Consider the following 72,089-nt stretch of genomic DNA (forward strand, 5'->3'; position numbering starts at 1 on the left):
TGTTTTCAGTCTCCGCCCCTGATTGTTGCCACCTGTTTTCCACCTGTGTCCTGTTAATCCCTTGTTAGCCCTCTTGTATTTAAGCCCTGTGTTTTCCCTAGTCTAGTGCTGGTTTTTGTTTAAGGTGTTTGTATCATTTGGTAGTGTTTGATATTGTTTGGTGTTTGCTCCTCTGGCCGCCATTATTTGTTCTAGTCTCTGTTTTTGTTTAGTCTGTATTCCTGTGTTATCCTGTCTGTACCCCAATCTCTTCGTGTTGGCTACCTGAACCTGGACCATCTTGACCCTGATGGTTCCGTTGGGATGAAACTCCGGCTGTTTCCAAGCCCGAGTTAGACATGTTCCAATGCCACCAAACTGGAGACAGCAAATACCCTGGCGCTGAGGGTACATAAGCGTCTCATTACTGAAAAAAGGCGACGGACAATCCCGTCTGGTATTATGACGACTAGAGCTCAGGTAAGTGCCTTGGATCCGGAGCGACCTGTAGTGCAAGACGAGGTGAGATGGAAAGAACATTCAGATAACCCATTCTATGGTACTCGGCTTGTTCTGAAGCACCACTGCGAGATTCCCATAGCTCAGGTGAGCCTTGAGGGCAGCTGAGAGGGCCCTGTTTCTGTTTGTTCTTCCAGGTTAGAGCAACAGCCCGGTCCATGGTGTTGTGGACGCCGCCCAGCCTGTTCCTGGCATTGTGGACGCTGCCAGAATTATCTGAAGCACACAACCAAGTCCACCTCTGAATGGCTCAAAATAAATAACATTTTTGGAATGGCTCAGTCAAAGTCTTGACTTGAATCCCATTGAGCTGCTGTGGCAAGACCTTAAACAGGCAGTTTCTTGAAAACCCTCCAATGTAGCTGAATTAAGACAGTTCTACAAATGCTGAACCACACTTTAGGGATTTAGGGAAGCAATTACTTTGTCACATAGGTGATATAGGTTTTGAATATATCTTCATTTTCAATAAATGGAATCATTTAAAAGCTGCATGTTATGTTTATTTGTGTTGTATTTATCTTGTATTAAAATTAGATGGATGATTTGGAACATTAACACTTAACATAACACTTTGGTCTCCACACATAATGCCCTCCTGACCTTGGCTACACCTTGACAACCTCTCCGTGAATAACAGACAGGAGTGGAGACAGGGCACAACCCTGGCAGATTTCAAAGAGTCTGACTTAATGCAGAGTATATGAACACAGCTCTCAATCCAGGAGTACAGAGATTGAATGCCCTGGAGTAGTAGCCCCGGAGGACCTCTGACAAGATATCTGGGAACATGGTCGTAAGCCTTCTCCAAGTCCACAAAACACATGTAGACTGGGTTGGCAAAGTCACATGCCCCCGCAACAATCAGTGAGAGGGTGAAATGCTGGTCCATTGTTCCAACGCCAGGGCAAAATTTGAGGTTCAGGAGGAACAATGCAGATTTTATCACATCAAAAGTTAAGAACATTAAAAGAGTTTAGTGTTTTGCCTGTAGGCAAATAAACTAGTTTGCCTGAATAAACTAGTTACTGTCTCCTGTTATACTACTGTAGCAATTCTACAGTAGTATGAATCCCTCCATGAAATCTCACATAATGTGCACCAGTATGCATGAGGGCTTAAGGATAGTATAAAATACATGAAATACACATACATACAATACATTCTACAGATATTACCATAAGCCAACTGTAAACAATTTTCCAAATTACCTCCCCTTCTTTTTCATGTCTCTGAGTACCAACACAATGTAGGGAAGAGGTGATATGACCCATCTTGATTTGCTATTGCCAAAGTGCATGGCAGATGGCAGCATTTACCTATTTGTAGAATCAGAGTCCCAGCTGTGCTCAAACTGGGAACAAGTGACCAAGAGAAATGTTAAACTATATGTATCAGAGCACTTTAGAGTGAGTTTTCTATTTATATCATTTTCATATTGTGGAGTTTTGAACATGGTGTAAGTTGAAAGGGGTGAATGCTGATTGCCCTTTCTTTTATTTGCTGTAGGCCAAAAGTAACACTGCAAAATGGAATTGGAAAACTCAGTGCAGTGATGGGCAGTGTTGGCCCAGTGCTGCAGTTGTCTGAAGGACCTCTTTTTAGAGTATTAGTGATTAATGGCATGGTCAGAACCTCAAAAGGACATGAAAGGGATTAGGAATCTTAGAATTGTTGTTTTAATCATGCTTTAATCATGTTCTATTTCTATTTCTATTCCATTTTTTTTTCAATTATATTTTGAATTATCTGTATTTTCTCACCGCGACCCTGACGGAGAAGCGGCTTAGAAAATGGATGGATGGATGGATGTATTTTCTCATTTGTAAAGTACTTTGAATGACTGCAGCATATAAAAGATGCTATATGAATAAATGTGCCTTGCTTGGTCTTTCCTAGAACTAAAGAAATCTGTGAGACTAGAGCTGGAACAATGTCTGAGGCTAAAGCTGGAGCAATCTCTGAGGCTAGAGCTAAAGTAACCTCTGAGGCTAGAGCTAAAGTAACCTATGAGGCTAGAGCTGAAGTGAAGTAACCTATGAGGCTAGAGCTGAAGTAACCTCTCCTTTGTTATATTTTAATTTCCTAATGAGTCAAATGTTATCAGTGGGTGACAGGTTGGGACTGCAGGCAGGTCAGTTTAGCACTCAGACTCTTTTAATATGGAGCAGTGCTGTTGTAATACATGCAGAATGTGGTTTGACATTGTCTTACTGAAATAAGCAAGGCCTTCTCTGAAAAAGATGTCATCTGGATGACAGCATATGTTGCCAAAACATGTATATATATCATTCAGCATTAATGGTGCCTTCATAGATGGTGCCTTGTGCACTTGTGCACCCATGCCATGTGCACTAAAGCAGTCCTAAACCATCATGAATACTGGCTTTTGAACTGTGCACTGATGACAAGCTGAGTGGTCTTTAGCCTGGAGGACACAGCATCCATGATTTCCAAAAAGAATTAAAAGTTTGATTTGTCAGACCACAGGACACATTTCCATTTCCCCATGGAATGAACTCAGTGTGTGTGTGTGTAACAGGATAGATAGTTAGAACTTAGGGTGGGTTGGTCTGCTGCTCGGGCCCTGAGATAAAACATTATCTAAAACATCTGTATGGTCATTTGGTGTTTTAATTTATACTTAATTTGTGTTCAGTTTTTACTGATAGGGCAAAAATACTGATCAGATGAACAGATGAAATAAAAATTGTGACTGGTCAGCAGACACAGATCAAGTCATCAGCTGCTAGGTGCAAATATGTGGTGGGCCCTTTTCTTGGTACCTTTTTTGGTGATCAGATTTTTTTTTTTTTACAACAGGTTTCAGGAGGCATATGCAGCACAACCAAGACAGTATCCTAACTGCAGTGTTGGGCATATCACCACTATGGAAAAAACAACTAAATTATGCACACATTAATAAGAGCACAGGTTAAGTCCAATCATAATAAGGACAGGACTAACCCTAATAAAGACAACATAGATAAAAATGGACAGTTTAATATGTGCATAAAGATGGAAACGTTAAAAACCCAAACTGTGAAACATGTAAATGAAATGACACGCATTATAAAGTTATCATTACACAAATGTACAAAGCATTAATAATTCAAATCTGGTCAGTCATTTTTGATTTTTCAAGTAGACAGTCTCAACCACTTAACCATGTCTTGGTTCACTGGTGACAGAAGTAAGATTCCAACTTCTCTTTTCAACTTAAAAGACATGTCAAACCACAAGAAGGAATGTGGTGAACAGATTTTTTTTCACCCCTCATTTCTATATAAGATTTTGTTTGCAAAAGAGAACATCTTCAGGGAAAGCATATACTCTCCCTACATCATCATGGCTCTCATCTCTCTGATGCTGCTGGCTGCTGTGCTACCATACCTGGGCCACTCTGGTAAGAATAAACTAGCAAGAACCGATGCGTTGCTTATTTATTTATTAAAGCTTTATTTTAATCACTGTGTTTATTTGTACGCCTCAGTTCTTGCATGCAGTTTTCAGATACATTAATTATTAATTATTAATTAGAACAGAACAGAAAGTTGTGATAACTGGTTCACACTGAGCAGAATTTGGAGCAAAAAAGCACACAGAAAATATGATTATAACCCCGCTGCCTTCTTTCTCTCTCAGCCAGTGTTAAAGTTGGTATAATAAATGGCACCGAGGCTAAACCTCACTCCAGACCCTACATGGTCTCCCTCCAGATGGGTGGACGACACATGTGTGGCGGCTTTCTTGTATCTGACCGATACGTCATGACGGCTGCGCACTGCTATAGGAAGTAAGTTTTTATTCAAAGTGTTTTCTCATTGAAATCTGGGCAAAATGTCTTCATTGTTGTTTAGGTTGTTAACTTTCTCCAGCCATTGCTTAAAAAGATGGTCGTCTGGACAAATTTCAACCAATTAACAACTTGGAGTCACCTATCTGTGAAACACGACTTGTTGAATCTCCTACTCTCATGGGAATTAAATGTTGAGGATAAATATGGGGGAAACTTATGAGTGTTTCAAAGAATGTTACATTTGCTATAACATGCAACATATGCATTTTTTCTCTAAACAGCCGACCAAGATTTACAGCAGTGCTGGGTGCTCATGATGTGTCAAACAACGCAGAAGGCTCCGTCCGCATGGAAGTGGAGGCTTACTACCCCCATTAGCAGTTTAATTTATATACTGCAGACTATGACATCATGCTTTTGAAGGTAAATGGCTATGCTGAAATCCGTAAAAATACTGGTCAGCCATTCCCAAGATTGGATGGAGACTCATGCATAACATTATGACCACCTCATTGTTTCTACACTTATTGTCGATCCACTTACTATATAGGTGCACTGACTATAACACATTACAAACATGGCTATGAAGTGTAATGCATTTTTATAAATATTCATAGCCATGTTTACAATGCATTATGAATTGATACAATGATTTATATCATTATGACCTACAAATGCATCATAATATATTATGAATCTGTGCATCAATTCTTATAGGTGTGTTATTCATAGACAGTGTTACCACTGAGACTTTACATTTATCACATTCTGCCAGCTTCTTGATAATTTAACAAACAATGATCTTCTGACAGTTGCGTTCAAAAGTCACACCGTCTGCAACTATCAGCTGGATCGCCCTACCTCAAAGAGATGAGGACATCCCGGCCAACACAGTCTGCAGTGTAGCTGGCTGGGGAGGCACAGCAGCCTTTCATCCCCCGACTAACCGTCTTATGGAGACACAAATCACGATCATAGACAGGCACAGTTGTGCTCAATATTGGAGTTTAACCACAAGGATGGTGTGTGCACATTATCCTGGAGGATCTTGTCAGGTATGAAAAAATACAGGCTGACCCAACATGTACATCAAGGAATACATACATTTTGACAACTACACACCAAAGTAATACAATGATTTGTGTTGTTGTTAACAGGGAGACTCTGGGGGTCCTCTGGTGTGTAATGATGTTGCAGCAGGTATTGTTTCTTTTGGTGAGAGGCGCTGTGATTCAACACTAATGCCAAATGTTTATGCCAGAATTTCCGGCTTTCTGCCCTGGATCAGCTACATTATCGCAAGAGGGTAGTCTGCAAAAGAACCAAAGAGGAAGCACTCGGCTATTTTCATTTCAATTAAAGCATTTCTCAAGCATATACTTTACTGTCTCCAGTTTCAGTTTTCTTTTGTTCCAAAACGACGAAGGGTTAAAGCACAAAGCACATGGATTGATCAGGGAAATGCAAGTCAGAGTCGAGTCTCAAGTCTCTGTGGTTCAACTGTGAGTCAAGTTTCGAGTCTTTGGGGTTCGAGTCAGGGTCGGGCCTTGAATCATTGGCTTTTGAGTCTGAATTGAGTCTCAAGTCACTGGGCTTTGAGTCTGGGGTCTCAGGTTTGATTCTCAGTCAGTTCTTGAGACTCTAGGGTGCAAGTTGATTTTTTGAGTCTTTGATAGCGAATTTTAATTTAATCTTAAGGATCTGGTGGTCAAACAGATGGAAAGGACCAATCAAAAGAGCCTATGAAAACTGACATGTAGATTAGATCATATATATTAAAAACTCACAGCAAGTGAAGCTTTAGTTGGCGGCCAAAATGGACATAATTAAAGAAACGAAAACATAAAAACCCTAAATGTTAGAAACAGAGCAATGAGTTATAATTACATGCATAGCACTTTATAAAGCACCAGTATATGACCTTATAACGTTTCTTCACTTATGTTGCAATGCATTATAAAACTTGATGTAGACATTTAAGCCAGGCTGTTACAGGCTGTAAGTGAGAATCACATCTAACTGGTTATACAGAACATACACTGTGAAAAAACAAGCAGTGTCTCACATCTTATTGTCAACATTTTGCTTATTTTAGTAATATTCCTAAACAAAGTGGTTGTTATTATTTACTGTTATTATCTACAGGCTAACATAAAGCAGCTCTCTGTGCTGCTAACGTTTGGCTTTGGTTGCTGACTGTTACACAGTCTAGCACCTTTAGAGAGCTAGCCTAGCATTATGCTTTCCAGTTAGCCATGAAAAAAGCCATTGTTTGAGGACAAGCCACCCGCCCACCTCAGCGACCAACTATAATGAAGAAAGAATAAGATACATCTCAGTAATACATTCAAATGTACACATGAAAAGAAGCAGCAATAATCTATCATCAGACGTATCAGTTCATGTGATTGGGGCTGGTAAAGTACCTCAGCCTGGTCTTGGCCAAGGCATTCAGATAGAAAAGACGCCACACAGAATGTTCTAATACCATGAGTACAATATATTGTGTTCTTTGGGATTGTGGTAATCTGATATGATAATACTCTGATTTGCCATTTTTATGGGACTTCAATTTGTGGTCTATACAGAACCGAATAGACACTTTCCACAAGTTTGCTACCCCATTACTCCAAATTCCTACAGTAAATGTACTTGGTACTCACACCATGAGAACATTATACAAGTTTCTTTGGGATGATCGTAATCTGATATGATAGTACTTTGATCTGCCTGTTTTATGGGACTTCAATTTGTGGTCTATACAGAACCGAATAGACACTTTTCACAAGTTTTCTACCCCATTACTCCAAATTCCTACACTAAAAGTACTTGGTACTCATAGGATGAGTACAATATACAGTGTTATTTGGGATTATGGTAATCTGATATGATAATACTCTGAATTGCCTGTTTTATGGGACTCCAAATTGTGTTTCATAAAGAACCGAATTCACACTTCTCACAAATTTGCTATCCCATTACTCCAAATTCCTACAGCAAAATCAATTGGTACTCACAGCATGAGTACATTATTCAGTGTTCTTTGGGATTACAGTAATCTAATACGATACTCTGATTTGCAATTTTTATGAGACTCCAAATTTGGTCTATACAGAACCAAATAGATACTTTTCACAAGTATACTATCCCATTACTTCAAATTCCTACAGTAAAATCAATTGGTACTCGAATCATGAGAACATTATACAGTGTTCTATTGGCTTGTGGTAATCTGATATGATAATACTCTGATTTGCCATTTTTATGGGACTTCAATTTGTGGTCTATACAGAACCGAATAGACACTTTCCACAAGTTTGCTACCCCATTACTCCAAATTCCTACAGTAAATGTACTTGGTACTCACACCATGAGAACATTATACAAGTTTCTTTGGGATGATCGTAATCTGATATGATAGTACTTTGATCTGCCTGTTTTATGGGACTTCAATTTGTGGTCTATACAGAACCGAATAGACACTTTTCACAAGTTTGCTACCCCATTACTCCAAATTCCTACAGTAAAACCACTTGGTACTCATACTATGAGAACATTATACAGTGTTCTTTGGGATTATGGTAATCTGATATGATACCCTGATCTGCCTGTTTTATAGGACTCCAAATTGTGGTCTATACAGAACCGAATAGACACTTTTCACAAGTATACTATCCCATTACTTCAAATTCCTACAGTAAAATAAATTGGTACTCATATCATGAGAACATTATACAGTGTTCTTTGGGATTGTGGTAATCTGATATGATAATACTCTTATTTGCCTGTTTATTGGGACTTCAATTTGTGGTCTATACAGAATCGAATAGACACTTTTCACAAGTTTGCTACCCCATTACTCCAAATTCCTACAGTAAAAGTACTTGGTACTCATACCATGAGAACATTATACAGGGTTCTTTGGGATTATCGTAATCTGATATGATAGTACTTTGATCTGCCTGTTTTATGGGACTCCAAATTGTGGTCTATACAGAACCGAATAGACACAAGTTTGCTACCCCATTACTCCAAATTCCTACAGTAAAAATACTTGGTACTCATGGCATGAGTATATTATACAGTGTTATTTGGGATTATGGTAATCTGATATGATAATCCTCTGATTTGCCTGTTTTATGGGACTCCAAATTTTTTTTATTGAAACGAATTCACACTTTTCACAAGTTTACTATCCCATTACTTCAAATTCCTACAGTAAAATCACTTGGTTCTCATACCATGAGTACATGAGTGAGTGCTCTTCAGTAATATCGTGGCCTGATCTGATAATACTCTGATCTGACTGTTTTATAGGACTCCAAATTGTGTTCTTTATAGAACCAAACTCACACTTTTCACAAATTTCCTACCCCATTACTCCAAATTCCTACAGTAAAACCACTTGGTACTCATACCATGAGAACATTATACAGTGTTCTTTGGGATTATGGTAATCTGATATGATACTTTGATCTGCCTGTTTTATAGGACTCCAAATTGTGGTCTATACAGAACCGAATAGACACTTTTCACAAGTTTGCTACCCCATTGCTCCAAATTCCTACAGTAAAAGTACTTGGTACTCATACCATGAGAACATTATACAGGGTTCCTTGGGATGATGGTAATCTGATGTGATAGTACTCTGATCTGCCTGTTTTATGGCACATCAATTTGTGGTCTATACAGAACCGAATAGACACTTTTCACAAGTTTGCTACCACATTACTCCAAATTCCTACAGTAAAAGTACTTGGTACTCATACCATGAGAACATTATCCAGGGTTCTTTGGGACTGTGGTAATCTGATATGATAATACTCTGATCTGCCTGTTTTATGGGAGTCCAACTTGTGGTCTATACAGAACTAAACACACTTTTCACAAGTTTGTTATCCCATTACTTCACATTCCTACAGCAAAATCATTAGGTACTCATACCATGAGTACACGAGAGAGTGTTCTCCAGGACTATGGTGGTGTGATATGATAATACACTGATCTAACTGTTTTATAGGACTCCAAATTGTTTATTGTAGAACCGAATAGACACTTTTCACAAGTTTGCTACCCCATTACTCCAAATTCCTACAGTAAAAGTACTTGGTACTCATACCATGAGAACACTATCCAGTGTTCTTTGGGATTACGGTAATCTGATATGATAATACTCTGATCTGCCTGTTTTATGGGACTCCAATTTGTGGTCTATACAGAACCAAATAGACACTTTTCACAAGTTTGTTATCCCATTACTTCACATTCCTACAGCAAAATCATTAGGTACTCATACCATGAGTACATGTGAAAGTGTTCTTCAGGAGTATGTTGGTCTGATATAATATTACTCTGATCTAACTGTTTTATGGGACTCCAAATTGTGTTTATTGTAGAACCGAATTAGCACTTTTCTCAAGTTTGCTATCCCATTACTCCAAATTCCTACAGTAAAAGTACTTGGTACTCATGGCATGAGTACATTATACAGTGTTATTTGGGATTATGGTAATCTGATATGATAATCCTCTGATTTGCCTGTTTTATGGGACTCCAAATTTTTTTTATTGAAACGAATTCACACTTTTCACAAGTTTACTATCCCATTACTTCAAATTCCTACAGTAAAATCCCTTGGTTCTCATACCATGAGTACATGAGTGAGTGCTCTTCAGTAATATCGTGGCCTGATCTGATAATACTCTGATCTGACTGTTTTATAGGACTCCAAATTGTGTTCTTTATAGAACCAAACTCACACTTTTCACAAATTTCCTACCCCATTACTCCAAATTCCTACAGTAAAACCACTTGGTACTCATACCATGAGAACATTATACAGTGTTCTTTGGGATTATGGTAATCTGATATGATACTTTGATCTGCCTGTTTTATAGGACTCCAAATTGTGGTCTATACAGAACCGAATAGACACTTTTCACAAGTTTGCTACCCCATTGCTCCAAATTCCTACAGTAAAAGTACTTGGTACTCATACCATGAGAACATTATACAGGGTTCCTTGGGATGATGGTAATCTGATGTGATAGTACACTGATCTGCCTGTTTTATGGCACATCAATTTGTGGTCTATACAGAACCGAATAGACACTTTTCACAAGTTTGCTACCACATTACTCCAAATTCCTACAGTAAAAGTACTTGGTACTCATACCATGAGAACATTATCCAGGGTTCTTTGGGACTGTGGTAATCTGATATGATAATACTCTGATCTGCCTGTTTTATGGGAGTCCAACTTGTGGTCTATACAGAACTAAACAGACACTTTTCACAAGTTTGTTATCCCATTACTTCACATTCCTACAGCAAAATCATTAGGTACTCATACCATGAGTACACGAGAGAGTGTTCTTCAGGACAATGGTGGTGTGATATGATAATACTCTGATCTAACTGTTTTATAGGACTCCAAATTGTTTATTGTAGAACCGAATAGACACTTTTCACAAGTTTGCTATCCCATTACTCCAAATTCCTACAGTAAAAGTACTTGGTACTCATGGCATGAGTACATTATACAGTGTTATTTGGGATTATGGTAATCTGATATGATAATCCTCTGATTTGCCTGTTTTATGGGACTCCAAATTTTTTTTATTGAAACGAATTCACACTTTTCACAAGTTTACTATCCCATTACTTCAAATTCCTACAGTAAAATCACTTGGTTCTCATACCATGAGTACATGAGTGAGTGCTCTTCAGTAATATCGTGGCCTGATCTGATAATACTCTGATCTGACTGTTTTATAGGACTCCAAATTGTGTTCTTTATAGAACCAAACTCACACTTTTCACAAATTTCCTACCCCATTACTCCAAATTCCTACAGTAAAACCACTTGGTACTCATACCATGAGAACATTATACAGTGTTGTTTGGGATTATGGTAATCTGATATGATACTTTGATCTGCCTGTTTTATAGGACTCCAAATTGTGGTCTATACAGAACCGAATAGACACTTTTCACAAGTTTGCTACCCCATTGCTCCAAATTCCTACAGTAAAAGTACTTGGTACTCATACCATGAGAACATTATACAGGGTTCCTTGGGATGATGGTAATCTGATGTGATAGTACACTGATCTGCCTGTTTTATGGCACATCAATTTGTGGTCTATACAGAACCGAATAGACACTTTTCACAAGTTTGCTACCACATTACTCCAAATTCCTACAGTAAAAGTACTTGGTACTCATACCATGAGAACATTATCCAGGGTTCTTTGGGACTGTGGTAATCTGATATGATAATACTCTGATCTGCCTGTTTTATGGGAGTCCAACTTGTGGTCTATACAGAACTAAACAGACACTTTTCACAAGTTTGTTATCCCATTACTTCACATTCCTACAGCAAAATCATTAGGTACTCATACCATGAGTACACGAGAGAGTGTTCTTCAGGACAATGGTGGTGTGATATGATAATACACTGATCTAACTGTTTTATAGGACTCCAAATTGTTTATTGTAGAACCGAATAGACACTTTTCACAAGTTTGCTACCCCATTACTCCAAATTCCTACAGTAAAAGTACTTGGTACTCATACCATGAGAACATTATCCAGTGTTCTTTGGGATTACGGTAATCTGATATGATAATACTCTGATCTGCCTGTTTTATGGGACTCCAATTTGTGGTCTATACAGAACCAAACAGACACTTTTCACAAGTTTGTTATCCCATTACTTCACATTCCTACAGCAAAATCATTAGGTACTCATACCATGAGTACACGAGAAAGTGTTCTTCAGGAGTATGTTGGTCTGATATAATATTACTCTGATCTAACTGTTTTATGGGACTCCAAATTGTGTTTATTGCAGAACCGAATTAGCACTTTTCTCAAGTTTGTTATCCCATTACTCCAAATTCTTCCAGTAAAAGTACTTGGTACTCATAGCCTTAGTACATTATACAGTGTTCTTTGGGATTATGGTAATCTGATATGATAATACTCTGATTTGCCTGTTTTATGGGACTTCAATTTGTGGTCTATACAGAACCGAATAGACACTTTTCACAAGTTTGCTACCCCATTACTCCAAATTCCTACAGTAAAAGTACTTGGTACTCATACCATGAGAAGATTATACAGGTTCTTTGGGATGATGGTAATCTGATATGATAGTACTCTGATCTGCCTGTTTTATGGGACTCCAACTTGTGGTCTATACAGAACCAAACAGACACTTTTCACAATTTTGTTATCCCATTACTTCACATTCCTACAGCAAAATCATTAGATACTCATACCATGAGTACATGAGAAAGTGTTCTTCAGGAGTATGTTGGTGTGATATAATATTACTCTGATCTAACTGTTTTATGGGACTCCAAATTGTGTTTATTGTAGAACCGAATTAGCGCTTTTCACAAGTTTGCTACCCCATTGCTCCAAATTCCTACAGTAAAAGTACTTGGTACTCATACCATGAGAACATTATACAGGGTTCCTTGGGATGATGGTAATCTGATGTGATAGTACTCTGATCTGCCTGTTTTATGGCACATCAATTTGTGGTCTATACAGAACCGAATAGACACTTTTCACAAGTTTGCTACCACATTACTCCAAATTCCTACAGTAAAAGTACTTGGTACTCATACCATGAGAACATTATCCAGGGTTCTTTGGGACTGTGGTAATCTGATATGATAATACTCTGATCTGCCTGTTTTATGGGAGTCCAACTTGTGGTCTATACAGAACTAAACACACTTTTCACAAGTTTGTTATCCCATTACTTCACATTCCTACAGCAAAATCATTAGGTACTCATACCATGAGTACACGAGAGAGTGTTCTCCAGGACTATGGTGGTGTGATATGATAATACACTGATCTAACTGTTTTATAGGACTCCAAATTGTTTATTGTAGAACCGAATAGACACTTTTCACAAGTTTGCTACCCCATTACTCCAAATTCCTACAGTAAAAGTACTTGGTACTCATACCATGAGAACACTATCCAGTGTTCTTTGGGATTACGGTAATCTGATATGATAATACTCTGATCTGCCTGTTTTATGGGACTCCAATTTGTGGTCTATACAGAACCAAACAGACACTTTTCACAAGTTTGTTATCCCATTACTTCACATTCCTACAGCAAAATCATTAGGTACTCATACCATGAGTACATGTGAAAGTGTTCTTCAGGAGTATGTTGGTCTGATATAATATTACTCTGATCTAACTGTTTTATGGGACTCCAAATTGTGTTTATTGTAGAACCGAATTAGCACTTTTCTCAAGTTTGCTATCCCATTACTCCAAATTCCTACAGTAAAAGTACTTGGTACTCATGGCATGAGTACATTATACAGTGTTATTTGGGATTATGGTAATCTGATATGATAATCCTCTGATTTGCCTGTTTTATGGGACTCCAAATTTTTTTTATTGAAACGAATTCACACTTTTCACAAGTTTACTATCCCATTACTTCAAATTCCTACAGTAAAATCCCTTGGTTCTCATACCATGAGTACATGAGTGAGTGCTCTTCAGTAATATCGTGGCCTGATCTGATAATACTCTGATCTGACTGTTTTATAGGACTCCAAATTGTGTTCTTTATAGAACCAAACTCACACTTTTCACAAATTTCCTACCCCATTACTCCAAATTCCTACAGTAAAACCACTTGGTACTCATACCATGAGAACATTATACAGTGTTCTTTGGGATTATGGTAATCTGATATGATACTTTGATCTGCCTGTTTTATAGGACTCCAAATTGTGGTCTATACAGAACCGAATAGACACTTTTCACAAGTTTGCTACCCCATTGCTCCAAATTCCTACAGTAAAAGTACTTGGTACTCATACCATGAGAACATTATACAGGGTTCCTTGGGATGATGGTAATCTGATGTGATAGTACACTGATCTGCCTGTTTTATGGCACATCAATTTGTGGTCTATACAGAACCGAATAGACACTTTTCACAAGTTTGCTACCACATTACTCCAAATTCCTACAGTAAAAGTACTTGGTACTCATACCATGAGAACATTATCCAGGGTTCTTTGGGACTGTGGTAATCTGATATGATAATACTCTGATCTGCCTGTTTTATGGGAGTCCAACTTGTGGTCTATACAGAACTAAACAGACACTTTTCACAAGTTTGTTATCCCATTACTTCACATTCCTACAGCAAAATCATTAGGTACTCATACCATGAGTACACGAGAGAGTGTTCTTCAGGACAATGGTGGTGTGATATGATAATACTCTGATCTAACTGTTTTATAGGACTCCAAATTGTTTATTGTAGAACCGAATAGACACTTTTCACAAGTTTGCTATCCCATTACTCCAAATTCCTACAGTAAAAGTACTTGGTACTCATGGCATGAGTACATTATACAGTGTTATTTGGGATTATGGTAATCTGATATGATAATCCTCTGATTTGCCTGTTTTATGGGACTCCAAATTTTTTTTATTGAAACGAATTCACACTTTTCACAAGTTTACTATCCCATTACTTCAAATTCCTACAGTAAAATCACTTGGTTCTCATACCATGAGTACATGAGTGAGTGCTCTTCAGTAATATCGTGGCCTGATCTGATAATACTCTGATCTGACTGTTTTATAGGACTCCAAATTGTGTTCTTTATAGAACCAAACTCACACTTTTCACAAATTTCCTACCCCATTACTCCAAATTCCTACAGTAAAACCACTTGGTACTCATACCATGAGAACATTATACAGTGTTGTTTGGGATTATGGTAATCTGATATGATACTTTGATCTGCCTGTTTTATAGGACTCCAAATTGTGGTCTATACAGAACCGAATAGACACTTTTCACAAGTTTGCTACCCCATTGCTCCAAATTCCTACAGTAAAAGTACTTGGTACTCATACCATGAGAACATTATACAGGGTTCCTTGGGATGATGGTAATCTGATGTGATAGTACACTGATCTGCCTGTTTTATGGCACATCAATTTGTGGTCTATACAGAACCGAATAGACACTTTTCACAAGTTTGCTACCACATTACTCCAAATTCCTACAGTAAAAGTACTTGGTACTCATACCATGAGAACATTATCCAGGGTTCTTTGGGACTGTGGTAATCTGATATGATAATACTCTGATCTGCCTGTTTTATGGGAGTCCAACTTGTGGTCTATACAGAACTAAACAGACACTTTTCACAAGTTTGTTATCCCATTACTTCACATTCCTACAGCAAAATCATTAGGTACTCATACCATGAGTACACGAGAGAGTGTTCTTCAGGACAATGGTGGTGTGATATGATAATACACTGATCTAACTGTTTTATAGGACTCCAAATTGTTTATTGTAGAACCGAATAGACACTTTTCACAAGTTTGCTACCCCATTACTCCAAATTCCTACAGTAAAAGTACTTGGTACTCATACCATGAGAACATTATCCAGTGTTCTTTGGGATTACGGTAATCTGATATGATAATACTCTGATCTGCCTGTTTTATGGGACTCCAATTTGTGGTCTATACAGAACCAAACAGACACTTTTCACAAGTTTGTTATCCCATTACTTCACATTCCTACAGCAAAATCATTAGGTACTCATACCATGAGTACACGAGAAAGTGTTCTTCAGGAGTATGTTGGTCTGATATAATATTACTCTGATCTAACTGTTTTATGGGACTCCAAATTGTGTTTATTGCAGAACCGAATTAGCACTTTTCTCAAGTTTGTTATCCCATTACTCCAAATTCTTCCAGTAAAAGTACTTGGTACTCATAGCCTTAGTACATTATACAGTGTTCTTTGGGATTATGGTAATCTGATATGATAATACTCTGATTTGCCTGTTTTATGGGACTTCAATTTGTGGTCTATACAGAACCGAATAGACACTTTTCACAAGTTTGCTACCCCATTACTCCAAATTCCTACAGTAAAAGTACTTGGTACTCATACCATGAGAAGATTATACAGGTTCTTTGGGATGATGGTAATCTGATATGATAGTACTCTGATCTGCCTGTTTTATGGGACTCCAACTTGTGGTCTATACAGAACCAAACAGACACTTTTCACAATTTTGTTATCCCATTACTTCACATTCCTACAGCAAAATCATTAGATACTCATACCATGAGTACATGAGAAAGTGTTCTTCAGGAGTATGTTGGTGTGATATAATATTACTCTGATCTAACTGTTTTATGGGACTCCAAATTGTGTTTATTGTAGAACCGAATTAGCGCTTTTCTCAAGTTTACTATCCCATTACTCCAAATTCTTACAGTAAAAGTACTTGGTACTCATAGCATGAGTACCTTATACAGTGTTCTTTGGGATTATGGTAATCTGATATGATAATACTCTGATTTGCCTGTTTTATGGGACTCCAAATTGTGTTTCATATAGAACCGAATTCACACTTTTCACAACTTTGCTATCGCATTACTCCAAATTCCTACAGCAAAATCAAATGGTACTCATAGCATGAGTACATTATTCAGTGTTCTTTGGGATTACAGTAATCTGATACGATACTCTGATTTGGCATTTTTATGAGACTCCAAATTTGGTCTATACAGAACCAAATAGACACTTTTCACAAGTATACTATCCCATTACTTCAAATTCCTACAGTAAAATCAATTGGTGCTCATAACATGAGAACATTATACAGTGTTCTTTGGGATTGTGGTAATCTGATATGATAATACTCTGATTTGCCTCTTTTATGGGACTCCAAATTGTGTTTCATATAGAACCGAACAGACACGTTTCACAAGTTTGCTACCCCATTACTCCAAATTCCTACACTAAAAGTACTTGGTACTCATAGCATGAGTACATTATACAGTGTTATTTGGGATTATGGTAATCTGATATGATAATACTCTGATCTGCCTGTTTTATGGGACTCCAATTTGTGGTCTATACAGAACCAAACAGACACTTTTCACAAGTTTGTTATCCCATTACTTCACATTCCTACAGCAAAATCATTAGGTACTCATACCATGAGTACACGAGAAAGTGTTCTTCAGGAGTATGTTGGTCTGATATAATATTACTCTGATCTAACTGTTTTATGGGACTCCAAATTGTGTTTATTGCAGAACCGAATTAGCACTTTTCTCAAGTTTGTTATCCCATTACTCCAAATTCTTCCAGTAAAAGTACTTGGTACTCATAGCCTTAGTACATTATACAGTGTTCTTTGGGATTATGGTAATCTGATATGATAATACTCTGATTTGCCTGTTTTATGGGACTTCAATTTGTGGTCTATACAGAACCGAATAGACACTTTTCACAAGTTTGCTACCCCATTACTCCAAATTCCTACAGTAAAAGTACTTGGTACTCATACCATGAGAAGATTATACAGGTTCTTTGGGATGATGGTAATCTGATATGATAGTACTCTGATATGCCTGTTTTATGGGACTTCAATTTGTAATCTATACAGAACCGAATAGACACTTTTCACAAGTGTGCTACCCCATTACTCCAAATTCCTACACTAAAAGTACTTGGTACTCATAGCATGAGAACATTATCCAGTGTTCTTTGGGATTACGGTAATCTGATATGATAATACTCTGATCTGCCTGTTTTATGGGACTCCAACTTGTGGTCTATACAGTACCAAACAGACACTTTTCACAATTTTGTTATCCCATTACTTCACATTCCTACAGCAAAATCATTAGATACTCATACCATGAGTACATGAGAAAGTGTTCTTCAGGAGTATGTTGGTGTGATATAATATTACTCTGATCTAACTGTTTTATGGGACTCCAAATTGTGTTTATTGTAGAACCGAATTAGCGCTTTTCTCAAGTTTGCTATCCCATTACTCCAAATTCTTACAGTAAAAGTACTTGGTACTCATAGCATGAGTACCTTATACAGTGTTCTTTGGGATTATGGTAATCTGATATGATAATACTCTGATTTGCCTGTTTTATGGGACTCCAAATTGTGTTTCATATAGAACCGAATTCACACTTTTCACAACTTTGCTATCGCATTACTCCAAATTCCTACAGCAAAATCAAATGGTACTCATAGCATGAGTACATTATTCAGTGTTCTTTGGGATTACAGTAATCTGATACGATACTCTGATTTGGCATTTTTATGAGACTCCAAATTTGGTCTATACAGAACCAAATAGACACTTTTCACAAGTATACTATCCCATTACTTCAAATTCCTACAGTAAAATCAATTGGTACTCATAACATGAGAACATTATACAGTGTTCTTTGGGATTGTGGTAATCTGATATGATAATACTCTGATTTGCCTCTTTTATGGGACTCCAAATTGTGTTTCATATAGAACCGAACAGACATGTTTCACAAGTTTGCTACCCCATTACTCCAAATTCCTACACTAAAAGTACTTGGTTCTCATACCATGAGTACAAGAGAGAGTGTTCTTCAGGAATATGGTGGTCAGATATGATAACACTCTGATTTGCCTATTTTCTAGGACTCCAAATTGTGGTCTAAACAGAACCAAATAGAAACTTTTCACAAGCTTACTATCCCATTACTTCAAATTCCTACAGTAAAATCACTTGGTTCTCATACCATGAGTACATGAGTGAGTGGTCTTCAGGAGCATCATGGCCTGATATGATAATACTCTGATCTGCTTGTTTTATGGGATTTCAATTTATGGTCTAAGCAGAGCTGAATAAACACTTTTCACAAGTTTGCTATCCCATTATTTCAAATTCCTACAGTAAAATCAATTGCTACTCATACCATGAGTACATTATAGAGTTTTCTTTGGGATTATGGTAATCTGATATGATAATACTCTGATCTGCCTGTTTTATAGGACTTCAAATTGTGGTCTGTATAGAGCCGAATAGACACTGTATAGACTGTGTAATTAACTGTCTAAACAGTTAATATGTTCATTTCTGGTTTACTGCTCCACATATTTTATTTCTGGTACATGTATGTACTAGACTTGGTTTAGTCGTCTTTATTAGGCTGGAGATTGGCTGGACTTGAACTATTATTAACTAATGAGCTAATATTAGCTAAATTCCGTTCAGATTTAACGGTAGCCTAGTTGACTAGCTAGTTAGCTAACAGCTCCGTCTCAGTTTTTTCGTGTTTCTTTAAAAGTATCGATCCAAATCTGACCATTAAAAATGAATTTGTGATGCTGGTTATTGTAGAGTTCAAACAGGCTATGTGTAGTTGTGGAGGCGCGGACACAGGTTTCTGCGGAAAAAAAAACAACAAAAAAAAAAAAAACGCTTCGAGAGCGCAGAAAGTCGCAGCTCAGCGCCGCAGGTGTCGGTGAACGACGGAACATCAGACCCTTTCTCAGCGTTTCAGATCGCACCGCGTTCCGTTTCGCTTACGTCACAATGGGGCTTAAAACGCAGACACGCTTATAAGCACTGTGACGCTGCGTCTCCACGGCAACGCTGGCGGAATAAAATGCTTCTACGTCACTAATGTGGACCTTCGTAGTGAGAGAGCAGTGATGGCAAAAGCTGCAGTTCAGTAGTTTAACTATGATGTTAGGAGTTTAGCGGCTCTGCTGTGTTTGTTTCATTTTTCTCCAGGGGCGTCTTTAATGCAGGACCAAACACGACAAAAGTATAAATAAATAAATACATTTATAAATAAATAAACAAATGATACCTTTTTTTGTCATGAACCAGGGCACACTAAAAATAAATGTTTTTAATTTATTTATACATTTCCACGTATCAACATTTATTTGGGATTTTTCTGTATTTCTACATGTATTTATTTATTCATTTATTTATTCAATTATTCGTTTGTTTATTTATTGATGCATTTTAATATATATTTATTTTCATATTTCCACATTTCTACATGTATTTATTTATGTATTTCTCCGCCCGTATGTTAATTCCGTGGGCGGTCCTAACCTCATTCTAAAGCAGGATTGGTCAGTTTGGTGAACCAGACAGAAGCATCCGAACAACACTTTCCACTCATGACCTGAGCTAGCTAAGCTATTCGGTAACACTTTACAATCAGGGTACATGAAATGGCATTAATTCATACATTATTTCATGAGTGAGTAATTATTAACTTATACATGTAATACATCATGAGTCATCATGAATATGCATAAAGTAAGCATGCCTCATGCATGCTTTAATGCATGAGCAATATATTAATTCATGTAGTTATTAAGTTATAAATATCATCAGGTGACATGAGTTATTCATGATGTTCATACAGGTCTTCATTCATCATGTAAACTGTGGTAAAAACGTAACAGTTAGCCAACACTTCACAGAACAAGGATGTTAAGCATTGCTAAATCGTTACTTCTTCATGAGTTCATGATGTTTGTGGCCCTCAAAGTAAAGCGATGAAATATTCCTTCTTTAATAATGTTGTGCTGATGATGAAATGACAGAGGAAGTAAGCCATTAATTAGGCATGAATTCTTTATTATTTTGAATATAAATAGTGCACTTAGAGGAACTGGCGTCACATACCAAAGCTCTCAAAATAATAAAAGAAACAAACAAACAAAAAAAAGGTAATAAAACAAACTGCTGAATAAACATATTTCACAGTAACATTTCAGGCATTTGAGACATACATTACCTGTACTGGTTACATAAACTGAACACAAACTAAATGAGATCTGTAATGCCTCTGTAAAATACCATGAGAAAAACACAGCTTTGCTGATTAACTCTTATAAATATCCAGCAAGGATCCATCTTCTTCTTTTTTTTTTGAGAATTGCAGTAGCAGTGGGCTCCTGCTCACAGAAACTCCTGCATGTGTCTGCAAACCGTTTGAGGCTGTCCTTTCTTTTGAAACTTGCCTTCAGTGATTTGAACACATCTGGATTGGTTGCTGCAAGTTCAGCAATTGGGGCCTGAGATACAATGGTGTTTCTGTCCATTCCAAGTCTTGCATATGCTTCAGCTTTGCTGATGTGCTCAAACTGTACTTTCTCCAGTACCATGTTATACCAACAGATGGAATCATCTGGTGTTTTCACCGTAAGGAAAGAAAATGCACACACTTAATCATCTCGGTCAAACCAAATCAAAATGTCTTGGTAACAAGGTTACTGAATTCCCAGTCTTTGTAAAAATGTTAAGTAAGACAGAACTATTTAATTTTGGAGACATAGGAGACTTTAAGGGGGACCTATATATGCTTTCCCAGTTTCCCTCTTTACTGTAGTGTGTTATGCAGCTTTTTGTGCAGTCTGCTAAGTTATAAAGCCCAAACTCTGTCACAGAAACCACTGTTCTCAGCTGCCTGAAATGCCTCATTGGAATTCCACATGTCACCCTGTGTTCTTCCCTCTTCTGAAAATACGTGTTCACCACAGCCATTTCCATTCTCTTTGCAAAATCTACAACCATCTGACCTTCCGCATTTCTCTCTTTCACACCATACATACCCAGCACCTCTTCATCCCCTCTGTTCCCTTCACCAACATGTCCATTGAAGTCTGCACCAATCACTAATCTCTCCTCTCTAGGGATACCATCTACCACTACATCCATCTTACTCCAAAATTCCTCTTTCTCCTCCAACTGACAACCAACCTGTGGTGCATATGAACTGACCACATTCAAAATCACACCATCAACCTCCAACTTCAGGCTCATGATCCTGTCTGACACTCTCTTTACATCCAGAACACTTTTCTCAAGCTATTCCTTTAGGATTATCCCTACTCCATTTCTCTTCCTCTCTACACCATGATAGAACAGTTTGAATCCACCTCCAATGTTCCTGGCCTTGCTTCCTTTCCATCTGGTCTCCTGGACACACAGAATATCTACCTTCCTTCTCTCCATCATGTCTGCAAGTTCTCTGCCTTTACCAGTCATTGTCCCTATGTTCAGAGTCCCTACTGTAACCTCCACACTCCTGCCTTTCCTTCTCTCTCACTGCCTTCTAACCCGCCTTCCTCCTCTCCTCTTTGATGGTCTTTGACCTACAGTTGGTCAACAGCACCAGAGGCGGTCGTTGTTAACACGGGCCTCGACTGATCCGGTATGGCAATCATATTTGTGAACCGCATGATAGTTTTGGCACAAGTTTTACGCCGGATGCCCTTCCTGACGCAACCCTCACCATCTATCCGGACCGGCACCAGAAGTACACAAAGTACACCGCTAATGGCTGGTTTCTCACTATTTCTAAATCTACAGGCTTTTTATTAATAAGCTACTGTGTAAAATCGTGTTGCATGTGAGCAAAATTCAACATCATTCTAACATTTGATCACATTTAACTCAGTAGCACCAAAAGTACAAGAAGCTTAATCAGTCAGAAAGACAGTATATAGCAAGAAGATGGTTCAAATCTCTGCAGAGAAGAAAGAATGAATAAAAAAGACACAATGAAAAGAGGATGGAGGAATATTGGGAGCAGACTGAGTTGTGATTAGTTTGGCAGTGCATTCAATATGCTGGAGTCCATCAATCAGAGATGTTTGTTTAAAATATATCAACTTTAGTTAAGCGGTGGTACAGCCCAATCCGCAGCGCCCGGGTAGTAGTTGGGGGTCTTACTCAAGGACACCTCAGTCATGTGCTGTCGGCTCTGGGGATCGAACAGGCGACCTTCCGGTCACAAGGCTGGATCCGTAACCTCCAGCCATGACTTAATGTTGCCTAAATACCTGTAGACATTGCAGGCCCTAGATCCACCATTACTAAACACATCCATTTCAGTACGTTTCTCTACAATGAACCATTTCAAATAAAACTGCTCTAATGAGTTTGTTCATGTCAAGGACTGAATTACGCAGACATTTTGACAATTACATGTAATTTCTCTTTAATTAAAGACAGTATAAAATCGATGTTTGAGAACCTACAATACCCAAGTACTATAGTTTTAACACATTTACGTTTAGGAGGATTTTGGAAACTCACAACAATACAGAAAATATGACTATATAGCTTTTATTAGGGTCTTTTGTTGTATTTAATAAAAAGGAGCCAAATTTCCAGAACTGACCCTTTTAGGTGAAAACAGCCAAGCGCTAAGTTGCCATTGTTCTGCCTTCACTGTGCGTCTGCGTACACAGCTATGCAGACAGCTTAACAATCTTCCTTAAGTGACCAAGACACGTGGTGGAGTCTTTAAGTGTTTTAATGGAAGCGGTGTAAAACTAGGAAAAAAATAAAAACCAGGAAACATGACTTTCAGTTCCAACATATAAATAAATGAACCACTTATCATGTAAAGCAAAAGATATCAACTGAATTGGCTGTGGGGTTGTTACAATACACTACAGTCAAGTTGAGGTATCACAAACACCAAAACACAGAAGCTAACAGTGGCTGACTAGCATAAATCCACAGATCAAACTATGCTATAAAACAAAAACATCTAGCAAACAGAAGGCACAAAGAGTCTACAAAAAAGGTCCAATTAACTAAATACTCACAGATAATGCCTGAACAACAAGAAATAAAGATTGAGTTTTGACTGCTGCTTGCAAGCTCCTCCATGTTGCTCAGAATGCTGCAAAGTGTCACTGCAGGAACTGCACCACTAGGGGGGCAGTACCAATGCTAAGCATGAGTCAGAACACTCCCCACCTGGCATCTTTCAAGATGCCAAACGGTCATAACAAATGTGATCATGCATGTCACTTATTCACATCCTCAGACAGCAGAAGGATGACTTCAGAGATAGGCCTCAAGAACTGTTTGTGTGTGCCATCCTTACTTATCTTCACTTCAACTTTTCTGATCTTCTTATCAGCACTGGGAAAGGTTTTAATGATCAAGCCAACCGGCCAGTCATGTCTCTTAGCTTGATTGTCCTTTAACAGGACGATGTCTCCTTCTTTCAGGTCACGTTTGTCATTTCTCCATTTGCGGCGATCTTGGAGAACAATAGCGTATTCCTTTCTCCATCGCTCCCAGAATGTATTGGCCAAACATTGCACTTGCCGCCACTGACGTCTGAAGAGATCACTGTTGTCAAAGTGTCCTGGAGGTATGGGGGGTGTGCCAATCTTCTGGGTAAGGAGCATGTTTGGAGTGAGAATAAGTGGCTGATCAGGATCTGTAGACACTGAGGTGAGTGGTCTAGAATTAACTATGGCAGTGACCTCAGCCATGAATGTCACCAGAACTTCGTAAGTAAGCCTTGTTGAGCCAAGTTGGAGAAGCATTGCATCGAGAATGCGACGTGCTATGCCAATCATCCGTTCCCAGCTACCACCCATATGTGAAGAATGTGGAGGGTTGAAGATCCACCTGCACCCCTGATCTGTCAGAAAGCTCTCAACTTCCTTGCTGTTGCAGCCATCAGCTGTGATTTGGAGTTCTTTGCAGGCTCCCACAAAATTGGACCCACAGTCAGATCTTAATTGCTTTGCTGCTCCTCGGATAGCAAAGAAACGTCTGAGAGCGTTAATGAAACTGGAAGCCTCCATTGTTTCAACAACCTCGATGTGGATGGCTCGTGTACTCATACAAGTGAAAATGGCGGCCCAGCATTTTCTGTTCGCATGGCCTCCACGTGTTCTTCTGGAAACAATGGACCATGGGCCAAATACATCCAGTCCTACATAGGTGAAAGGAGGTTCTGTGCTTAAACGGTCAATAGGCAGGTCTCCCATTTTTTGTTCTTGAGTTTTGCCACGTAGCTTGCGACAGGTTACACAGTTATATATTACATTACTGATGGCTCGTTTTCCACCAACAATCCAAAATCCAGCTGTTCTTATGGATCCCTCAGTAAAATGCCGGCCTTGATGGTGGACTTTTTGGTGGTAGTGTCTGATGAACAATTTGGTTACATGGTGTCTGCCTGGAACGATCACTGGGTGCATCTGGTCTTGTGTGAACTGTGATCTATGGAGTCTTCCTCCAACTCTAAGAACTCCTTGTGAATCAACAAAGGGGCAGAGTTTCGCAAGGGAGCTGTGTTTCTGAATGAGGCTTCCTCTTTTGATGCATTCAATCTCATCTGCAAAAACCTCTTTCTGAACTGTGCATATGATACTTGCTTTTGCTTGTTCAAGTTCTTTGAGGAGGGGCTTATTGCACACATGCCAGCCGTGGCAGGAGCTGTCATTTGCTGCTTCTGTGAAGGACTGTGCAATGTGCAAGAGGCGAGCAAGAGCTCTTGTGAGTGCCTTCCAACTTGAAAAACGTTCAAACCGAGCACTGCCAAGCTGACTCTCTACCATTCGTGTAGCCTTTACTGTGACCTCTGGACGTATCTCTGTGTCTGATGTGGGATCAACAAGAGGGAACGTAGGCTGGCTTGATGTACTCTGTTGTACTTCACTCAGAAAAGCAGGGCCAGTGAGCCAGGAAGAAAGGGCAAGCTGTTTCGCAGAAAGTGGTCTTGTGGCATGGTCAGCTGGATTTAAGCTGGTGGGCACGTAGTTCCATTGGTTTGCTTGTGTTGAACGCCTAATTCGATGCACTCGGTTGTGAACATAAACATAGAATCGCCTGGATTCATTAAAAATGTAGCCAAGCACAACCTTACTATCAGTGAAGAATTTCATGTCATCTATTGGAGTGTCTAGTTCCTCTGTGATGATTTCTGCAATCTCCACTGCAAGCACAGCCGCACATAGTTCAAGCCTTGGTATGGTAAGTTCAGGTTTGGGAGCTAGCTTGGCTTTTCCAAAGATGAATCCCACATGGCTTTTTTCTTCAGCATCAGTGACTTTAAGATACGCAACAGCGCCAATAGCTTTGCTTGATGCATCACAGAACACGCAAACTTCTTTCTTCTGAGCTGCAGAGACTGGCAGTGTTGTGTAGAGCCTAGGAATTTTCAACTCTTCTAGGTCTTTGAGGGATTTGGTCCACTGCTGCCAATCTGCGTACTTCTCTGTAGGTAATGGTGCATCCCATTCGTGAGTGTCAGATGTGAGCTCTCTGAGGATTAAGCGACCTTGGACACTGACAGGTGCAGCAAAGCCAAGAGGATCGAATAGGCTGTTAATTGTTGATAACACCGCACGACGTGTGAATGGCTTATTATCAACAGTCACTTCAAATGTGAATGTGTCTGTCAAAATGTCCCACCTAAGACCCAGGCTCCGCTGCATGGGAGGAAGGTCATGCCCAACATCAAGGTCCTGTAGGCCTTTAGCCAAGTCTTCACCTGAAAATGCCCTCATGACATCAAGGCTATTGGATACAATTTTGTGAAGTCTGATGTTGGATTGAGCCAGCATGTCTTTCGCTTTGCTGAGTACAGTGATGGCTTCTTCTGCACATGGAAAAGATTTCAAACCATCGTCAACATAGAAGTGCCTCTCTATGAACTGTCTCACTTCAGCGCCAAAGGTCTTTTCTCCCTCTATAGCTGACCGCTTAAGGCCGTACATGGCCACTGCTGGGGAGGGACAATTTCCAAACACATGAACTTTCATGCGGTACTCTACCACATCACTGTCAAGGTCGTGACCATGAAACCATAGGAAACGGAGGAAGTCACGATGATCTGCTCTGACCAGGAAACTGTAATACATCTGTTCAACATCAGCCATCACAGCAACAGGTTCTTTCCGGAAGCGAATGAGAACCCCATGCAAACTGTTATTCAAATCGGGGCCCTGTAAGAGCACATCATTGAGTGAGACGCCACCACATTTTGCACTTGAGTCAAACACAATTCTGATTTGTCCTGGTTTCTGGGGGTGGTAAACCCCAAAGCTAGGCAGATACCAGCACTCCGTGTTGCTTTCCAAAGGAGGGGCAGGTTCAGCATGCCCATTGATGAAGATCTTTTCCATAAAAGCTACAAAATGATCTTTCATTTCTTGTTTCTTTTGCAGGGTGCGACGAAGTGACATAAGCCGAGTGAGGGCTTGATCCCGGTTGTTTGGTAGGCGTTGCCTGGGAACACGAAATGGTAGAGGTGCCACCCAACTGTTTGTCTCATCTTTAACAAACTCCTTGTTCATGATGTGGAGGAATTTTTCATCCTCAATGGAAAGAGCGAGTTTGTTGCTGTCCTCTGAACAGTTGAAGAACTGTCTCTCTGGGTTCTCTTTCATTGGTGTGTATGTAGGCAAGACTTTGGGGCATGTCTGCTGCTCATGTGCCAATTTCTCTTTCACAGAGATGCTGTTCTCACACGGAGTAAGATAGCTGTGACGTCCATTCTCTAAGATGTTAGTTTTGAAGACATTCACAATAGGTCTATGAGCACCACCTAAGCAGACATCACCGATAATGACCCATCCTAAATCCAGGTGCTGGGCATAGGGAGCATTATGTTTCCCGTTACGTTGGCTTCGAACTTTGTGCACGCGGATGATGTCTCGCCCCAGTAATAGAAGAATTTCAGCAGAAGGGTCGAGAGGTGGAATCTTATTGGAAATCTCCCTGAGATGAGGGTGGCTGTGTGCAGCTTCTGGTGTAGGAATTTCCTCTCTGTTATTTGGAATTTGGTTGCACTCAATGAGGGTAGGAAGTCGCAGGTGAACATTCCCGTCAGCTGACTCTACCATGAAGCCCACAGCGCGCCTCCCAGCTGTGTCTACTGTGCCAGAGCACGTTTTGAGAGCATAGGGGAAACTGTTGCTGTGTACATTGAAAATGTCAAAGAATGCAGACCTTGCCAATGATACATTGCTCTGATCATCCAATATGACATACATCTTGACCTTCTTTTCTGGATGCCCTTCTGGATAAACATGCACTAGGCATATTTTAGAACAAGATTTGCCTTGGAACCCCTGTCCACAGACTTCTGTGCATGTAGAAGTTAGAATAGCTGAATCATGCTCATGATGCTCCCCACCATGGTCTACAGGAGGTGTGTCAGATTCCTTATTGACCCAAGGTGCAGGGCCTGCGTGGAGAGCAGAAACATGACGATTGCTATCACACTCTGAACAGTGAATGACTGCTTTGCACTCTTTTGCCTGATGTGCAGTGGAAGCACAGCATTTGAAACATACAAAGTGCTCCTTCAGGAAAGTCATACGTTCCTCAAGTGGCTTTTCCCTGAAACCCCTGCACTTCCTGAGGGAATGAGGTTTCTTGTGCATAGGACATTCCTTTTCAGGATCTATTACAGGTCTCTTAGACACAGAGGAGGATGACTGCTGTTCAACCTTTGTTTTGTTAACTGTGACAGGATCTCTCCAGCGTTTTGATTGAACTTTATCACTGCGAAGGGGCACTGTGTTGGGCGTTGGAAGGCTGAAGCTTGGGTCCGTCCTCATTTCTGCATTGCAACGCACAAAATCCACAAAATAGGAAAAGGGTGGATATGGTACATCATACTCTCTTTTGTACCTAAACCCCTGACTCATCCATTGCTCTTGGAGGTTGTAAGGTAGTTTCTCAACAATAGGGTTAATCCCTCTGGCTGTGTCAAGAAAGCTGAGCCCTGGTAAGTAACCCTCGCATTTTGCTGCTTCGATTTCGAGGAGCAGATCTGCAAGCTCTTGAAGCTGGAGGTAATTTTTATGTGCAACTCTTGGAAACTTCTCGAGTCTTGAAAAGAGAGAACCTTCGATGGCTTCTGGAGAGCCATAACACCGGTCAAGTCTCTGCCACACCATATACAGGCCTGTGTCAGGTTGATTGATGTGAACTGCTCTCATTCTTTTAGCATGCTGCAGTGCCTCACCGCTTAACCACTTTATGAGAAGATCAAGCTGCTCACTTGATTTAAGGTCAAGCCCTTCAGTAGCATTGAGAAAGCTAGATTTCCATGACAAGTAATTAGCAGGCTGATTGTCAAATGTTTTCAAACCTGCTGTGACTAAATCTCGACGAGCTAGGTAAATAGCTAAATCTGACACATTGGAAGACTTGGGCTGGATGTTGTGACTAGGCTGTCTCCTTTTACTGGCATCACTGTAATACTGTGGATGCTTCGGAGGACTAAGAGTGGTGTCACTAAAGTTTAGCTGGGTATTAGATTGTGGCCTTTGCTTCTGTTGAGGTTGAGAAGCTATGCCCCCTGGTGTTGGCAAGCCTTTATTGGCACTCTGATCTTCGGGGTTTATAGTATTAACATGCTGTGACACTGATGTGACGGTTTCTACATTTACAGTACTTGGCTGAGTAGGGTGGTGAACTTGCTGAGGAGCAAAGTGAGTCTGGATATATTCACTGGTGCGCCCAAGTGACTGACGATGTGATGTACACTGGCTGACTTTACTACAGTGCTCATTGATTTCTACATCTGTAGCTGCTTCAAGTACTTGAGCTTCCGCTGATGCTGCCTCAGCTTCACACTCCTCCTTAAGAGCATTGAGTGTTGCTTCTATACGTGCTTTCTCTATGGATGCATTTGCATCAATCTGGGCCTGTTCCACTTTCATGGCTATTTCACGCTTAGCATATACAGCTCGTGTGCGTGCTGCTTCAGCCTTGGCTCTAGCACGAGCTGCAGCAGCACTGACTGAGGACTTACTTGAGCGTCGTGAAGAGGAGGAAGATGAAGAGCACTCAGACCGTACTTCCAGTCCATGAAGATCAGGGTCACCAGCTTTTGTCTCTGCCATTGTTGTTGTTGATGCAAGCAGTTGTGTCTCCAGTCCAATCTTTAGATGAAGCTATCTTTTTACTGTTCTGCCTTCACTGTGCGTCTGCGTACACAGCTATGCAGACAGCTTAACACTCTTCCTTAAGTGACCAAGACACGTGGTGGAGTCTTTAAGTGTTTTAATGGAAGCGGTGTAAAACTAGGAAAAAAAATAAAAACCAGGAAACATGACTTTCAGTTCCAACATATAAATAAATGAACCACTTATCATGTAAAGCAAAAGATATCAACTGAATTGGCTGTGGGGTTGTTACAATACACTACAGTCAAGTTGAGGTATCACAAACACCAAAACACAGAAGCTAACAGTGGCTGACTAGCATAAATCCACAGATCAAACTATGCTATAAAACAAAAACATCTAGCAAACAGAAGGCACAAAGAGTCTACAAAAAAGGTCCAATTAACTAAATACTCACAGATAATGCCTGAACAACAAGAAATAAAGATTGAGTTTTGACTGCTGCTTGCAAGCTCCTCCATGTTGCTCAGAATGCTGCAAAGTGTCACTGCAGGAACTGCACCACTAGGGGGGCAGTACCAATGCTAAGCATGAGTCAGAACAGCCATCTACCACTGTGAAATACAGAAGCTCCACACTGTATCTGCAAGTTGAAGACTGACTCACTGATGAGGAATATGACTCTTCTGGGTTGAGGAAGAGAATTCAGTGAAACAGATGTACAATCAGAAAAAAATCTCCCAATGAAGCGCTCAGTCTTTTTTATCGGGGCTCTCTGGGAGAGACACTTATGGTTTCTGTAGTTCCTACTTCGTCCACCAGAGGGCGGTGAGTGTTTTCAGTCTACTGGTTAAAAGCACTTCAGATCCGCTCTGCTCTCGCCGGGCGCGGTGGCGCGCGCCTGTAATCCAAGTTACTGGGGGGCTGAGGCTGCTGGACCGTTTGAGCTCAGGGGTTCTGGGCTGTAGTGGACTATGCCGATCGGGTGTCCGCACTAAGTTCGGTATCGATATGGTGCTCCTGAGGGAGCTCGAGACCACCAGGTCGCCTAAGGAGGGGTGAACCGGCCCAGGTCGGAAACGGAGCAGGTCAAAGCCCCCGTGCTGATCAGTAGTGGGATCGCGCCTGTGAATAGACACTGCAGTGCAGCCTGAGCGACACAGCGGGACTCAGTCTTTTACACCTGTTTGACATTTGAAGTTAAACTAAATTATGTATTTTAATAATAATTCGTTCTAAATTTAAACCTTAATATTTGCTTATAGATCTTTGATGTGAGAAGTCTGGACACACAGCAAATGTAAAGGCAGTCTAAACACTACAACTGATATTTTCTATTGCAGAATTCTGAAAACACTGAGATCCATGTGCAGCAAGCTGACAGAGGGTACAGTACAGAGAAGTCATTTCCATATGATGTTTTAATCTAAATGATTGTGTAGTTGACAGAACTGTCTACGAATGTACATAATTACAACAGGGCTACTTACACTGTAAAAAATGTCTGTAGATTTTACAGTGAAAAACTGTGAAAGCATGACAGTAAAAGACTGTAAACTCTAAAAAGGTTCAATACAGTTTCTGTAACAGTAAAATACCATAAATATGTATAACGTCTAAAACACTATTTTTTACATCTCTTTTCTGGAAAAAATACATTATTCCAATGTTAAATACTCTTGCACTGTGTTTTTAACCAAAATATTCTGTAAAATTTAAATAACAGCACGAACTGTAATTTTTCAGTTTATTTTTTGTGAAAAGCACATTTTGTTACTGTTCAATCTAATAGCTTTTGGGCAAGTAACAGAAAATGTACATTTTGTATTGCTTTTCTCTCAGTTAAATACACAAACCATTATGTGCTGTATAAGTGCAAAATCATATTCTGATTCTGAGCAAAATAATAAAACAGTATATCTGGGCTTTTTTCTGTGTTCCAATAATTTAGGTAACCTGGTTTTATTATAAGTTTTCCATATCAACCAACAGTTTTTATGTCTCATGACACATCTTGAAAGAGTAACTATAAAATCTGTGGACAAATCTCTTGCACTGCATTTTGGACAAAATCAAGTAACATTTTTATATGGACTACTGGATTAAAGATATGTATATTTTGTGAAGGCCAGCCTGTTATAACATTGTTTTGTGTTCTATTTTGAAACACAAACTTTTTTGCAACTTTAAAAAAATATATAGCATTTATTTCTTTCTTTATTTATTTTTAAAAAGTCAATTTTTTAAGGACAGTAACTTTGTTTTAAGCGCATTTGAATACAGGTTGTGGACAGAACGCGCGCCTGATTTTGAATACTAACGGTTGCATCGTTTAGGCGCCGTCCAATCAGCGCATTTGGCAGCCGTTTGTCCGGTTGTGGTTTGAAGCGCTCCGTACAAGTCAGGCTTGAATTGTTCTCTTAACGTTGCAGGAGCTCTGCAAGGTAAACATTTCAAACAGTTTGCGTCCCAGATGGCTATGCTAACTTCGTCCGAGCATATGGCATATTAGCTAGCAAACTAAAGTTAATGATCGTGTTTAATAATGAAGAGACGTGTTTCAGGGGCGGGATACATTCACAGCGTTTTCGTACTTCGTAACGAAATAGTGTCTGTTTAGCGGTGCTTACACATAAGCTTTGGAAAAACGCGGTTCCCATTTGCAAGCATTTCAGTCTAAAATGTCCTGGTTTTATGTTGGATATGTGCTTGTTTGACCATGTATTCTTGCTGCATTTGTGGAGAATCGGTTCAGTCTCTAAAGGCGTATGTTCTACATTGCAAACTGCATCGCAATGAACCACGTTGTATTTTCAAGTGTGTTGAAATTGGCTGTAAACAGGTGTTTTCTGGATATGCAGCGTTAAAGTCTCACTTCTATCGCCACCATAATGCCATGTCATCAGTTGCTCAGGATATTGATTTAGCATCACTAAAATGCACAGTTTCACTTTGTGAACGTCAATGTGACGGAGTCAAAGAGTTGGTTGCTCACCTGAAGGAGCACATAGTACAGGGACGTGCTGTGAACTGCCCAGTAAGAGGTTGCAAAACTGTGTTCACTGTAAAATCTTCATTTACCTCCCATATGTCCAGAAAACACAGAAACTGTTCTGCGAATGCGATTTGTGACTCATTCAAAAGTCCAAGTTATGAGTGTCCTTCTACAAGTGAGCTTAACGTTACTACCATGCAAGAAACGGCAAGTGTATCACATTCTGAGGAAACTTTTGGGGATATGTCTAATTTCAGTGACCTGTTTCTCAGAAATGTGTGTATGTTCTATTTAAAATTACAGGGACAACATCTTATTCCAGCATCTACTATTCAGAGCATTGTCGAAGAGATTCAGAATATACATGAGTTGGGACAAACATACACTTTGAATAAATTAAACTTGCTTCTGAAAGATTTGTCAGTATCAGATGAAGATATTGTAAAAATCTGTGATACAGTGAAGGAATCTGACTTGTTCTCAGCTTGCCACACAGGACCTATGAGAACAGCATATTCTAGAGCCCAGTGCTTTAAGAAAATGTTTAATTATATTGAACCAAAAAGGGTGTTTTTAGGCAGAGATGAGAACAGAACAGAAAGATTTGCATATTATGTTCCTGTGTTGAACACTTTGAAGAGTATGTTAGAGTCAGATTTTTGGCAGGGGCTCATGTCAGTAGATCATAATAATAATGTTTCTGTACCAGATGTTCTCTGTGACAGCCATGATGGTAAATTGTTTAAAACCAACACCTTTTTTCACAAAAACCCAACTTGTCTTAAACTGGTCTTATACCAGGATGCATTTGAGGTGGTGAATCCTTTGGGTTCTGCAAAAAGGAAGCACAAAACTTTGGCTGTGTACTTTTCACTATTAAATGTGCCCCCCCATGTCCGATCAAGTGTTGATCACGTGCAGCTGGCTTTGTTGTGTAGAGAGAAAGACTTTAAAGAATTTGGCCATGCCAAGGTTTTTTCGAAGTTGGTGGCTGACTTGAAAGTCCTGGAGGAGACAGGGATAACAATAGCAGATGAAACTGTTGTTAAAGGAACTCTTTACTGCATTGCCGGAGACAACCTGGGCTCACATTGCATTGGTGGATTTACAGAAAATTTCAGTTCCTCAGAATATTTCTGCAGATTCTGTCTAATTTCTCAAACTCAATTTCAGGGTTGTGACCCAACTTCATGTGGACCAGAGCGCACCACTGAAAATTACAGGTCTGCAGTTGATCAGTTAGAGACTGAACAAGTGCCAGACATTCAAGGAATAAAGTTCAGGTCAGTGTTTAATTCTTTGAAACATTATGATGTATGTCTTCCTGGTTTGCCCCCTTGTCTTGGCCATGACATTTTTGAAGGTGTCCTCTCTTATGATGTTGCACTTTATCTGAGGTATTTTGTGAAGAAAAAGAGATGGTTCACATACTCCATTTTGAACAGGTCCATTAAGCAGTTCAAATATACAGCCACAGAAGCTTCCTCCAAGCCATGTGAGGTCAGTCCTAAAACGCTTAGACTATCTGGTCATGCCATACAGAATTGGAATTTTTTAAGATTACTGCCGCTAATAATTGGAGACAGAGTGCAGGATCCACAAGATGATGTGTGGCAATTAACTCTACAACTGAAAGACATAGTTGACTTGGTTTGTGCTCAGAAAATTTCCAAGCCTCAGGTTGCTTACTTAGATGCTCTCATTCAAGAATATTTGGATTCCAGGAAGGCACTGTTTCCAGATAACAACTTGAGACCAAAGCATCATTATTTACGGCACTACCCAGGATTGATCCTAAAATTTGGCCCACTGATCCGATTATGGACTATGCGCTTTGAAAGCAAACATGGTTACTTTAAAAGATGTGCAAGGCGTTTGAAGAATTTTAAAAATCTTTGTCTCAGTCTTTCAGAAAGACATCAGATGTTTCAAGCCTATCTGTCAGCTTGGTCAGTGAGTTCTCTAGCCTTACATGTAAAAAACAACTCCCCGTTTTACTCTGAACTTTACAGTCAACAAGTTCAAGATGCAGTCTGTCATTTTGGCTTCACTGAAATGAATACAAAAATTTCTGGAGATGTGCAGTATAATGGAATAACATACAAGAAGGGCCAGTTTGTTGTCATTAGGAATGATGACTCAGTGGAGTTTGGTGAACTCATTCTCATGTTAGTGAAAGATGATTCATCACTTCATTTTCTGATGCGAGTATATTCAGCGGAATTTCTTCCACACTACCATATGTACTCTGTAAGAAATGACAGTGGAAGATTGCAGTGCCTGCACATTAGTTTGCTGATAGACATGTGGCCATTATCATCTTACATAAAGAATGGATATCAGATAGTCCCACTGAAGCACAGTATGTTGTCAGAGTAGATGCTCTGATGTCAGTTGTACAAAGTCCAACTTCTTTGTTTTATGTTTGTGTATTTGACAGATATGGCAGAATCAGAAATACAGAGGATAAACAGTGCAATTACTGCAGTTTTTCCTGATCTTCCTGTAGCAGTTCTCAATTCAGTTGTAGATACTTTGAAGGCACTTGGTGCAGAGACTACAGATGATCTGCAGTACATTACAGAAGGAGACTTGCTGCCGGTGTTGAAGCCAGTGCAAGCCAGAAGACTTGTTGTTTCCTGGGCCCAGAACAGTAAGTCTGTTAATGTATAACAATGAAAAATTGTGATTAAGCCAGGAAGCTGTTTAGTAATTTAACCATACATTACATTTTCAGTGGGGCTTCATAGCATCATTCAATGTTTACCTTTGTTATCTCCTTTGTTTTTCTGTTACAGATTCAGCGGCTCCAATTCCAACCTCAGTGTGTCCCTCTCCAGTTTCTATCTGTTCGAATCCACCCGCTAGTTCTCCCTCATCAGCATCAACCACATCCACCTCATCGTCCCCAGGTGGCAGTTCCACTTTTCGCCCAGACTGGGTAGACAATTTCCAGATACCATGGCAAAAGCTTCCTGAAGAGTTACTGCAAAGTCTTGAAAGGCAGAAAAGACCTAGTCCACGACTACGACGGGAGATGATAAGGATTGTGGCTTCTGAAATTATGAAGGTGTATAGTAATCCAACCAAACGTAACACTACAGAAATAGGCAAGAGAATGGTGGCCAAGTATCCAAAATCTCTACAAGATGTCATTGAGGGTGATGTTGTTGGACCTGGATATCATTCACTGGCCAAGCAACTCCAAGCGCGAGTTGACAATGTTAAACGACCTAACACACCAAAGATAAAAAAACGCAAGCCAGCATCAGATGGATATGACACAGAGGAAGTTCCAGCTAAACAAAAAGCAAGTGTTCAAGACACATATGGCTGTGTCAACTGGGAGCTGAAATATTTGCCACTTTCTGAGACTGGGGATAGTCAACAAGAAAAAAAAGAAAAGCTGAAGATGATGTTTCAAGAGATGAACTACAATACAGACGACATGAAAAAATTAGTACAGTCCACCTTTTACACGCAGCGTAAAGACATCAACAAGGGGACAAGCATCAGGCAACTTACCCAAGAGTGGCCATTTTTGTTCAATGAAGCTGGTATGGCAGCACACTTCCAAGAACTTACTGGTGTGAGTCTAATGGAGTGCTTCCTTGCCAATGTGGACAAGAAGTGTAGACGCCTCTTAAGCTTCTTAAAAAGTGTTGATGCACCAAAACACAAACAGGTTCAGGATGCCTTTATCAAGTTTCAGACTGAGAGAGGCCAATTGGATGGTTGCCCAGGAGATATCATACAGATGGTACTTCTTTTACTGGCTCATTTTGGTGAAAAGGAGGAGAACCTGTTCCATTATGTTGATACAACATGCCTGGCCCAAGAGGTTCTGACAGAGAAGTTGCCAGCAACACCCTGCATTATTGTGTGTGGTAAGTGAACAGAAAAACTAAAAGTGTAACCAAACCCTCTAAATCTACTGGTGTACTGACAGCCTACTATTCTACTATTGGCTTGCTTTGTTGCAGGTTATGTTGCATAACAGTTTATGGATACTTATCATTGTTTCACCTTGTACAAAGGTCAGCCAGTGCAGTAGCTTGGTTTTAACCAACTAGGTTATCAGTACACCATTACAATTGGCCCTTGTCATGTTGAATGTAGTAAACACCATTGTATTTTTACTCAGTGGCTGACATTAATGCCTTTGTTATTGAAGTTTATTTATTTGGTTTTTTTTTGGCTTTGTTAATCTGTCAGGGTCCTCCTGCTTTACTGCTGGGACGTTCATGTTGAGCATTGACCAAGAGGTTGTCAACGACCACATCACTTCTTTCATACATGCCTTCTGTCTGTTGTTTGGCAGTTACTACTGCTTCAACATACACTACCCAGTGGAACTACGGTCAACACTAGAGTTCTTTCAAAGGTACAATTTCTTTGTAGGCATTTTTAATAATACAGGTTATATAGCATCGCTGTCCAATGAAAAACATGTCTCCATTCTTGTCGATTTTTTTATTTTTCTGCATCATTTGAACACAACAGCTGGTGTTTATATTGTGTGAAAATCTCATGCTGAATGGACCAATAGAAATGCTCCAAAATAGTTTGGAAACATTTCTGGTTCCAGTGACTTGCATTAAAAGTAAATAACGTTTTTGGCCTCTCTTGGAAAGTTGCTATTTTGGAGATAGTTGTATTTCGTTGGACAGCAGCAAATATATGTGTGTGTGTGTCTCTGTGTGTCTGTGTCTAGTGGCATGCAAAGTTTACGCCCACCTGGTGTGACTGTTCTGTTTCTGTTTATAGTTAAGCAAGTAAAAATTGCCTGACTTTTAGAAAGATGACACTTTTGTATTATTATTATTTTGTACTAAGATTACTTTATTACCATCTTTTACTGTTTAAAAATATCAAGGGTCAGAAGGAAAAGTTTGGGTAGCTTACATTTATAATATATTCCACCTTAAAAGTGTACATAAATGTATGTTACATCTTAAATACTGCAGTAGTGATGTGCTATAAAGCTAAACTTGTCAACCCTTTCAGAATTTTATATGTTTCTGCATATAGAGGCAATACATATTGTTTGAGTCCTAAAAGTAGATAAAGAGAACCCAGTTAAACAAACAAGACAAGATATTATACTAGGTCGTTCATTTATTAAGGAAAATTATTCAGTGTCTGCGGCACGGTGATGTAGTGGTTAGCACTGTCGCCTCACAGCAAGACGATCTGGGTTGGGTTCCCGGTCCGGGTCGTTCTGTGTGGAGTGTGCATGTTCTTCCCGTGCTTGAGTGGGTTTCCTCCGGGTACTCCGGTTTCCTCCCACAGTCTAAACACATGCATGTTAGGTTGATCGATCACTCTAAACTGCCTATAGGTGTGAGTGCGTGAGTGAATGTTGGCCATATGATGGACTGGCGAACTGTCCATGGTGTACCCCGCCTTCACCTGATGACGCTGGGATTGGCTCCAGCCCCCCGTGACCCCGACTAGCGGGATAAAGCGGAAGATGGATGGATGGATTCTCTTTATCTACTTTCAAGACTTCTGGTTTATGCTGTTTTAGAAAAAAATCTAAATATATAATATAATTTGTATATACAATTATATAATGTAAATTAATAAGGGGTCAATCAGCACCATTTTTTGGTTGTTTACTAATTAATGTATTTATTTATTTTCATCTAGGTGTTTCTTCTCAATTAATCCCGAAAGAGGCACCAAAGTCCAGTGGAAGAAAAACAAGAAAGTGCTTCCTGTCAATCCCAGAGTCCTCACTCTGATTGCAGACCTTGCCGACTATGAGTGGACCTAGACATAACTTATGGACAGTATGTTAAGGTATAGTGCAAGTTCCATATTGTCGCTGCCCCAAAAATCTCCAAAGTAGTAGGATTTTCAATGTAAGATAATGTAAAGAGGCTTTGTTCCAAGTGATTTTGGAGCATTTCTATAGATCTAATCATCATGAAATTTTCACAGGATATTCTCAAATGATGTAGAAAACTAAAAAGCCACAAAAAAGAAAATACATGTTTTTCTTTGGACAGCGACAATACAGTGCAGTTGTTTTTGTTTTTGTTAAAATCTTACCAAAATGTTCACTGAAAGTTCTGAGAGCTACTGGAAGTGTATACACCTGGCTATTTGCTGTCTGGAGCCAATTCAGATTCAGTTTTATTTTTTGTATTATTTTGTATTTGTTTTATAAGAAGCATACATTTGTTTTCGGGATTTTTATTGGTCATTAAAATGTTAAATACAACTTTTATCTTATGTGTAATTATTTATTTGTGCGATTTTTAATAAGATACATATGTGTTACATAATGAAAAGTAATTGAGAAAACAGGTATTAAGTTGACAGTATGTCATTGAATAGTGTTGCGCATTCATTGTATTTATGAAGACTGTAATACGATTTTATATTACAGATTTTATAGATAGCGTAACCCGATTAACTAACTCATTTAACAGTGAGACACTTTGTTTAATGGGCAAACTTTCTTTAATACATATTAGATAATTACATCACACTTAATTTCACAATAAAACACTTTCATATTTCATGGCCAAACCTTTATTTCTATGGCATTTTAGGGAAATTTATATAGGATAAAGTAATATTTTATGTTACAGACATAATGTGAATTCATGGCAAAAAACTTAATTTATATGGTTTTTATATAGTATTTTCATGTTAATTTTATGGCAAACAGTGTTTCTTTCTCTGGTAAAAACTTTATACAGTAAAATATGGAATCAAACTCGAACCTTAACCAAAAAATCAGCAGTACTAATATCTTTTTCTGGAACAGTAGGACACATTGTACTGTATATATTACAGTAATTTCTGATATTTCAATGGACTTTTACAGTGTATACCTTTTTTATTTGCAGTAAGGTATTGTAAAAAAAGCAGGTATTTAATGTAAAATTTATGGTTGCCTAAAAGTAAACTGTAATTTATTATACATTACGACCGTTTATTTTACGGTAAAATTCTGGCAACCACAGCTGCCAGTATTTTACCGTAAATTTTACAATATATTTTTTACAGCGTACATCACAGAGAGACATCAGTAAAGTTGGCTACCAATAAATAGCTTCATGTTGGTGCCAATGTACAGAGACACGCAACTCCTACTTATGTAGCAAGCAAGCAAAATTTATTTATATAGCGCTTTTTACAACAGGTGTTGTCACCAAGCAGCTTTACAAAACAAGCAGTATTACAGAGAGAAGAGAAAAGAAAAGAAAATCCAGGTCCGAGCCCCCATGAGCAAGGAAAAACTCCCGAAAAGAGGAAGAAACACTGAGAGGAACCAAGACTCAGAAGGGGAACCCATCCTCCTACGGTCGACACCGGATAGCAAACATTATTAGTATGAAGTTTTATAGTAAAGTGGGAAAAGAAAAGATCTGAGGGTGAGGACTGCACAGCGCTGTAAAGCAAGAAGCTCAGTGGTGGTCAAACCGGTCCAGAAGGCTGGTGAGCAGCGGCACCAATCAAGGCAGAAGAGGCAACAGCGTCAGACGCACAGGATGGGCAGCTGATCAGCTCGGCAGAGAAAGGAAAGAAAAACACAGACTCAGTTCTGTAAAGAGTGGCTGACCACAGATTACAGTAAAACAGAGCAGTAGAGACTCCAGCAGGTCTAGACCTGACAGGGAAGACTAATCACCAAATGCTTGACTGTACAAGTAAGTTTTTAGCCTAGACTTAAAGATTGAGGCTGTGTCTGATTCCCGAACATTAACAGGAGGATTATTCCAGAGCTGGGGGGCTTTGAATGAGATTATGTTGTTTATTTTAGTCACTGACACGTCTATTAAACTTATTATTTCATTGAAGTATAAACACTTTCACCTCAGGATGGTTTTAGTTTATTCCCAACATATGACTATTGTGTTCTCTCAAAAAACCGCCTGATTACTCGGTCATTGTGAGCTCCTGTTACAGCAGTTGTAAGTTAAATCAGCACAACCAGTGCACATAAAGAAGTAGCAAAAAGCGCTATTTTGAAGTCGTTATTATAATTAGTTTAACTTCAAATGTCAAACAGGTGTGAGAGTAAAAGACTGAGTCCCGCTGTGTCGCTCAGGCTGCACTGCAGTGTCTATTCACAGGCGCGATCCCACTACTGATCAGCACGGGGGCTTTGACCTGCTCCGTTTCCGACCTGGGCCGGTTCACCCCTCCTTAGGCGACCTGGTGGTCCCGAGCTCCCTCAGGAGCACCATATCGATACCGAACTTAGTGCGGACACCCGATCGGCATAGTCCACTACAGCCCAGAAGCCCTGAGCTCAAACGGTCCGCCAGCCTCAGCCCCCCAGTAACTTGGATTACAGGCGCGCGCCACCGCGCCCGGCGAGAGCAGAGCGGATCTGAAGTGCTTTTAACGAGCACACTGAAAACACTCACCGCCCTCTGGTGGACGAAGTAGGAACTACAGAAACCATAAGAGTCTCTCCCAGAGAGCCCCGATAAAAAAGACTGAGCGCTTCATTGGGAGATTTTTTTCTGATTGTACATCTGTTTCACTGAATTCTCTTCCAGACAACAGACCCTAATAAAAGCTATATAGTCATATTATCTGTATTGTTGTGAGTTTCCAAAATCCTCCTAAACGTAAATGTGTTAAAACTATAGTACTTGGGTATTGTAGGTTCTCAAACATAGATTTTATACTGTCTTTAATTAAAGAGAAATTCCATGTAATTTTCAAAATGTCTGCGTAATTCAGTCCTTGATATGAACAAACTCATTAGAGCAGGTTTATTTGAAATGGTTCATTGTAGAGAAACGTACTGAAATGGATGTGTTTAGTAATGGTGGATCTAGGACCTGCAATGTCTACAGGTGTTTAGGCAACATTACTGGCTGTCTAATGTGACCAGTGGACCAAGACGTGTGTATTTATATGTGATGTTTAAAGCAGTAAAATTGTGGTACATCCAAAGAATCAATATTTCTTTGGGCTGTGTTTTTCTGCTAAAAGCTCTGCATGTATGTCTCCTCTCTGCATGGGATTTAAAAATGTGCTTTTCTCCAATGCATTGTCCAAAAAACATTGCAAAACAACGTTTCAAGCATTCAGCAACATGCTCTTCATCATTACTGTGGTGTACATTTTAGAGGAATGAAACTCTTTAGATGTCTGCTTCCCGTCTCCATCTCTGTAACCAGCTCTGACTTTCTGTTTCTCTAGAAAAGTGCATTTCACATCAAAACATGATGATGACATTGAACTTTTAAGGATATAATCATTAACAACTTTTGAAAAATCTGCTGAACGCACATCTAAATTGTTTTATTAGTTAAAGTGGAATACTTTGTCTTCAACAATGAGAAAGTGTTTTTATCATATAAGAAGCGTATATGTTAAAAACCATACAGTACAAGCCGAACTCCAAAGCTGGTTTTCAATGCAGGGCCTTCTGTGGGCTTGAGGCTCTTACACTTTCTGTAGAGGTTTCTGGCCTTGCCTTTCACGCAGGGACATTTCTCCAGATTCCCTGACACTTTTTATATTATTATGCACTGTAGATGATGCAGTACCTAAAATCTTTTCAATGTCTGGCTGGAGAACATTTATCTTAAACTGCTGGACTTCTTTGCTCATGCATTTTTGGCAGCATGGTGAGCTACAATCATCCATCCATCCATCCATCCATCCATCCATTTTCTAAGCCGCTTCTCCGTCAGGGTCGCGGGGGGGTGCTGGAGGCTATCCCAGCAGTCTTCGGGCGAAAGGCAGGATACACCCTGGACAGGTCCCAGTCCATCGCAGGGCAGACAGACAGACACAGACAGTCACTCACACACTCACACCTAGGGGCAATTTAGCACGTCCAATTGGCTTGACTGCATGTCTTTGGACTGTGGGAGGAAACCGGAGAACCCGGAGGAAACCCACGCGAGCTACAATCAATCCTTGCTTATATGGTGTTAGGTCATCAATTGCCATGTCCCAAGTTTTTTAAAATATGTGGCAGGCAACAAAATCAGCTTATATTTACAAAAAACAATGAATTTGACGACATGAAACATTACATTTCTTCTCTTTGTACTGTTTTTGTTCACACACAAGTCGCAGTATATTCATAAATCATTACTGACTGTTTTTATTTGCAGTGGAAATTTTACCAATTTTTATTTGAGTTTGTAAAACTCTGTGTAAATGAATAAAATAAGTCACTGCATTTGGCTGAAATAATAAAAATTCTGATCTTAACTAAAGTTGATATATTTTAAACAAACATCTGTGATTGATGGACTCCAGCATATTGAATGCACTGCCAAACTAATCACAACTCAGTCTGCTGCCAATATTCCTCCATCCTCTTTTCATTGTGTCTTTTTTATTCATTCTTTCTTCTCTGCAGAGATTTGAACCATCTTCTTTCTATATACTGTCTTTCTGACTGATTAAGCTTCTTGTACTTTTGGTGCTACTGAGTTAAATGTGATCAAATGTTAGAATGATGTTGAATTTTGCTCACATGCAACACGATTTTACACAGTAGCTTATTAATAAAAAGCCTGTAGATTTAGAAATAGTGATCTAAACCTATTCATGTTCAGAACCTGCAGACTCTACATCACAGAGAGACATCAGTAAAGTTGGCTACCAATAAATAGCTTCATGTTGGTGCCAATGTACAGAGACACGGAACTCCTACTTTTGTAGCATCCATCCATCCATCCATCCATCCATTATCTTCCGCTTGTCCGGGGTTCGGGTCGCGGGGGCAGCATCCTAAGCAATGAAGCCCAGACCTCCCTTTCCCCAGCCACTTCCACCAGCTCTCCAAGGGGGATTCCGAGGCGCTCCCAGGCCAGCTGGGCGATATAGTCGCGCCATCGTGTCCTGGGTCTTCCCCGGGGTCTCCTCCCAGGTGGACTCGCCTGTGACACCTCCCGAGGGAGGCGTCCAGGAGGCATCCTAACCAGATGCCCGAACCACCTCAGCTGGCTCCTCTCGACGTGAAGAAGCAGCGGCTCTACTCCGAGTCCTTCCCGGATGACTGAACTTCTCACCCTATCTCTAAGGGAGAGTCCAGCCACCCTGCGGAGGAAACTCATTTCGGCTGCTTGTATTCGCGATCTTATTCTTTCGGTCATTACCCAAAGCTCATGACCATAGGTGAGGGTGGGAACGTAGATCGACCGGTAAATCGAGAGCCTTGCCTTATGGCTCAGCTCTTTCTTTACCACAACAGACCGGTAAAGAGCCCGCATCACTGCTGACCCAGCACCAATCCGCCTGTCAATCTCCCGCTCCCTTGTACCATCACTCGTGAACAAGACCCCGAGATACTTGAACTCCTCCACTTGAGGCAAGAGCCTATCCCCGGCCCAGAGAGGGCTCTCCACCCTTTTCCGCCTGAGAACCATGGTCTCGGATTTAGAGGTACTGATTCTCATCCCAGCCGCTTCACACTCGGCTGCAAACCGATCCAGCGAAAGCTGAAGTTCGCGGCCTGATGTCCCCAATAGGACCACATCATCTGCAAACAGCAGTGATGTGACCCTGAGGTCACCAAACCGGACACCCTCCATCCCTTGACTGCGCCTAGAAATTCTATCCATAAAAATTATGAATAGAATCGGTGACAAAGGGCAGCCCTGGCGGAGTCCAACTCTCACTGGGAACGAGTCTGACTTACTGCCGGCTATGCGAACCAAACTCCAGCTTTGTTTGTACAGGGCCTGAATGGCTCGTAGCAAAGAGCCATGTACCCCGTACTCCCGAAGCACCTCCCACAGAATACCCCGGGGAACACAGTCGAATGCCTTCTCCAGATCCACAAAGCACATGTGGACTGGTTGGGCAAACTCCCATGAACCCTCCAGAATCCTGGAGAGGGTGAAGAGTTGGTCCAGTGTTCCACGACCAGGGCGGAACCCGCACTGTTCCTCCTGGATCCGAGGTTCGACTATAAGCCGGACTCTCTTCTCCAGTACCCCTGCATAGACCTTGCCAGGGAGGCTGAGGAGTGTGATTCCCCTGTAGTTGGAACACACCCTCCGGTCCCCTTTTTTAAAAAGAGGCACCACCACCCCAGTCTGCCAAGCCAGTGGCACCGTCCCCGATGTCCACGCAATGTTGAAAAGACGTGTCAGCCAAGACAGCCCCACAACATCCAGAGCCTTGAGGAACTCAGGGCGGATCTCATCCACCCCTGGAGCCTTGCCACCAAGGAGCTTCTTAACTACCTTAGCGACTTCGGCCTCAGTAATGGACAAGCCTATTCCCATGTCCCCAGACTCAGCCTCCTCACTGGAGAACGTGTCGGTGGGATTGAGAAGGTCCTCAAAGTATTCCTTCCACCGCCCAATGACGTCTTCAGTCGAAGTCAGCAGCACACCATCTCCACTATATACAGTGCTAGTGGCACACTGCTTTCCCCTTCTGAGTCGCCTGACGGTTTGCCAGAATCTTTTCGGAGCCGACTTAAAGTCACTTTCCAAGGCCTCACCAAACTCCTCCCATACACGGGTTTTTACCTTGGCAACAACTGAAGCCGCAGATCGCTTGGCCTGTCGATACCTGCCAGCTGCCTCTGGTGTCCCACAGGCCAACCATGCCCGGTAGGACTCCTTCTTCAGCTTGACGGCATCTCTCACCTGGGGTGTCCACCACCGGGTTCGAGGATTACCGCCCCGACAGGCACCAACTACCTTACGGCCACAGCTACAGTCAGCCGCTTCAGCAATGGAGGAACGGAACATGGCCCATTCTGAGTCAATGTCCCCCACCTCCCCCGATATCTGGTCAAAGTTCTGACGGAGGTGTGAGTTGAAGATCAATCTGACAGGTTCTTCTGCTAGACGTTCCCAGCAAACCCTCACTATGCGTTTGGGCTTGCCTGGTCTGACCGGCATCTTCCCCCACCACCTGATCCAACTCACCACCAGGTGGTGATCAGTTGACAGCTCAGCTCCTCTCTTTACCCGAGTGTCCAAAACACATGGCCGCAAGTCCGATGACACGACTACAAAGTCAATCATTGAACTGCGGCCTAGGGTGTCCTGGTGCCATGTGCACTTATGGACATCCTTGTGTTCAAACATGGTGTTCGTGATGGACAAACTGTGGTTTGCACAGAAGTCCAAAAACTGAACACCACTCGGGTTCAGATCAGAGAGGCCATTCCTCCCAATCACACCCCTCCAGGTCTCACTGTCATTGCCCACGTGAGCGTTGATGTCCCCCAGTAGGACAATAGAGTCTCCAGAAGGAGCACTTTCAAGCACCCTTCCCAAGGACTCTAAGAAGGCTGGGTACTCTGAACTGCTGTTCGGTGCATAAGCACAGACAACAGTCAGGACCCGTTCCCCAACCCGAAGGCGTAGGGAAGCTACCCTCTCGTCCACCGGAGAAAACCCCAACATACAGGCACCGAGTCGAGGGGCTATGAGAAAGCCCACACCTGCCCGCCGCCTCTCACCATGGGCAACTCCAGAAAAGAATAAAGTCCAGCCCCTCTCAAGGAGATTGGACCCAGAGCCCAAGCTGTGTGTTGAGGTGAGCCCGACTATATCTAGCCGGTATCTCTCAACCTCGCGCACCAACTCAGGCTCCTTCCCCGCCACTGAGGTAACGTTCCAAGTTCCAAAAGTCAGTTTCAGCAACCGAGGATCAGAACGCCAAGGCCCACGCCTTCGGACACTGCCCGATCCACAACGCACCGAACCCCTACTACTGCCCCTCCCATTGGTGGTGGGTCGATGGGAGGGGGGACTCATGTAACTCCTTCGGGCTGGGCCCGGCCGGGCACCATGAGTAAATGCCCGGCCACCAGACGCTCGCTGGCGAGCCCCTCCCCCAGGCCTGGCTCCAGGGTGGGGCCCCGGTAACCCTGTTCCGGGCAGGGTACACAAGTCCTGTTTTTCTGTCTTCATAGGGGTTATTATGGATCACACTTTGTCTGACCTGTCACCTAGGACCAGTTTGCCATGGGAGACCCTACCAGGAGCTTTTGCTCCAGACAACATAGCTCCTAAGATCATTCAAGCACGCAAACCCCTCCACCACGATAAGGTGGTGATCCAAGGAGAGGACTTTTGTAGCAAGCAAGCAAAATTTATTTATATAGCGCTTTTTACAACAGGTGTTGTCACCAAGCAGCTTTACAAAACAAGCAGTATTACAGAGAGAAGAGAAAAGAAGAAAATCCAGGTCCGAGCCCCCATGAGCAAGGAAAAACTCCCGAAAAGAGGAAGAAACACTGAGAGGAACCAAGACTCAGAAGGGGAACCCATCCTCCTACGGTCGACACCGGATAGCAAACATTATTAGTATGAAGTTTCATAGTAAAGTGGGAAAAGAAAAGATCTGAGGGTGAGGACTGCACAGCGCTGTAAAGCAAGAAGCTCAGTGGTGGTCAAACCGGTCCAGAAGGTTGGTGAGCAGCGGCACCAATCAAGGCAGAAGAGGCAACAGCATCAGACGCACAGGATGGGCAGCTGATCAGCTCGGCAGAGAAAGGAAAGAAAAACACAGACTCAGTTCTGTAAAGAGTGGCTGACCACAGATTACAGTAAAACAGAGCAGTAGAGACTCCAGCAGGTCTAGACCTGACAGGGAAGACTAATCACCAAATGCTTGACTGTACAAGTAAGTTTTTAGCCTAGACTTAAAGATTGAGGCTGTGTCTGATTCCTGAACATTAACAGGAGGATTATTCCAGAGCTGGGGGGCTTTGAATGAGATTGTGTCGTTTATTTTAGTCACTGACACGTCTATTAAACTTATTATTTCATTGAAGTATAAACACTTTCACCTCAGGATGGTTTTAGTTTATTCCCAACATATGACTATTGTGTTCTCTCAAAAAACCGCCTGATTACTCGGTCATTGTGAGCTCCTGTTACAGCAGTTGTAAGTTAAATCAGCACAACCAGTGCACATAAAGAAGTAGCAAAAAGCGCTATTTTGAAGTCGTTATTATAATTAGTTTAAATTCAAATGTCAAACAGGTGTGAGAGTAAAAGACTGAGCCCCGCTGTGTCGCTCAGGCTGCACTGCAGTGTCTATTCACAGGCGCGATCCCACTACTGATCAGCACGGGGGCTTTGACCTGCTCCGTTTCCGACCTGGGCCGGTTCACCCCTCCTTAGGCGACCTGGTGGTCCCGAGCTCCCCCAGGGGCACCATATCGATACCGAACTTAGTGCGGACACCCAATCGGCATAGTCCAATACAGCCCAGAAGCCCTGAGCTCAAACGGTCCGCCAGCCTCAGCCCCCCAGTAACTTGGATTACAGGCGCGCGCCACCGCGCCCGGCGAGAGCAGAGCGGATCTGAAGTGCTTTTAACCAGCACACTGAAAACACTCACCGCCCTCTGGTGGACGAAGTAGGAACTACAGAAACCATAAGAGTCTCTCCCAGAGAGCCCCGATAAAAAAGACTGAGCGCTTCATTGGGAGATTTTTTTCTGATTGTACATCTGTTTCACTGAATTCTCTTCCTCAACCCAGAAGAGTCATATTCCTCATCAGTGAGTCAGTCTTCAACTTGCAGATACAGTGTGGAGCTTCTGTATTTCACAGTGGTAGATGGCAACTTAGCGCTTGGCTGTTTTCACCTAACAGGGTCAGTTCTGGAAATTTGGCTGCTTTTTGTTAAATACAACAAAAGACCCTAATAAAAGCTATATAGTCATATTTTCTGTATTGTTGTGAGTTTCCAAAATGCTCCTAAACGTAAATGTGTTAAAACTATAGTACTTGGGTATTGTAGGTTCTCAAACATAGATTTTATACTGTCTTTAATTAAAGAGAAATTCCATGTAATTTTCTAAATGTCTGCATAATTCAGTCCTTGATATGAACAAACTCATTACAGCAGTTTTATTTGAAATGGTTCATTGTAGAGAAACGTACTGAAATGGATGTGTTTAGTAATGGTGGATCTAGGACCTGCAATGTCTACGGGTATTTAGGCAACATTACTGGCTGTCTAATGTGACCAGTGGACCAAGACGTGTGTATTTATATGTGATGTTTAAAGCAGTAAAATTGTGGTACATCCAAAGAATCAATATTTCTTTGGGCTGTGTTTTTCTGCTAAAAGCTCTGCATGTATGTCTCCTCTCTGCAAGGGATTTAAAAATGTGCTTTTCTCCAATGCATTGTCTAAAAAACATTGCAAAACAACGTTTCAAGCATTCAGCAACATGCTCTTCATCATTACTGTGGTGTACATTTTAGAGGAATGAAACTCTTTAGATGTCTGCTTCCCGTCTCCATCTCTGTAACCAGCTCTGACTTTCTGTTTCTCTAGAAAAGTGCATTTCACATCAAAACACTATGATGACATTGAACTTTTAAGGATATAATCATTAACAACTTTTGAAAAATCTGCTGAACGCACATCTAAATTGTTTTATTAGTTAAAGTGGAATACTTTGTCTTCAACAATGAGAAAGTGTTTTTATCATATAAGAAGCGTATATGTTAAAAACCATACAGTACAAGCCGAACTCCAAAGCTGGTTTTCAATGCAGGGCCTTCTGTGGGCTTGAGGCTCTTACACTTTCTGTAGAGGTTTCTGGCCTTGCCTTTCACGCAGGGACATTTCTCCAGATTCCCTGACACTTTTTATATTTTTATGCACTGTAGATGATGCAGTACCTAAAATCTTTTCAATGTCTGGCTGGAGAACATTTATCTTAAACTGCTGGACTTCTTTGCTCGTGCATTTTTGGCAGCATGGTGAGCTACAATCAATCCTTGCTTATATGGTGTTAGGTCATCAATTGCCATGTCCCAAGTTTTTTAAAATATGTGGCAGGCAACAAAATCAGCTTATATTTACAAAAAACAATGAATTTGACGACATGAAACATTACATTTCTTCTCTTTGTACTGTTTTTGTTCACACACAAGTAGAAGTATATTCATAAATCATTACTGACTGTTTTTATTTGCATTGGAAATTTTACCAATTTTTAATTGAGTTTGTAAAATCCTGTGTAAATGAATAAAATAAGTCACTGCATTTGGCTGAAATAATAAAAATTCTGATCTTAACTAAAGTTGATATATTTTAAACAAACATCTGTGATTGATGGAATCCAGCATATTGAATGCACTGCCAAACTAATCACAACTCAGTCTGCTCCCAATATTCCTCCATCCTCTTTTCATTGTGTCTTTTTTATTCATTCTTTCTTCTCTGCAGAGATTTGAACCATCTTCTTTCTATATACTGTCTTTCTGACTGATTAAGCTTCTTGTACTTTTGGTGCTACTGAGTTAAATGTGATCAAATGTTAGAATGATGTTGAATTTTGCTCACATGCAACACGATTTTACACAGTAGCTTATTAATAAAAAGCCTGTAGATTTAGAAATAGTGAGAAACCAGCCATTAGGGGTGTACTTTGTGTACTTCTGGTGCCGGTCCCAAGCCCGGATAAATGGTGAGGGTTGCGTCAGGAAGGGCATCCGGCGTAAAACTTGTGCCAAAACTATCATGTGGTTCACAAATATGATTGCCATACCGGATCGGTCGAGGCCCGTGTTAAAAACGAACGCCTCCGCTGCTGTTGACCAGCAGGGTGCCGGTGGAAATTGGACTACTGTAGGTCGAAGACCATCAAAGAGGAGAGGAGGAAGGCGGGTTAGAAGGCAGTGAGAGAGAAGGAAAGGCAGGAGTGTGGAGGTTACAGTAGGGACTCTGAACATAGGGACAATGACTGGTAAAGGCAGAGAGCTTGCAGACATGATGGAGAGAAAGAAAGTAGATATTCTGTGTGTCCAGGAGACCAGATGGAAAGGAAGTAAGGCCAGGAACTTTGGAGGTGGATTCAAACTGTTCTATCATGGTGTAGAGAGGAAGAGAAATGGAGTAGGGATAATCCTAAAGGAACAGCTTGTGAAAAGTGTTCTGGATGTAAAGAGAGTGTCAGACAGGATCATGAGCCTGAAGTTGGAGGTTGATGGTGTGATTTTGAATGTGGTCAGTTCATATGCACCACAGGTTGGATGTCAGTTAGAGGAGAAAGAGGAATTTTGGAGTAAGATGGATGAAGTGGTACATGGTATCCCTAGAGAGGAGAGATTAGTAATTGGTGCAGACTTCAATGGACATGTTGGTGAAGGGAACAGAGGGGATGAAGAGGTGCTGGGTATGTATGGTGTGAAAGACAGAAATGCGGAAGGTCAGATGGTTGTAGATTTTGCAAAGAGAATGGAAATGGCTGTGGTGAACACGTATTTTCAGAAGAGGGAAGAACACAGGGTGACATACAAGAGTGGAGGGAGGTGCACACAGGTGGAATATATCCTTAGCAGGAGATGCCACCTAAAGGAGATTGCCCCTACACGGTCTCCATTAGTTGCTGTGCACTGTGTGAGGGTGTGCCAAACTTGTTGGTAACATAACAGAGAAAAGGCGTGGAATTCCAATGAGGCATTTCAGGCAGCTGAGAACAGTGGTTTCTGTGACAGAGTTTGGGCTTTATAACTTAGCAGACTGCACAAAAAGCTGCATAACACACTACAGTAAAGAGGGAAACTGGGAAAGCATATATAGGTCCCCCTTAAAGTCTCCTATGTCTCCAAAATTAAATAGTTCTGTCTTACCTAACATTTTTACAAAGACTGGGAATTCAGTAACCTTGTTACCAAGACATTTTGATTTGGTTTGACCGAGATGATTAAGTGTGTGCATTTTCTTTCCTTACGGTGAAAACACCAGATGACTCCATCTGTTGGTATAACATGGTACTGGAGAAAGTACAGTTTGAGCACATCAGCAAAGCTGAAGCATATGCAAGACTTGGAATGGACAGAAACACCATTGTATCTCAGGCCCCAATTGCTGAACTTGCAGCAACCAATCCAGATGTGTTCAAATCACTGAAGGCAAGTTTCAAAAGAAAGGACAGCCTCAAACGGTTTGCAGACACATGCAGGAGTTTCTGTGAGCAGGAGCCCACTGCTACTGCAATTCTCAAAAAAAAAAGAAGAAGATGGATCCTTGCTGGATATTTATAAGAGTTAATCAGCAAAGCTGTGTTTTTCTCATGGTATTTTACAGAGGCATTACCGATCTTATTTAGTTTGTGTTCAGTTTATGTAACCAGTACAGGTAATGTATGTCTCAAATGCCTGAAATGTTACTGTGAAATATGTTTATTCAGCAGTTTGTTTTATTACCTTTTTTTGTTTGTTTCTTTTATTATTTTGAGAGCTTTGGTATGTGACACCAGTTCCTCTAAGTGCACTATTTATATTCAAAATAATAAAGAATTCATGCCTAATTAATGGCTTACTTCCTCTGTCATTTCATCATCAGCTCAACATTATTAAAGAAGGAATATTTCTTCGCTTTACTTTGAGGGCCACAAACATCATGAACTCATGAAGAAGTAACGATTTAGCAATGCTTAACATCCTTGTTCTGTGAAGTGTTGGCTAACTGTTACGTTTTTACCACAGTTTACATGATGAATGAAGACCTGTATGAACATCATGAATAACTCATGTCACCTGATGATATTTATAACTTAATAACTACATGAATTAATATATTGCTCATGCATTAAAGCATGCATGAGGCATGCTTACTTTATGCATATTCATGATGACTCATGATGTATTACATGTATAAGTTAATAATTACTCACTCATGAAATAATGTATGAATTAATGCCATTTCATGTACCCTGATTGTAAAGTGTTACCGAATAGCTTAGCTAGCTCAGGTCATGAGTGGAAAGTGTTGTTCGAATGCTTCTGTCTGGTTCACCAAACTGACCAATCCTGCTTTAGAATGAGGTTAGGACCGCCCACGGAATTAACATACGGGCGGAGAAATACATAAATAAATACATGTAGAAATGTGGAAATATGAAAATAAATATATATTAAAATGCATCAATAAATAAACAAACGAATAATTAAATAAATAAATGAATAAATCAATACATGTAGTAATACAGAAAAAGCCCAAATAAATGTTGATACGTGGAAATGTATAAATAAATTAAAAACATTTATTTTTAGTGTGCCCTGGTTCATGACAAAAAAAGGTATCATTTGTTTATTTATTTATAAATGTATTTATTTATTTATACTTTTGTCGTGTTTGGTCCTGCATAAAAGACGCCCCTGGAGAAAAATGAAACAAACACAGCAGAGCCGCTAAACTCCTAACATCACAGTTAAACTGCTGAACTGCAGCTTTTGCCATCACTGCTCTCTCACTACGAAGGTCCACATTAGTGACGTAGCAGCATTTTATTCCAGCGTTGCCGTGGAGACCGCAGCGTCACATTGCTTATAAGCATGTCTGCGTTTTAAGCCCCATTGTGACGTAAGCGAAACGGAACGCGGTGCGATCTGAAACGCTGAGAAAGGATCTGATGTTCCGTCGTTCACCGACACCTGCGGCGCTGAGCTGCGACTTTCTGCGCTCTCGAAGCGTTTTTGTTGTTTTTTTTCCGCAGAAACCTGTCCGCGCCTCCACTCTCCCCTCCGGGCTGGTGGAGCTCCGCTTTCTGCGACCCGTGCTGTTCGTGGCTGGAGCCAAATTTCGTTTTTCTTGTAAGTTTGGAAATCGACGGAGAAGAAGGACGAGCGTCGAGGAAAAGACCGAGGTAAAAATGCCCAATTGTTTATTTAACTACACATAGCCTGTTTGAACTCTACAATAACCAGCATCACAAATTCATTTTTAATGGTCAGATTTGGATCGATACTTTTAAAGAAACACGAAAAAACTGAGACGGAGCTGTTAGCTAACTAGCTAGTCAACTAGGCTACCGTTAAATCTGAACGGAATTTAGCTAATATTAGCTCATTAGTTAATAATAGTTCAAGTCCAGCCAATGAGACGTGGATAGAGTGGCTTAAAACCATCTTTCAGTAAAAGTTATATTACCTTGGAGTAGTAAAGACACCAGTAGAAGTAGCTATAGCCACTTGAGTGGAAAGACCGCGGTCAGAACATCTGGACTTAGAAAAAGCTCGCTCGCGCTATCTACACAAAGTTCAAGTGCGCGTATAGACCACGTTTTACGGTAACAGCTCGCGCTTTCAGTACAGATGTTTAAAATGGGAAAAAACTTGTCTTACAGCCTAATAAAGACGACTAAACCAAGTCTAATACATACATGTACCAGAAATAAAATATGTGGAGCAGTAAAACACGTTAGAAATGAACATATTAACTGTTTAGACAGTTAATTAGACAGTCTGTACAGTGTCTATTCGGCTCTATACAGACCACAATTTGAAGTCCTATAAAATAGTTGGATCAGAGTATTATCATATCAGATTACCATAATCCCAAAGAAAACTCTATAATGTGCTCATGGTATGAGTAGCAATTGATTTTACTGTAGGAATTTGAAGTAATGGGATAGCAAACTTGTGAAAAATTTGGAGTCCTATAAAACAGGCAGATCAGAGTATTATCATATCAAGCCATGATAATCCTGAAGACCACTCACTCATGTACTCATGGTATGAGAACCAAGTGATTTTACTGTAGGAATTTGAAGTAATGGGATAGTAAACTTGTGAAAAGTGTGTATTCGGTTATATAATAAAAACATTTTGGAGTCCCATGAAACAGGCAAATCAGAGTATTATCATATCAGATTACCATAATTCCAAATAACACTGTGTAATGTACTCATGATATCAGTACCAAGTACTTTTAGTGTAGGAATTTGGAGTAATTGGGTAGCAAACTTGTGAAAAGTGTCTATTTGGTTCTGTATAGACCACAAATTGAAGTCCTATAAAACAGGCAGATCAAAGTACTATCATATCAGATTACGATCATCCCAAAGAACCCTGTATAATGTACTCATGCTATGAGTACCAAGTACTTTTACTGTCAGAATTTGGAGTAATGGGATAGCAAACTTGAGAAAAGTGCTAATTCGGTTCTACAATAAACACAATTTGGAGTCCTATAAAATAGTTGGATCAGAGTATTATCATATCACACCACCATACTCCTGAAGAAGACTCTCTCGTGTACTCATGGTATGAGTACCTAATGATTTTGCTGTGGGAATGTGAAGTAATGGGATAACAAACTTGTGAAAAGTTCTGTTTGGTTCTGTATAGACCACCAGTTGGAGTCCCATAAAACAGGCGGATCCGAGTATTATCATATCAGATTACCGTAATCCCAAAGAACATTGGATAATGTTCTCATGGTATGAGTACCAAGTCATATTACTGTAGGATTTGGACTAATGGGGTAGCAAACTTGTGAAAAGTGTCTATTCGGTTCTGTATAGACCACAAATTGAAGTCCCATAAAACAGGCAGATCAAAGTACTATCATATCAGATTACCACAGTCCGAAAGAACCCTGTATAATGTTCTCATGGTATGAGTACCAAGTACTTTTGCTGTATGAACTTTGAGTAATGGGGTAGCAAACTTGTGAAAAGTGTCTATTCGGTTCTGTATAGACCACAAATTGAAGTCCCATAAAACAGGCAAATCAGATTATTATCATATCAGATTACCATAATCCCAAAGAACACTGTACAATGTACTCATGCTTTGAGTACCAACTACTTTTACTGTCAGAATTTGGAGTAATGGGATAGCAAACTTGAGAAAAGTGCTAATTCGGTTCTACAATAAACACAATTTGGAGTCCTATAAAATAGTTGGATCAGAGTATTATCATATCACACGACCATACTCCTGAAGAAGACTCTCTCGTGTACTCATGGTATGAGTACCTATTGATTTTGCTGTGGGAATGTGAAGTAATGGGATAACAAACTTGTGAAAAGTTCTGTTTGGTTCTGTATAGACCACCAGTTGGAGTCCCATAAAACAGGCGGATCCGAGTATTATCATATCAGATTACCGTAATCCCAAAGAACATTGGATAATGTTCTCATGGTATGAGTACCAAGACATATTACTGTAGGATTTGGACTAATGGGGTGGCAAACTTGTGAAAAGTGTCTATTCGGATCTGTATAGACCACAAATTGAAGTCCCATAAAACAGGCAGATCAAAGTACTATCATATCAGATTACTGTAATCCCAAAGAACCCTGTATGATGTTCTCATGGTATGAGTACCAAGTACTTTTACTGTAGGAATTTGAAGTAATGGGATAGCAAACTTGTGAGAAGTGTGAATTTGGTTCTATAATAAACACAATTTGGAGTACTATAAAACAGGCAGATCAGAGAATTATCATATCGGATTACCATAATCCCAAAGAACACTGTAAAATGTACTCATGCTATGAGAACCAAGTACTTTTACTGTCAGAATTTGGAGTAATGGGATAGCAAAGTGTTGAAAAGTGTGAATTTGGTTCTATAATAAACACAATTAGGAGTCCTATAAAACAGGCAGATCAGAGTATTATCATATGAGGCCATGATAATCCTGAAGACCACTCACTCATGTACTCATGGTATGAGAACCAAGTGATTTTACTGTAGGAATTTGAAGTAATGGGATAGTAAACTTGTGAAAAGTGTGTATTCGGTTCTATAATAAAAACATTTTGGAGTCCCATGAAACAGGCAAATCAGAGTATTATCATATCAGATTACCATAATCCCAAATAACACTGTGTAATGTACTCATGCTATGAGTACCAAGTACTTTTAGTGTAGGAATTTGGAGTAATTGGGTAGCAAACTTGTGAAAAGTGTCTATTTGGTTCTGTATAGACCACAAATTGAAGTCCCAATAAACAGGCAGATCAAAGTACTATCATATCAGATTACGATCATCCGAAAGAACCCTGTATATTGTTCTCATGGTATGAGTACCAAGTACTTTTACTGTAGGAACTTTGAGTAATGGGGTAGCAAACTTGTGAAAAGTGTCTATTCGGTTCTGTATAGACCACAAATTGAAGTCCCATAAAACAGGCAAATCAGACTATTATCATATCAGATTACCACAGTCCCAAAGAACACTGCATAATGTTCTCATTGTATGAGTACCAATTGATTTTACTGTAGGAATTTGAAGTAATGGGATAGTATACTTGTGAAAATTGTATATTTGGTTCTGTATAGACCAAATTTGGAGTCTCATAAAAATGGCAAATCAGAGTATCCTATCAGATTACTGTAATCCCAAAGAACACTGAATAATGTACTCATGCTATGAGTACCAATTGATTTTGCTGTAGGAATTTGGAGTAATGGGATAGCAAATTTGTGAAAAGTGTGAATTTGGTTCTATAATAAACACAATTTGGAGTCCTATAAAACAGGCAAATCAGAGTATTATCATATCAGATTACCATAATCCCAAATAACACTGTGTAATGTACTCATGCTATGAGTACCTAGTACTTTTAGTGTAGGAATTTGTTGTAATGGGGTAGCAAACTTGTGAAAAGTGTCTATTCGGTTCTGTATAGACCACAAATTGAAGTCCCATAAAACAGGCAGATCAAAGTACTATCATATCAGATTACAATCATCCCAAAGAACCCTGTATGATGTTCTCATGATATGAGTACCAAGTACTTTTACTGTAGGAATTTGAAGTAATGGGATAGCAAACTTGTGAGAAGTGTGAATTTGGTTCTATAATAAACACAATTTGGAGTACTATAAAACAGGCAGATCAGAGAATTATCATATCGGATTACCATAATCCCAAAGAACACTGTACAATGTACTCATGCTATGAGAACCAAGTACTTTTACTGTCAGAATTTGGAGTAATGGGATAGCAAATTGTTGAAAAGTGTGAATTTGGTTCTATAATAAACACAATTTGGAGTCCTATAAAACAGGCAGATCAGAGTATTATCATATGAGGCCATGATAATCCTGAAGACCACTCACTCATGTACTCATGGTATGAGAACCAAGTGATTTTACTGTAGGAATTTGAAGTAATGGGATAGTAAACTTGTGAAAAGTGTGTATTCGGTTCTATAATAAAAACATTTTGGAGTCCCATGAAACAGGCAAATCAGAGTATTATCATATCAGATTACCATAATCCCAAATAACACTGTGTAATGTACTCATGCTATGAGTACCAAGTACTTTTAGTGTAGGAATTTGGAGTAATTGGGTAGCAAACTTGTGAAAAGTGTCTATTTGGTTCTGTATAGACCACAAATTGAAGTCCCATAAAACAGGCAGATCAAAGTACTATCATATCAGATTACTGTAATCCCAAAGAACCCTGTATAATGTTCTCATGGTATGAGTACCAAGTACTTTTGCTGTATGAACTTTGAGTAATGGGGTAGCAAACTTGTGAAAAGTGTCTATTCGGTTCTGTATAGACCACAAATTGAAGTCCCATAAAACAGGCAAATCAGATTATTATCATATCAGATTACCATAATCCCAAAGAACACTGTACAATGTACTCATGCTTTGAGTACCAACTACTTTTACTGTCAGAATTTGGAGTAATGGGATAGCAAACTTGAGAAAAGTTCTAATTCGGTTCTACAATAAACACAATTTGGAGTCCTATAAAATAGTTGGATCAGAGTATTATCATATCACACCACCATACTCCTGAAGAAGACTCTCTCGTGTACTCATGGTATGAGTACCTAATGATTTTGCTGTGGGAATGTGAAGTAATGGGATAACAAACTTGTGAAAAGTTCTGTTTGGTTCTTTATAGACCACCAGTTGGAGTCCCATAAAACAGGCGGATCCGAGTATTATCATATCAGATTACCGTAATCCCAAAGAACACTGGATAATGTTCTCATGGTATGAGTACCAAGTCATATTACTGTAGGATTTGGACTAATGGGGTAGCAAACTTGTGAAAAGTGTCTATTCGGTTCTGTATAGACCACAAATTGAAGTCCCATAAAACAGGCAGGTCAAAGTACTATCATATCAGATTACGATCATCCCAAAGAACCCTGTATGATGTTCTCATGGTATGAGTACCAAGTACTTTTACTGTAGGAATTTGAAGTAATGGGATAGCAAACTTGTGAGAAGTGTGAATTTGGTTCTATAATAAACACAATTTGGAGTACTATAAAACAGGCAGATCAGAGAATTATCATATCGGATTACCATAATCCCAAAGAACACTGTACAATGTACTCATGCTATGAGAACCAAGTACTTTTACTGTCAGAATTTGGAGTAATGGGATAGCAAAGTGTTGAAAAGTGTGAATTTGGTTCTATAATAAACACAATTTGGAGTCCTATAAAACAGGCAGATCAGAGTATTATCATATGAGGCCATGATAATCCTGAAGACCACTCACTCATGTACTCATGGTATGAGAACCAAGTGATTTTACTGTAGGAATTTGAAGTAATGGGATAGTAAACTTGTGAAAAGTGTGTATTCGGTTCTATAATAAAAACATTTTGGAGTCCCATGAAACAGGCAAATCAGAGTATTATCATATCAGATTACCATAATCCCAAATAACACTGTGTAATGTACTCATGCTATGAGTACCAAGTACTTTTAGTGTAGGAATTTGGAGTAATTGGGTAGCAAACTTGTGAAAAGTGTCTATTTGGTTCTGTATAGACCACAAATTGAAGTCCCATAAAACAGGCAGATCAAAGTACTATCATATCAGATTACGATCATCCCAAAGAACCCTGTATAATGTTCTCATGGTATGAGTACCAAGTACTTTTACTGTAGGAACTTTGAGTAATGGGGTAGCAAACTTGTGAAAAGTGTCTATTCGGTTCTGTATAGACCACAAATTGAAGTCCCATAAAACAGGCAAATCAGACTATTATCATATCAGATTACCACAGTCCCAAAGAACACTGCATAATGTTCTCATTGTATGAGTACCAATTGATTTTACTGTAGGAATTTGAAGTAATGGGATAGTATACTTGTGAAAATTGTATATTTGGTTCTGTATAGACCAAATTTGGAGTCTCATAAAAATGGCAAATCAGAGTATCCTATCAGATTACTGTAATCCCAAAGAACACTGAATAATGTACTCATGCTATGAGTACCAATTGATTTTGCTGTAGGAATTTGGAGTAATGGGATAGCAAAGTTGTGAAAAGTGTGAATTTGGTTCTATAATAAACACAATTTGGAGTCCTATAAAACAGGCAAATCAGAGTATTATCATATCAGATTACCATAATCCCAAATAACACTGTGTAATGTACTCATGCTATGAGTACCAAGTACTTTTAGTGTAGGAATTTGGTGTAATGGGGTAGCAAACTTGTGAAAAGTGTCTATTCGGTTCTGTATAGACCACAAATTGAAGTCCCAATAAACAGGGCAGATCAAGTACTATCATATCAGATTACGATCAGTCTCAAAGAACCCTGTATAATGTTCTCATGGTATGAGTACCAAGTTACTTTTACTGTAGGAACTTTGAAGTAATGGGATAGCATAACTTGTGAAAAGTGTCTATTCGGTTCTGTATAGACCATAAACTTGAAGTCTCATAAAACATGGCAAATAAGACTATTATCATATCAGATTACCACAGTCCCAAAGAACACTGCATAATGTTCTCATTGTATGAGTAACAATTGATTTTACTGTAGGAATTTGAAGTAATGGGATAGTATACTTGTGAAAATTGTATATTTGGTTCTGTATAGACCACAATTTGGAGTCCTATAAAACAGGCAGATCAGGGTATCATATCAGATTACTGTAATCCCAAAGAACACTGAATAATGTACTCATGTTATGAGTACCAATTGATTTTGCTGTAGGAATGTGGAGTAATGGGATAGCAAAGTTGTGAAAAGTGTGAATTTGGTTCTATAATAAACACAATTTGGAGTCCTATAAAACAGGCAAATCAGAGTATTATTATATCAGATTACCATAATCCCAAATAACACTGTGTAATGTACTCATGCTATGAGTACCTAGTACTTTTAGTGTAGGAATTTGGTGTAATGGGGTAGCAAACTTGTGACAAGTGTCTATTCGGTTCTGTATAGACCACAAATTGAAGTCCCAATAAACAGGGAAATCAGAGTATTATCATATCAGATTACCACAGTCTCAAAGAACACTGTATAATGTTCTCATGATATGAGTACCAATTTATTTTACTGTAGGAATTTGAAGTAATGGGATAGTATACTTGTGAAAAGTGTCCATTTGGTTCTGTATAGACTAAACTTGGAGTCTCATAAAAATTGCAAATGAGAGTATCGTATCAGATTGCTGTAATCCCAAAGAACACTGAATAATGTACGCATGCTATGAGTACCAATTGGTTTTGCTGTAGGAATTTGAAGTAATGGGATAGCAAACTTGTGAGAAGTGTGAATTTGGTTCTATAATAAACACAATTTGGAGTACTATAAAACAGGCAGATCAGAGAATTATCATATCGGATTACCATAATCCCAAAGAACACTGTACAATGTACTCATGCTATGAGAACCAAGTACTTTTACTGTCAGAATTTGGAGTAATGGGATAGCAAAGTGTTGAAAAGTGTGAATTTGGTTCTATAATAAACACAATTTGGAGTCCTATAAAACAGGCAGATCAGAGTATTATCATATGAGGCCATGATAATCCTGAAGAACACTCACTCATGTACTCATGGTATGAGAACCAAGTGATTTTACTGTAGGAATTTGAAGTAATGGGATAGTAAACTTGTGAAAAGTGTGTATTCGGTTCTATAATAAAAACAATTTGGAGTCCCATGAAACAGGCAAATCAGAGTATTATCATATCAGATTACCATAATCTCAAATAACACTGTGTAATGTACTCATGCTATGAGTACCAAGTACTTTTAGTGTAGGAATTTGGAGTAATTGGGTAGCAAACTTGTGAAAAGTGTCTATTTGGTTCTGTATAGACCACAAATTGAAGTCCCATAAAACAGGCAGATCAAAGTACTATCATATCAGATTACCACAGTCCCAAAGAACCCTGTATAATGTTCTCATGGTATGAGTACCAAGTACTTTTACTGTAGGAACTTTGAGTAATGGGGTAGCAAACTTGTGAAAAGTGTCTATTCGGTTCTGTATAGACCACAAATTGAAGTCCCATAAAACAGGCAAATCAGACTATTATCATATCAGATTACCACAATCCCAAAGAACACTGCATAATGTTCTCATTGTATGAGTACCAATTGATTTTACTGTAGGAATTTGAAGTAATGGGATAGTATACTTGTGAAAATTGTATATTTGGTTCTGTATAGACCAAATTTGGAGTCTCATAAAAATGGCAAATCAGAGTATCCTATCAGATTACTGTAATCCCAAAGAACACTGAATAATGTACTCATGCTATGAGTACCAATTGATTTTGCTGTAGGAATTTGGAGTAATGGGATAGCAAAGTTGTGAAAAGTGTGAATTTGGTTCTATAATAAACACAATTTGGAGTCCTATAAAACAGGCAAATCAGAGTATTATCATATCAATTTACCATAATCCCAAATAACACTGTGTAATGTACTCATGCTATGAGTATCAAGTACTTTTAGTGTAGGAATTTGGTGTAATGGGGTAGCAAACTTGTGAAAAGTGTCTATTCGGTTCTGTATAGACCACAAATTGAAGTCCCAATAAACAGCGAAATCAGAGTATTATCATATCAGATTACCACAGTCTCAAAGAACACTGTATAATGTTCTCATGATATGAGTACCAATTTATTTTACTGTAGGAATTTGAAGTAATGGGATAGTATACTTGTGAAAAGTGTCCATTTGGTTCTGTATAGACTAAACTTGGAGTCTCATAAAAATTGCAAATGAGAGTATCGTATCACATTACTGTAATCCCAAAGAACACTGAATAATGTACGCATGCTATGAGTACCAATTGGTTTTGCTGTAGGAATTTGGTGTAATGGGATAGTACAGTTGTGAAAAGTGTGAATTCGGTTCCTTAATAAACACAATTTGGAGTCCTATAAAACAGGCAAATCAGAGTATTATCATATCAAATTACCATAATCCCAAATAACACTGTACAATGTACTCATGCTATGAGTACCAAGAACTTTTAATGTCAGAATTTGGAGTAATGGGATAGCAAACTTGAGAAAAGTGCTAATTCGGTTCTACAATAAACACAATTTGGAGTCCTAAAAAATAGTTGGATCAGAGTATTATCATATCACACCACCATACTCCTGAAGAAGACTCTCTCGTGTACTCATGGTATGAGTACCTAATGATTTTGCTGTGGGAATGTGAAGTAATGGGATAACAAACTTGTGAAAAGTTCTGTTTGGTTCTTTATAGACCACCAGTTGGAGTCCCATAAAACAGGCGGATCCGAGTATTATCATATCAGATTACCGTAATCCCAAAGAACATTGGATAATGTTCTCATGGTATGAGTACCAAGTCATATTACTGTAGGATTTGGACTAATGGGGTAGCAAACTTGTGAAAAGTGTCTATTCGGTTCTGTATAGACCACAATATGAAGTCCCATAAAACAGGCAGATCAAAGTACTATCATATCAGATTACGATCATCCCAAAGAACCCTGTATGATGTTCTCATGGTATGAGTACCAAGTACTTTTACTGTAGGAATTTGAAGTAATGGGATAGCAATCTTGTGAGAAGTGTGAATTTGGTTCTATAATAAACACAATTTGGAGTACTATAAAACAGGCAGATCAGAGTATTATCATTTGAGGCCATGATAATCCTGAAGACCACTCACTCATGTACTCATGGTATGAGAACCAAGTGATTTTACTGTAGGAATTTGAAGTAATGGGATAGTAAACTTGTGCAAAGTGTGTATTCGGTTCTATAATAAAAACATTTTGGAGTCCCATGAAACAGGCAAATCAGAGTATTATCATATCAGATTACCATAATCCCAAATAACACTGTGTAATGTACTCATGCTATGAGTACCAAGTACTTTTAGTGTAGGAACTTTGAGTAATGGGGTAGCAAACTTGTGAAAAGTGTCTATTCGGTTCTGTATAGACCACAAATTGAAGTCCCATAAAACAGGCAAATCAGACTATTATCATATCAGATTACCACAGTCCCAAAGAACACTGCATAATGTTCTCATTGTATGAGTACCAATTGATTTTACTGTAGGAATTTGAAGTAATGGGATAGTATACTTGTGAAAATTGTATATTTGGTTCTGTATAGACGAAATTTGGAGTCTCATAAAAATGGCAAATCAGAGTATCCTATCAGATTACTGTAATCCCAAAGAACACTGAATAATGTACTCATGCTATGAGTACCAATTGATTTTGCTGTAGGAATTTGGAGTAATGGGATAGCAAAGTTGTGAAAAGTTTGAATTTGGTTCTATAATAAACACAATTTGGAGTCCTATAAAACAGGCAAATCAGAGTATTATCATATCAGATTACCATAATCCCAAATAACACTGTGTAATGTACTCATGCTATGAGTACCAAGTACTTTTAGTGTAGGAATTTGGTGTAATGGGGTAGCAAACTTGTGACAAGTGTCTATTCGGTTCTGTATAGACCAAAAATTGAAGTCCCATAAAACAGGCAAATCAGACTATTATCATATCAGATTACCACAATCCCAAAGAACACTGCATAATGTTCTCATTGTATGAGTACCAACTGATTTTACTGTAGGAATTTGAAGTAATGGGATAGTATACTTGTGAAAAGTGTCCATTTGGTTCTGTATAGACTAAACTTGGAGTCTCATAAAAATTGCAAAGGAGAGTATCGTATCACATTACTGTAATCCCAAAGAACACTGAATAATGTACGCATGCTATGAGTACCAATTGGTTTTGCTGTAGGAATTTGGAGTAATGGGATAGTAAATTTGTGAAAAGTGTGAATTCGGTTCCTTAATAAACACAATTTGGAGTCCTATAAAACAGGCAAATCAGAGTATTATCATATCAAATTACCATAATCCCAAAGAACACTGTACAGTGTACTCATGCTATGAGTTCCAAGTACTTTTACTGTCAGAATTTGGAGTAATGGGATAGCAAACTTGAGAAAAGTGCTAATTCGGTTCTACAATAAACACAATTTGGAGTCCTATAAAATAGTTGGATCAGAGTATTATCATATCACACCACCATACTCCTGAAGAAGACTCTCTCGTGTACTCATGGTATGAGTACCTAATGATTTTGCTGTGGGAATGTGAAGTAATGGGATAACAAACTTGTGAAAAGTTCTGTTTGGTTCTGTATAGACCACCAGTTGGAGTCCCATAAAACAGGCGGATCCGAGTATTATCATATCAGATTACCGTAATCCCAAAGAACATTGGATAATGTTCTCATGGTATGAGTACCAAGTCATATTACTGTAGGATTTGGACTAATGGGGTAGCAAACTTGTGAAAAGTGTCTATTCGGTTCTGTATAGACCACAAATTGAAGTCCCATAAAACAGGCAGATCAAAGTACTATCATATCAGATTACGATCATCCCAAAGAACCCTGTATGATGTTCTCATGGTATGAGTACCAAGTACTTTTACTGTAGGAATTTGAAGTAATGGGATAGCAAACTTGTGAGAAGTGTGAATTTGGTTCTATAATAAACACAATTTGGAGTACTATAAAACAGGCAGATCAGAGAATTATCATATCGGATTACCATAATCCCAAAGAACACTGTACAATGTACTCATGCTATGAGAACCAAGTACTTTTACTGTCAGAATTTGGAGTAATGGGATAGCAAAGTGTTGAAAAGTGTGAATTTGGTTCTATAATAAACACAATTTGGAGTCCTATAAAACAGGCAGATCAGAGTATTATCATATGAGGCCATGATAATCCTGAAGACCACTCACTCATGTACTCATGGTATGAGAACCAAGTGATTTTACTGTAGGAATTTGAAGTAATGGGATAGTAAACTTGTGAAAAGTGTGTATTCGGTTCTATAATAAAAACATTTTGGAGTCCCATGAAACAGGCAAATCAGAGTATTATCATATCAGATTACCATAATCCCAAATAACACTGTGTAATGTACTCATGCTATGAGTACCAAGTACTTTTAGTGTAGGAATTTGGAGTAATTGGGTAGCAAACTTGTGAAAAGTGTCTATTTGGTTCTGTATAGACCACAAATTGAAGTCCCATAAAACAGGCAAATCAGACTATTATCATATCAGATTACCACAGTCCCAAAGAACACTGCATAATGTTCTCATTGTATGAGTACCAATTGATTTTACTGTAGGAATTTGAAGTAATGGGATAGTATACTTGTGAAAATTGTATATTTGGTTCTGTATAGACCAAATTTGGAGTCTCATAAAAATGGCAAATCAGAGTATCCTATCAGATTACTGTAATCCCAAAGAACACTGAATAATGTACTCATGCTATGAGTACCAATTGATTTTGCTGTAGGAATTTGGAGTAATGGGATAGCAAAGTTGTGAAAAGTGTGAATTTGGTTCTATAATAAACACAATTTGGAGTCCTATAAAACAGGCAAATCAGAGTATTATCATATCAGATTACCATAATCCCAAATAACACTGTGTAATGTACTCATGCTATGAGTACCAAGTACTTTTAGTGTAGGAATTTGGTGTAATGGGGTAGCAAACTTTTGAAAAGTGTCTATTCGGTTCTGTATAGACCACAAATTGAAGTCCCAATAAACAGGGAAATCAGAGTATTATCATATCAGATTACCACAGTCTCAAAGAACACTGTATAATGTTCTCATGATATGAGTACCAATTTATTTTACTGTAGGAATTTGAAGTAATGGGATAGTATACTTGTGAAAAGTGTCCATTTGGTTCTGTATAGACTAAACTTGGAGTCTCATAAAAATTGCAAATGAGAGTATCGTATCAGATTACTGTAATCCCAAAGAACACTGAATAATGTACGCATGCTATGAGTACCAATTGGTTTTGCTGTAGGAATTTGGAGTAATGGGATAGCAAAGTTGTGAAAAGTGTGAATTCGGTTCCTTAATAAACACAATTTGGAGTCCCTATAAAACAGGCAAATCAGAGTATTATCATATCAAATTACCATAATCCCAAAGAACACTGTACAATGTACTCATGCTATGAGTACCAAGTACTTTTACTGTCAGAATTTGGAGTAATGGGATAGCAAACTTGAGAAAAGTTCTAATTCGGTTCTACAATAAACACAATTTGGAGTCCTATAAAATAGTTGGATCAGAGTATTATCATATCACACCACCATACTCCTGAAGAAGACTCTCTCGTGTACTCATGGTATGAGTACCTAATGATTTTGCTGTGGGAATGTGAAGTAATGGGATAACAAACTTGTGAAAAGTTCTGTTTGGTTCTTTATAGACCACCAGTTGGAGTCCCATAAAACAGGCGGATCCGAGTATTATCATATCAGATTACCGTAATCCCAAAGAACATTGGATAATGTTCTCATGGTATGAGTACCAAGTCATATTACTGTAGGATTTGGACTAATGGGGTAGCAAACTTGTGAAAAGTGTCTATTCGGTTCTGTATAGACCACAATATGAAGTCCCATAAAACAGGCAGATCAAAGTACTATCATATCAGATTACGATCATCCCAACGAACCCTGTATGATGTTCTCATGGTATGAGTACCAAGTACTTTTACTGTAGGAATTTGAAGTAATGGGATAGCAATCTTGTGAGAAGTGTGAATTTGGTTCTATAATAAACACAATTTGGAGTACTATAAAACAGGCAGATCAGAGTATTATCATTTGAGGCCATGATAATCCTGAAGACCACTCACTCATGTACTCATGGTATGAGAACCAAGTGATTTTACTGTAGGAATTTGAAGTAATGGGATAGTAAACTTGTGCAAAGTGTGTATTCGGTTCTATAATAAAAACATTTTGGAGTCCCATGAAACAGGCAAATCAGAGTATTATCATATCAGATTACCATAATCCCAAATAACACTGTGTAATGTACTCATGCTATGAGTACCAAGTACTTTTAGTGTAGGAACTTTGAGTAATGGGGTAGCAAACTTGTGAAAAGTGTCTATTCGGTTCTGTATAGACCACAAATTGAAGTCCCATAAAACAGGCAAATCAGACTATTATCATATCAGATTACCACAGTCCCAAAGAACACTGCATAATGTTCTCATTGTATGAGTACCAATTGATTTTACTGTAGGAATTTGAAGTAATGGGATAGTATACTTGTGAAAATTGTATATTTGGTTCTGTATAGACGAAATTTGGAGTCTCATAAAAATGGCAAATCAGAGTATCCTATCAGATTACTGTAATCCCAAAGAACACTGAATAATGTACTCATGCTATGAGTACCAATTGATTTTGCTGTAGGAATTTGGAGTAATGGGATAGCAAAGTTGTGAAAAGTGTGAATTTGGTTCTATAATAAACACAATTTGGAGTCCTATAAAACAGGCAAATCAGAGTATTATCATATCAGATTACCATAATCCCAAATAACACTGTGTAATGTACTCATGCTATGAGTACCAAGTACTTTTAGTGTAGGAATTTGGTGTAATGGGGTAGCAAACTTGTGACAAGTGTCTATTCGGTTCTGTATAGACCACAAATTGAAGTCCCATAAAACAGGCAAATCAGACTATTATCATATCAGATTACCACAAGTCTCAAAGAACACTGCATAATGTTCTCATTGATATGAGTACCAACTTGATTTTACTGTAGGAATTTGAAGTAATGGGATAGTATACTTGTGAAAAGTGTCCATTTGGTTCTGTATAGACTAAACTTGGAGTCTCATAAAAATTGCAAAGGAGAGTATCGTATCACATTACTGTAATCCCAAAGAACACTGAATAATGTACGCATGCTATGAGTACCAATTGGTTTTGCTGTAGGAATTTGGAGTAATGGGATAGTAAATTTGTGAAAAGTGTGAATTCGGTTCCTTAATAAACACAATTTGGAGTCCTATAAAACAGGCAAATCAGAGTATTATCATATCAAATTACCATAATCCCAAAGAACACTGTACAGTGTACTCATGCTATGAGTTCCAAGTACTTTTACTGTCAGAATTTGGAGTAATGGGATAGCAAACTTGAGAAAAGTGCTAATTCGGTTCTACAATAAACACAATTTGGAGTCCTATAAAATAGTTGGATCAGAGTATTATCATATCACACCACCATACTCCTGAAGAAGACTCTCTCGTGTACTCATGGTATGAGTACCTAATGATTTTGCTGTGGGAATGTGAAGTAATGGGATAACAAACTTGTGAAAAGTTCTGTTTGGTTCTGTATAGACCACCAGTTGGAGTCCCATAAAACAGGCGGATCCGAGTATTATCATATCAGATTACCGTAATCCCAAAGAACATTGGATAATGTTCTCATGGTATGAGTACCAAGTCATATTACTGTAGGATTTGGACTAATGGGGTAGCAAACTTGTGAAAAGTGTCTATTCGGTTCTGTATAGACCACAAATTGAAGTCCCATAAAACAGGCAGATCAAAGTACTATCATATCAGATTACGATCATCCCAAAGAACCCTGTATGATGTTCTCATGGTATGAGTACCAAGTACTTTTACTGTAGGAATTTGAAGTAATGGGATAGCAAACTTGTGAGAAGTGTGAATTTGGTTCTATAATAAACACAATTTGGAGTACTATAAAACAGGCAGATCAGAGAATTATCATATCGGATTACCATAATCCCAAAGAACACTGTACAATGTACTCATGCTATGAGAACCAAGTACTTTTACTGTCAGAATTTGGAGTAATGGGATAGCAAAGTGTTGAAAAGTGTGAATTTGGTTCTATAATAAACACAATTTGGAGTCCTATAAAACAGGCAGATCAGAGTATTATCATATGAGGCCATGATAATCCTGAAGACCACTCACTCATGTACTCATGGTATGAGAACCAAGTGATTTTACTGTAGGAATTTGAAGTAATGGGATAGTAAACTTGTGAAAAGTGTGTATTCGGTTCTATAATAAAAACATTTTGGAGTCCCATGAAACAGGCAAATCAGAGTATTATCATATCAGATTACCATAATCCCAAATAACACTGTGTAATGTACTCATGCTATGAGTACCAAGTACTTTTAGTGTAGGAATTTGGAGTAATTGGGTAGCAAACTTGTGAAAAGTGTCTATTCGGTTCTGTATAGACCACAAATTGAAGTCCCATAAAACAGGCAAATCAGACTATTATCATATCAGATTACCACAGTCCCAAAGAACACTGCATAATGTTCTCATTGTATGAGTACCAATTGATTTTACTGTAGGAATTTGAAGTAATGGGATAGTATACTTGTGAAAATTGTATATTTGGTTCTGTATAGAGCAAATTTGGAGTCTCATAAAAATGGCAAATCAGAGTATCCTATCAGATTACTGTAATCCCAAAGAACACTGAATAATGTACTCATGCTATGAGTACCAATTGATTTTGCTGTAGGAATTTGGAGTAATGGGATAGCAAAGTTGTGAAAAGTGTGAATTTGGTTCTATAATAAACACAATTTGGAGTCCTATAAAACAGGCAAATCAGAGTATTATCATATCAGATTACCATAATCCCAAATAACACTGTGTAATGTACTCATGCTATGAGTACCAAGTACTTTTAGTGTAGGAATTTGGTGTAATGGGGTAGCAAACTTGTGAAAAGTGTCTATTCGGTTCTGTATAGACCACAAATTGAAGTCCCAATAAACAGGGAAATCAGAGTATTATCATATCAGATTACCACAGTCTCAAAGAACACTGTATAATGTTCTCATGATATGAGTACCAATTTATTTTACTGTAGGAATTTGAAGTAATGGGATAGTATACTTGTGAAAAGTGTCCATTTGGTTCTGTATAGACTAAACTTGGAGTCTCATAAAAATTGCAAATGAGAGTATCGTATCACATTACTGTAATCCCAAAGAACACTGAATAATGTACGCATGCTATGAGTACCAATTGGTTTTGCTGTAGGAATTTGGAGTAATGGGATAGTAAAGTTGTGAAAAGTGTGAATTCGGTTCCTTAATAAACACAATTTGGAGTCCCATAAAACAGGCAAATCAGAGTATTATCATATCAAATTACCATAATCCCAAAGAACACTGTACAATGTACTCATGCTATGAGTACCAAGTACTTTTACTGTCAGAATTTGGAGTAATGGGATAGCAAACTTGAGAAAAGTGCTAATTCGGTTCTACAATAAACACAATTTGGAGTCCTATAAAATAGTTGGATCAGAGTATTATCATATCACACCACCATACTCCTGAAGAAGACTCTCTCGTGTACTCATGGTATGAGTACCTAATGATTTTGCTGTGGGAATGTGAAGTAATGGGATAACAAACTTGTGAAAAGTTCTGTTTGGTTCTGTATAGACCACCAGTTGGAGTCCCATAAAACAGGCGGATCCGAGTATTATCATATCAGATTACCGTAATCCCAAAGAACATTGGATAATGTTCTCATGGTATGAGTACCAAGTCATATTACTGTAGGATTTGGACTAATGGGGTAGCAAACTTGTGAAAAGTGTCTATTCGGTTCTGTATAGACCACAAATTGAAGTCCCATAAAACAGGCAGGTCAAAGTACTATCATATCAGATTACGATCATCCCAAAGAACCCTGTATGATGTTCTCATGGTATGAGTACCAAGTACTTTTACTGTAGGAATTTGAAGTAATGGGATAGCAAACTTGTGAGAAGTGTGAATTTGGTTCTATAATAAACACAATTTGGAGTACTATAAAACAGGCAGATCAGAGAATTATCATATCGGATTACCATAATCCCAAAGAACACTGTACAATGTACTCATGCTATGAGAACCAAGTACTTTTACTGTCAGAATTTGGAGTAATGGGATAGCAAAGTGTTGAAAAGTGTGAATTTGGTTCTATAATAAACACAATTTGGAGTCCTATAAAACAGGCAGATCAGAGTATTATCATATGAGGCCATGATAATCCTGAAGACCACTCACTCATGTACTCATGGTATGAGAACCAAGTGATTTTACTGTAGGAATTTGAAGTAATGGGATAGTAAACTTGTGAAAAGTGTGTATTCGGTTCTATAATAAAAACATTTTGGAGTCCCATGAAACAGGCAAATCAGAGTATTCTCATATCGGATTACCAAGTCATATTACTGTAGGAATTTGAAGTAAGGGGATAGCAAACTTGTGAAATGTGTCTGTTCGGTTCTGTATAGACCACAATTTAGAGTCGCATAAAACAAGCAGATCAAAGTATTATCATATCAGGCCCCCATGCTCCTGAAGAGGACTCACTCATGTACTCATGGTATGAGAACCAAGTGATGTTACTGTAGGA

The 72,089-nt window shown here is 39.2% G+C and overlaps 1 protein-coding gene and 1 pseudogene across 3 annotated transcripts; both read left to right on the forward strand.

Moving 5' to 3' along the window:
• Positions 1 to 3,826: 3,826 nt before the first annotated feature.
• On the forward strand, positions 3,827 to 5,607 carry LOC108429477 (annotated as a pseudogene).
• A 28,177-nt stretch (positions 5,608 to 33,784) lies between these two features.
• On the forward strand, positions 33,785 to 38,784 carry LOC119261526. Of its 3 annotated transcripts, XM_037545271.1 has the most exons (6): positions 33,785 to 34,117; positions 34,280 to 34,334; positions 35,275 to 35,487; positions 35,633 to 36,721; positions 37,050 to 37,218; positions 38,487 to 38,784. In XM_037545271.1, exons 3-6 carry the CDS (start codon positions 35,277 to 35,279, stop codon positions 38,611 to 38,613), a joined length of 1,596 nt encoding a protein of 531 aa, XP_037401168.1. In that variant the 5' UTR covers positions 33,785 to 34,117; positions 34,280 to 34,334; positions 35,275 to 35,276; the 3' UTR covers positions 38,614 to 38,784. The 3 variants fall into 3 exon arrangements, with proteins under 3 accessions (XP_037401168.1, XP_037401167.1, XP_037401166.1); XM_037545270.1 differs by lacking the exon at positions 34,280 to 34,334; XM_037545269.1 differs by lacking the exons at positions 33,785 to 34,117; positions 34,280 to 34,334 and having other exon boundaries at positions 34,950 to 35,487.
• Positions 38,785 to 72,089: the final 33,305 nt, after the last annotated feature.

The sequence above is a fragment of the Pygocentrus nattereri genome, chromosome 15 (genome assembly GCF_015220715.1).
Source record: "Pygocentrus nattereri isolate fPygNat1 chromosome 15, fPygNat1.pri, whole genome shotgun sequence".
Classification (NCBI taxonomy): Eukaryota; Metazoa; Chordata; class Actinopteri; order Characiformes; family Serrasalmidae; genus Pygocentrus; species Pygocentrus nattereri.

Bases quoted from the DNA above. Each gene is read 5' to 3' on its own strand.
- LOC119261526 (XM_037545269.1), top strand. From the start codon at position 35,256: ATGTTTGTGTATTTGACAGATATGGCAGAATCAGAAATACAGAGGATA. The intron at 35,488-35,632 runs GTAAGTCTGTTA...TTTCTGTTACAG, and splicing joins TGTTTCCTGGGCCCAGAACA to ATTCAGCGGCTCCAATTCCA. The intron at 36,722-37,049 runs GTAAGTGAACAG...TTAATCTGTCAG, and splicing joins ACCCTGCATTATTGTGTGTG to GGTCCTCCTGCTTTACTGCT.